General features: G+C 45.6%; 2 protein-coding genes across 3 annotated transcripts; both read right to left on the bottom strand.

Annotated features, from left to right (window-relative positions):
* Positions 1 to 19,735: 19,735 nt before the first annotated feature.
* TMEM242 (transmembrane protein 242) lies at positions 19,736 to 49,736 on the bottom strand. Of its 2 annotated transcripts, none has more exons than XM_040448782.1 (4): positions 49,427 to 49,671; positions 48,352 to 48,452; positions 43,386 to 43,523; positions 19,736 to 20,261 (listed from the first exon to the last, which is right to left on the bottom strand). In XM_040448782.1, exons 1-4 carry the CDS (start codon positions 49,512 to 49,514, stop codon positions 20,163 to 20,165), a joined length of 426 nt encoding a protein of 141 aa, XP_040304716.1. In that variant the 5' UTR covers positions 49,515 to 49,671; the 3' UTR covers positions 19,736 to 20,162. The 2 variants fall into 2 exon arrangements, with proteins under 2 accessions (XP_040304716.1, XP_040304717.1); XM_040448783.1 differs by lacking the exon at positions 19,736 to 20,261 and adding an exon at positions 38,608 to 38,890 and having other exon boundaries at positions 49,427 to 49,736.
* On the bottom strand, positions 25,976 to 30,165 carry LDHAL6B (lactate dehydrogenase A like 6B). The gene has a single exon (XM_040448781.1). The coding sequence runs from the start codon at positions 27,563 to 27,565 to the stop codon at positions 26,420 to 26,422; it is 1,146 nt and encodes a 381-aa protein (XP_040304715.1). The 5' UTR covers positions 27,566 to 30,165; the 3' UTR covers positions 25,976 to 26,419.
* Positions 49,737 to 58,691: the final 8,955 nt, after the last annotated feature.

Here is a 58,691-nt window from a genome sequence, read left to right as displayed (position 1 = left end):
GGGGGGCCCTGGCTCAAGGCAACGGGTCGGTCGGTGGCTTATCACTCAGTCCTCTTGTTCGTGAACAGAACACACCCGGGCTAGTTTAAGCTGAAAGGGAATTATTGGTTATTGGGGGATCCACAGAAAGTTCTAGGGAGCTGGAGAAAGAGAGCGAGGCTGGTCTTCCGGGATCCATGCCTAAAATCGTCCCGCACCTCAGGTGGCAGCAGCTCAGCCCCACGGCCATCTCAGCGGCCACCGCCCTGATGCCACCTCTGCCCTGAGAAAGTGGGTGTATTGCCTCACCAGGGCGAGCAGGACAGGAACCCCCCGCTGAGCCTGTTCCCGCACATTCTTCACCTCTGAATCAAGGGTTTGCGTGGTCGTGGCTCATTGATGGGGCTGCGTCCTAGCTGCAAGGGAAGCTGGGGATCAAATCCTGGCTTCTCCAGAGAGAATTCCTCTCAGCCTGAAGACTTCCTCAAATAAGGAAAGCTTAGAAGACAAAGCATCTACATATGAGACAGCTGTACACGATGCGGAGCACGGGCACCAAAATCAAAGGAAACTTCAAAAACTAGTCCACCTAGTTTTTGTCCAAGGTCTCTGTCCAAGGCCCATTCGGCATCAGTCTCTGGGGCGGTGGCAACACGGTGTCCCATGACAAGACTGTGACAGGACTGGGGACAGATCGCTGGGCAGGTGGACAGCCTCTCCTGACCAGTGAGGTCTGGGGCTGGGGTCATACAAGACCAATGTCCCGGTTACCAGGCTGCTGCAGCTTCCAGCGGCTCCCGCTTCGAACCCCAGAGTTCTAGTGGTGCAATTTCTCCAACAGGCTGTTAGGCCAGGGCGCACCACCCAAGGGAAATAATAATAAAAATGATCATCGTCCTAATTTGCATTGTGCCCGGCGCTGAACCAAGCACTTTAAATCTCTGAACGCTCACAGTAACCCCACAAGGTGCTTGATTACTATCCCCGCCTGACTGATGTGCAGAGAGGCCAAGAGAAGCATGCAGCCGGTGTGTGGAGGACTGGGATTCGAACCCAGGTCCTTACTCCTTAGCCACAAAATGTGCTGTTGGTGTACAAGCTGCACACATGAATTCTCCAAGTCTCGCTCCCAATCTAGCCACATATACCACCGCACAGAGGCCACAGCGGGTCGTGTGAGTGATTCCCAAGGTCCAGTGTGACAACACACGGCGTGTAGGGGACATGGCTGTCCTCCACCGGGTAGGGATATCCCCTAAGGATTCCACGGTTGTTCCTCCCACACAGGGGGACTTGGGAGTTGGGGAGGGGTCCTCACAGGCAAACTGTCCGAGGAAGAGGGTGAACCCTTCACATCTCTGAGGACACGACAGCTCCTGCAAGAGCCGAATAGGGCCAGAAAGCTGGTCTTTCCCAGCGGGAGGCCCAGAGGCTGGACGTGCAAAGTGCGAGACCCCTTTGGCCGGGGGTGGCAGGCGGGGCGTGGAGGCAGGTGTCCAGAGAGGGGGCATGGCCCAGACTGCAGCTTCTGAAGACAGCGTGCTGTGGAAGATGGTCCTAGCTCAGCCTGAACCACCACTTGCTGGTGAACTTGGTCAGCTCGGAGGGTAAAAGTACTCTAGACTTGTTTGTTGGTCTGTTTATTCGAGCGCTGACTTGTTTTTAGAAAAGAATCTGCAGTAGGATATAAGAAGGCAAAACATGAAATTTATATATATATATATATATATATATATATAAGGCCCAGGAGAGAGATTTAAAACCAAAATTAAGACAAGGATACAGTCAGAATGCAAACGTGCAAGCCATGGGGGTCGGCCTAAGGACCACGGTGCGTCTGCAGTGTGGTTTCGAGATTCTTCTTGGCCGGAGTGAAAAGACACATCGAGTCGGCTCCCTGACTCACACGTTTTCCAGTCTCCCTGCTTCTGCCGGCGTCTTTCCAGGTCAGAAGTCCTGTTTTTAGTCTGTCCTCACGGGGACCTTACCCTTGCTCTCTCCCTCTCTGCCCTGATTTCCCTTGCCCTGCCCTGGGTTTATTTTCAGCCGCCTCTTCTTTCTGAAGCTGCAGGGGCTGCACAAAGGAGGCCAGGCTCCAGCCCTCCGGCTCCTCCCCTCCTTGGGGGAACAGGCCCACGTCAGCCCCGGCCTGCCCTCCCAGCGTGGCCCGCGTGGGCAGCCAGGTTTGGAAGCCAGCGTGGAAGGAGACCCGCACCCGGCAGCAGCCAGCGCGGGATGGAGTAGAGCTCCGGCTTCTCCTTCAGAGCTAAGGGACCGCTCTGACCTCCTTCGTTACTCCTGGCTCGTTTATAATCAGCTTTTCCATTATCTTGCAGCGAAGCCCTCCCAGAATCACATTAATTGCCTATAACTACAGCTGGGTGGTTCATTTATTCTTTCTAATTTGGAAGATCCAAATGGTTTAACCCCTATTTTTATTTTAAAAGCTTTAGGGGTTTTGTAAACTTTGGAGGCCCTAAAGCCAACGTGGCAGACACATACACGCTCACGTAAGTCCAAGCGCACGTGCACCTTCACACGCCCCATGGCACGTACCACGCAGGACGGACCTTTCGGGTCAGGGGTCGGGGGAGGGTGATATGACCTGAGGCGTTGCTGTGTAGACAGCGCTAGTGCCATTATCACCCACACCGATGACACCACCACCACCGCCTTCCCTGCCACCATCTCCACCTCCGCCCCACCCCCACTATCACCACCACCCCCATCGCCACCCCACCGTCACCTTCACCACCGCTCGTCCAGGTGCCCGAAATCCCACCATTGCACCACTGCAGTCGGAGGGGAGCTCAAATGAGTGTGTGTGAGGCTGAGAGTGTGTGGGCACGCGCACAGGTACACGCACGCACGTGCGTGCCTTATCAGTTAAATAATGGACAAAGACATGTGAAAAAAGGAAACTTCTGCCGACCCCTCTGCAACATTGTCAGAGCTCTTGTTTACATATTCATATCGTAACGGAACAGAGCGTACGTTTCTCTTAAGCAGATCAGAAAACTGGAGTACGCGGAAGAGAAGTGGTTCTCAAACTTTCTCATGCAGGGGAACACCCAGGGGGCTGGCTAGACTGCTGAGCCCCACCCCAGCGTCTCCCAGTCAGTAGATCCGGGGCGGGGCTTGATAGTTTGCGTTTTCGAACAGGTTCTCAGGTGCTGCTGGTTCCGGGCCACACTTGAGAATCAGCACAGTAGGTTAAAACACACCCAGACTCACACACGGGCACACACACCACAGACTTGTGCATCGACCCTTGCAGACTGGAGCAGCCCTTTTCGATGTAAAAATTCTTGTCAAAAGAAAGCTTGAAGAATGTAAAGAAATTAAAATGATGAGATAAAATCATACTAGCCAGCTGAGAAGAGTAGTGTTCTAATACCAGCCCAGAGATGTGAATTTGGGGCTTCCACAGAATATGCGAAGTTTTGAGGTTCAGGGAAACATAAGCCACCCTAAGTGGGGGATGGAACCCTTCAGGAACGGCTGGAGGCCAAACTTAAACAGGGACTGAGGGAGAGTTGGGCAGGGGGCTTGGTGAGGCGGCAGGCAGGGAGGGGTTCCTGCTGGAGGGAGGAGCGTAGATGAGAAGGTGACGTAGCTGACACCTTGGTCCAGGCGGTGGGGGGGGCAGGACCACAGACCAGCACTGGCCGCCCTGAGGCCTCTAGAGGCCTGGAGATGCCTCCGGTCATTGCCAGGATTGAATGAGATTGCACCTGCTCCATTGCAATTCAAGGGAAAAACAGACCGGCTTGAAGTTGTATGTAAATATTTGTTCCTTTGTCCCAGACTTGAGCCTCATGTTTTCAAAAGGAATGGAAGAAAAGGTGTGTGTGTGTCGGGGGTGGGGCGCACGTGGGGTCTAAGCCCCAGCTCCAGTTATCCCTGTCTTGTCTCTGGAATGCCCCTTCTGGCATGTTCTTCGTCTGAGTGGCTTTCCATTTCCAGAGTTTCTGCTAAAGGTGCAGATGTCCCTGGGGGACAGGGGGCCTTGAGCGGGTAAACGCGGGGAGGTAGCTTCCAGGCTGGCACCCTCCTGTTGCCCACACAGATCCGGCATGTTCGGGCTAAAGCCTCTCACCTCGTGGCCCAGGAGTATATTTTACGCTGTTATTTCAACCCTCCCTGCATCTAGGGAGCAGCCAGAAAATAACAGGTCTCAAAACAGACCGGGTTTGGAGACCTCAATATTCAGATGGAAAGAAACCTCATTGGAAGCCAATCCCAATTCTAGACACAAAATATGGGCTTGTTACCAAGAAGTATCGAAGCCCTCAACATTTCTTGAAACAAACCCTTCCTTGCCCTCAAATCACATCTGTGACATTAACCCAGGTCCCACCGTATGGCTCAGAGGGCATCTGCCTCGGAGGGTTCCCTAACTCTGCTATGACTGGACTCCCCAGGGGAGCATTTGCAAATCTCAGTGCCCAGAACACACCCCAGTCCAGTTAATTCAGATCTCCTGAGGGGCGACCTGTGCATCTGCTTTTTTTTTTTCAAATGCTCCAGATGATTCTGACGGGCAGCCAAGTTTGAGAGCCAGTGGCTCTGTCTTGTTCAAGGCGAGAGAAACCTGGTGGGCTTCCTCCCCCACCTGCTGGCTCTCCGGCTTCAGGGAAACTAACCTGGAGCCCACAAGGCTCAGCGCCCTCACGCATGAGGTGGGCAAGTAACAGGGTTGCGGAGAATGTGTGTGAACACGTCCAAGGCACAGGTAGTGCCTGGCAAAAGGGAGAGGCTATTATTTGTAATTTAAGAAACTGAGGCACAGGGGCGTCGTGTACATCTGAGTCTGGGTCCGTGTCCCATCTGGAAGAGGAGACGGTTGCATTAGACGATGTCTTAGGCTCCTCTGAGCTCTAACACTCTGGGATTCTGCAAAGGGGCTGAAATGAGTCCTGTCTCCCCTCCAACACCTGAGAAAACCATGGGACTCCACACTCAGTAAAACAAAATAGGAAAAACCGGGCACACGGGCTACTGGATTATTCTCCTCCCCACCTCCCGGGTTGCTCTGGGACCTCATCTCAGCAGAGATCGCCTTTCAACCTCTTGCCCTTCTTTGCCACCAGGTCATGTCTGGGGGCAAATGGACAGGGCCCAGGAGTGACCAGTCAAGGCCATGGCCCCTCAGGCAGTGCTGCAGGCAGACCACGGCTGGGAGGCTCCTGGGCCCCAAGAGAGGGTGTTGACAAACATCTGGAGCAGGGGTCCTGGACCTTGGTACTGTTGACATTGGGGGTGGCTAATTATTTCTGGGGGCTGTCCGGTGCATGGAGGGGCGCCCAGCGGGAGCCCTGGCCTCTGTCCGCTAGATGCTAGGAGCAGTCCCCCCAACATCTCCAGGCATTGCCAAATGTCCCCGGGGAGGGGGGCAGAGTCGCCTCCCCACCCCCCCACACCACTGCTCTGGAGGCCCATCTTTCCTGCCCCACATGCAGCAAGGAAGAATGTTGTCCTTCATGTGTCAGTACAGATTCATTTTGATTTGCTCTTTTTATTTATTTATTTATAAAAGAGATGTGGTGTTTTTGTTTTTTTTTTAACGATTCATTTTTGAGAGAGACAGAGTGTGAGCAGGGTGGGGCAGAGAGAGAGAGAGAGAGAGAGAGAGAGAGAGAAGGCTCCAAGCTGTCAGCACAGAGCCCGATGTAGGGTCCACACCCTCCAACTGCGAGATCCTGACCTGAGCCGCAATCAGATGCTGAACGACTAAGCCACCCAGGTGCCCCTGTGTTGCTCACATTTAAAGTCACAAGAGAAGGGGCGCCTGGATGGCTCAGCTGGTTAAGCATCTGACTTTGGCTCAGGCCATGATCTCAGGTCATCATCTCATGGTTCCTGAGTTCGAGCCTGCGTGGGGCTCTGTGCTGACAGCTGGAAGCCTGGAGCCCGGAGCCTACTTCAGATTCCACGGCTCCCTCTCTCTGCCCCTCCCCCACACCCTCTGTCTCTCGCTCTCAAAAATGAATAAAACATAAAAAAAAAAAGTCACAAGAGAGAAGAACCACTCTACAAAGGGCAGACTTGTTTCAACTCAAAGGTGGGCAGGGAAGACGAGAGGAAAGGGACGGGAATGGGGTGCTCTCCCGAGTGCCGTTGAAAGGAACAAAATGGAGCCTTGGGAGCTGCGGCAGGGCGGAGCCCTCACAGCAGAGCTGACGGCGGGGGTGGGCGGTGCCGGCCTTGGGGACAGGGGCCCACGACGCTCCGCCGGCGGGGCCTGGGGACTCCTGGGTGCGTCTTCCGCCGCAGAGAGGGATGTTCCGTTTGCACTGATGAGTGGGTAAGCAGGTTACAGAGGTCAGAGACACGATGCCACCCCTATTTTGGAAAAATAATATGCATCTATGCCCACACCCACACCCACACCCAGCGCAAAATGTGGCTGTGGATACACCGAGACGCTGATACGGTTACTGACAGAAGTCGGGACGTCAGGTGGCTTTTCTCCCTCGTTTGCTTATCTGTCCTTTTCCTACCGTGCACATTGCACTAGCTGGTAGGAAGGAAAAAAATCACGCGAAGGAAAGGCAAACACTTGGGCAAAGGCACGTGAAAACCCCACTGCCAGAAACACGGCTGGGGAGTCACCAAGAGGCGGCAGGAGAGGCGGGCATGGCCCCCGCAGCCACGGCCCCTCTGCGGGCGCGGCCCGGGGGTCTAGAGACGGGAGAGCCCGGGAAGGGGCTCAGAGAGTGCCGGGCACAGGGCCAAGGGCGGCCCGGGGGAGCTGTCGGGGGTGGGAGGTGGACACAGACCCTGCACCCCTTCCGGGACCTCAGTCCAGGCCGAGGACACGCCCCCTTGCGGGGGCGACACGTGCGGCCCCGCGGCTGGGACCACGCCTCTGGGACGCGGGGTCTGGAGGGCGCCGCGTGGGGGCCCGGGAGCCGGGGGCGGCAGAAGGACGGCCAGCGAGGCTTCGTTCCGGCCCACTCCGCGGAGGCGCTGGCGACGACGCAGCCAGCCGCCCGCCACCAGGCCACCCAGTCCCCGGCCGCGGGGAGCCTGCGCCGCGGCCGCCGCCCCTCCCCGCGCCCCCGGAGCCCCCGACGGCGCCGCACGGAAGGCCGCGCGGAGGAGCCGCGGGGCCCGGGCTCGGTCGCCCTCTGCTGGGCGAAGCGCAAAGGGCAGCCTCAGGTCCACCCTGCCTCCCCTGCTGCCGGGAGGCTGCCTGAGTCACTGAGAACCGCAGACACTGGGAAGACTGGGGGGCGGGCGTAGGGGGGAGGGTGGGAGCACTTCAAGGAGGTGGAGGCCGTGATTCTGGAGGGAGGCAATTGGGGCCCTTCTCCTTCCCCAATATACTGTAGGCAATAATTTTTTATTCTCAAAAAAAAAAGTGTAATCACTTCTAGTTAGAAGACTCATCAATGCTCACAGGGGAAAAAAAGCAAGCAGTACAGAAGAGCGTAAAGAATGGTTTACAGATCACCCAAACTCAGCACCCACTCAGCACCCACTGGTAACTGCATGTAAATAGATGCGTATTTATTTACGTAAATAGCTTGATGACACTTTTCACGTCAAGAATAATGCCACATAGCCAACCTTTCTGGAGCTGTGGCTTTTGCCAGCACTTTATAAAGTTGGTTCTGTGGCTTCTTAAGAGGCCTATGCTTGCCTCACAATTTGGCCGGCAATTAGGATTTGACTCTGCAAGGGACAGGTGCTTTGCTCATGTGGCCCAGAAGATGAGGAAAGTGCCATCTCTGTCCATGAGCCTAGGTTAGCTCAATGGGAGGCTGACCCTTGGCCGGGAGGCCGCAGAGAGAAGCAGGAGAGGCAACCAGGGCAAATGCCAGGATTATCACCAGAGGAACCAGCCTGTGACTGAGAGAGAGGGTTACACTTCAAGTGTGAAGTGTCCATGGGGATGGGATTGGGGACAGAGACCCAAGGGTCTAGACGGTCAGAGCAGGACCAAACTGGGTGTGGACAGGAGTTGAGGGGAGAAGGTCAGAACAAAGCTTCTGAAAGACCCTCTGTAAGCGGCAAGCTCTCCTTCCAGGTCGTGGTTGGGACACTAGAGGGGGCGCTGTGGTGTCAGGGCAGGGGAGCTGAAAAGGTGCCAGAGGAGATGGGGGAGAGGTGTGTGTGTGTGTGTGTGTGTGTGTGTGCGCGCGCGCACACACACACACACTTACTGCTTCTTTTGAACAACTTTCTATTCCATGCTATTTTATCATATTCTATGCTGTGCTAGTCAATTCCATCCCATCCCATTCCATCCCATTCCATCCCATTCCATTCCATTCCATTCCATTATTCCTTTCTATTACAGCTGCCAAATACTGATAGCATTGCATGGCAAATTATCTAATCTCACAGGCTAAGATTTAAAAAAACTAAAGCGTGTAACAAAGTCTCATCCTTGCCTTCCTCACTTTCCCCAGCCTTAGGTCAGAAGGTGCCTTTGTTTTGACCCAGGTAGCTCAGGGATCTCCCCTCAGTTAGAAACAGAACTCCCTTTGGACCTAATCACAGCCTTCATTTACCTCTGTGCAAGCCCTGTTCCACCTGCCAGGACATCCCTTCTTCCTTTGGTCCCTCTCTGGATGGCAGAAAGAAAAGAAATGTCATTTCTTTCTAGCACGTCTGTGCTAAAGTATGATTTCCTCAAGACTGTTCTTCTCCAACCAGAAATGACCTGATGCAACATTTTCCCGCCTCCACGCCCCCCCCCCCCCCTTCAGTCATCCCAGGCTAGCTGAGAATAATCCCCAAATTTTAAGCAATACTTGCTGAGATTTAGGTGAGGTGTTGTGAACAGCCACTGCTCAAAGTAACAGTGTTTACAAACTGCTTTCCCTTGAAAAATTTTCAGCGGTGAGTCCAGGATTATAGCAACCCAGGATCCTTTGCAGAAACAGAAATTTTAAAAACCTGTCGGTGCATAAAATGTTCTGTGTTGAATTTATTACAAACGCTGCATCAAGACTTCAGATAATTCCAGAAATAAGAAAGCTACAATGGGAAGATTTCAGCGGGATTTATTTTTCTTTATAATTTGTACTCTGTCAGCTCCTCAAAAGGATTTGAGGCAGCATCCAATGAAAGACCTGCGGTTCAACAAGGCTGCTAAAACTGGGAATAGAAAATTGAAAACTTCAAGCGGGAGGAGGAGGAAGCCAAGGTGATGGAATTACTGAGCTGAAGTGTAGCGAGCTCTCTGGTAGCCACAGCAAGGAGGGAAACACGAGCTTGTGTATGTTTCATTATCTGAGTAAAGAAAATAAAGTCCCAAGCCGCGCGTTAGTTCTCCAAGGGACATCAGCGCATCTCCGGTACTGTTTACTTGGTGACGGTTACAAGGGCCTCGGAGGAAAGGGCCCGCAGGGTCCAGCGCTCACAGCTGGAGGCTGGCGGGGCGGGGACAAGCAGGACACGGTGCACAGGAGGGCCTGGGTTCTGGGTGGGGCACGGGGGTTGCGAGAGGCAACCAGACCCACCCGGAGCACCCTCCTGGGCCCATCTTCTCCCGAGAGGCCTGCCCTGCAGGTGTTCACAGCCCTGGGCCCTAGCGGGGTGCCGGGGGACACCTGGACTGCAGGCTGGGGGTCCGTGCATGCGTGCAGGCAAGGCCCTTGCACTGCAGGGTGCAGCCGGGCTGTGGGAACAGATGGGGCCAGCTCCCCGGCCCCGCACTGTGGGCACCTGGGCGCCTCCGGGGAGCCTGAGCATTCTGCCTTTGAGACCAGTGTCCAGGCTGCTGTGAGGCTGTGTATGCCAAGCAAGGAGACTAAATGTATTTCACTTACCGACTCTTTAGTTTGATTTCCGCTTTGGAGGCTACCTGTGCCGAGGCACTGAGGCCCGGGGCCCGGGGGCCTGGGGAACGCTGGCCTCTGTTGCCGCTCTGCCCCGGGGCCTGTGGCTGCACTCCTTGCAAGCTGAAATTGTCTTCCCCTCCCCGGTGGCCAGTGGAGAGGGGGCTTTGCAAGTCAGATGTGCAGTCGAGAGATGTGTGACCTTGGCAGGTTATTTCTCCTGGCTTGAGTCCCAGCCTGTGACCTTGGGGGAACAGTTCCGGTCCCTCCCAAGGCCCCAGTTTCTGGTCTCCTGGGGCGCTTGGGAGACTAAATGAGCTTATATGCATGCACGGCTTCAGGACAGTTCCGAACATACAGCAAATGCCATGCAAGTGCCACGTTCTTATTATTATTACTTGGATCAGTGGCTGTTCCTCCCAAGTGGGTCTCATCTGATTCCCCCTTCCTGTGGGACCCTGGAGTCCGGGGCTCAGCGGCCAGAAACAGGGGCGTCTGGTGACGGCAGGACCCGACCCCCCACCTTCCCTGAGCTGTGCTCTTTGCGGTTCAGACGCCTTACCTGAGAGAGGATATGGGCTGCCGCTCAGGTACAGCTCGGCCATGCGTTCTCTTCTCTCTTTTAAAAAGAGCAAAGTTAGTGCCAATGAGACCTATTAACACGCAGTTCTCCACCCACACCTTGCCCGGCCCCAACCCCAGGGCTCAGCCGTGCCTCTGGTCATTGGCGCCTCCTGCTGGCCGCTTGAGGCAGGTGCCTCACCAATGCTGGCCACAGTCTGCTGCCAGTCTGTTCTCCAGTCAAAATACCCTCTGCCTCCTGAAGGAAGGACTCTAATCATGGTTGTGTTCTCACCCAACCCCCACCACCCACTTAATAATTGTGCTTTAGAAAGTGGACAAACGAATGAATGAATGAATGAAATGCCCATTTCCTAAGTCACAAGCTCAGACAACTCATAGACTTCCCATAGCTGCTTAGAGGCAAAACCCAAACTTACCCACCAGCCTAGGCCGTCGATAAACTGACTCACCTCCCTGCCTCACCATCCCAGCACCGCTGACCCAGCCTGGGCTCGTGCCTCCTGCAAGCCTGCCTCTCCTGCCCTTTCCAGGGCGTTCCTTCCGACAAGGTCTGTGCGGAAGGACTGTCGTCCGCACTGTCCCTTCCCCTTGGGGTTATTATCCCCATCTGGGCTAGTTGCCATTTACTGTGACCTTGTCTCTTTTCTCCGTTATGCAGTAAACAATTGGGGACCGAGACGGGTCAGCCACTTCCGAGCGCTCACTGCTCATTTCAGAACGACTCCCTGCGTGTGTCTGGGGGTGTGTGTCGTCTCTAACACGTCTGGTGTTTGTGTGCCTGGGGGAGGATCCTGCCACGCTGCCAGGGGGTGCAAATCAAAGGTGGCGTGTGTGTGTGTGTGTGTGTGTGTGTGCAGAGCCTGGGTGTGGAGGGCGGCAGCGGGTGAAGGCAGAATCAGGAGGGGGGAGCCACAGCTTTCCCAGGAGCTCGAGAAGGTGGTCTGTGGTAGCCAGTGAAGGGTTGGCCCAGACGCTCTCCTGTGACACTTCTTGTCCTCAGCACTATCATCAGGGACAGAGAGAGGGACACAGGTAGAGACAGAGACAGAGTGGGGCCCTGGTTCTCACCGTGGTGCCTGGACCAGCAGGTTGGCCTCCCCTGGGACTTGACTGAAATGCAAATTCTCGGGCCTCGCCTGGACCACTGGGTTGGAGGCTGTGGGGTCACCTGTGTTTTCACAAGTGCTCCGAATGAGGTTTGAGAACCGTGAGTCCAGACAGGGTTAATGAAGGTGCGCAAAGCCCTCCTTTTCCCAATCCGAGTCTTTCCCTGATCCTCCTTTAAAATAGTTTTTAATGTTTATTTATTTTCGAGAGACAGAGAGAGACAGAGTGTGAGCAGGGCAGGGGCAGACAGAGAGGGAGACACAGAATCCGAAGCAGGCTCCAGGCTCTGAGCTGTCAGCACAGAGCCCGACGCGGGGCTCGAACCCACCATCTGTGAGATCATGACCAGAGCCGAAGTCAGATGCTTAAGCCACTGAGCCACCCAGGAGCCCCTCCCTGCTCCCCCTGTAGCCCAGCGGTCCCTGATCAGGGGCATGCCAGGGAGGAGCACGGACTGTCCCCTGATGGTGCCTGGCTCACCAGCAGGTGTGGCCTCTGGAGCCCAGGCCAGAGAGGGCTCCCACCTGCTAGGTGATCCATGAAAAGTGGGGAAGATCTGCAAGCCCAAGCTCTGGGAGGAGCCTGCGGGACGGGGCGAATGGGAGTGTGCTGCAGGAGGAGCCCGGGGGTGCTATTCAGTATCAGATCAAGTGCGCCCATAACACGGGCTGGGGCTCTCACAGGCTGGCTGCTTCGTTGGGCACATACATTTAATCCTCCCCATGATATGACGATGCGGGAGTTCTTCTTGCACCCATTTTAGAGATGGACACCCTGTTTCCGATTCTGTGTCTCCCTCTCTCTCTGCCCCTCCCCCATTCATGCTCTGTCTCTGTCTGTCCCATAAATAAATAAAAACGTTGAAAAAAAAAAATTTAGAGATGGACACCCTGGGCCTCCGTGGGTCATTTGCCCAAAGTCATCCCAGCTGTAAGCGGAGGAGCTGGGCTTGGGGTTAAGTTTGGGAGGGTGGAGGAGGGTTGGAGGAGGCTTCAAGAGTGGGCTCGGGCAGGGGAGGACCCAGGTGAAGGGACCCAGATCTCCCATCACGCCAACCAGCAGCTCCAGGAAACCCCTTTCGGGGAGGACAGCCTGGCTGTCTGGGTGCTGTGTGATTGTGAAGAATTTTTAAATGTTCATAATGGCATTTGCCATAAAAGTCTTTTAACTGCACAGAAAATGCTTAGTGGCCTATCACAGTACTGAATAGACTCTTAGTAACTCACTGTGAACAAGGACAAGGTTTGGGAAGTGACTCCCCAGGGCCAGGAAGGATGCTGCTAGCTGAGGAATGGGCACTGGACACAGCTCACGGGCCACACGGGGGATCCCAGAATGCAAACGTCCAAAGAGGCTTGCAAAACCACTCATATACTGGCTTTTGTTCAGAAAGAAAAGAAAGGCAAATTTGACCTGCCAATATGCTGCTCACCTGAGTCTCCTTTTGGAGAGCGAGGGCTGGGCTTGGGGTAGGATCCACCCAAGTGACCCCTGGAGACAACGTGAACAGGTTTGCACAGGGGGTGGTGTAGGACACTTGGAGAAACATGAGAAGTCATAAAAAACCCAAGGATTGTGACACCCCCCCCACCCCCCCGCGGGCGGGGGGCCCGCCGGCCTCGCCGGGGTGGGGGGTAGGGGGTTGGCAAGACTTCCGCCAGCTTGGGGTAAGCGTTCCTCTGCTTATGAATGGGACCACACGCATGTCTTGCTTTCACACGTGTTCGTGGAGGAGGTGGAAGACAGAAGGAGGTGGAGAAAGTCCGGGTGGGCCAGAAGACGGGTCGGGAGGGAGGTGTGGCCTCACCTTCGGGCGACTGTGGAATAAAACAGAAGGGGAAATGGAGGGGACAGGGGCAGTCCCGGGCCACCTGCGTGCCCCTCATCAGGGCCAGCAATGCTCGTACCAAACCTTGTGTTTAGCAGAGGTTCACCTGAAGTTACCAAGGGGTTCCAGGAATGTTTTCTGGGGCAGACCAAACAGGCGCAGGCACTCGGCTACCCGTGTCCCGCCGCTGCACTTACCTCGGGAACTGATCACTCATCTTACGACTGGGGACACCTCTTTTTGGGGAAGGCGTCGGCCTTCTGGCCTGCCCTGTCGCTGACCGCCACTGAGTACGAACGCTGACCGGAGTGGGGTGATGTAGCTCTTGGGTCAGCGAACAGCTACCACGAAAGGGTGATTTTGAAGTTTGGAGCCACAGAGAATAGTCACTGCACCCGGTCAGGACGGCTCAGGGCCTGTTGAGACCCTCAGCCTGCCGCGTATTTGAGAGAGCGGGTTTTTAATTTTAGTTCTTAAAGCCCAGGCACGGAGTGTGGCATCGCACGTTGATACAGGAAGGGATGATGTTAACCTGCCAGCCCGAACTTTTCTAATAACTCCCACGGCCTCCCGGCAGGCACAACCCAAGAAAACCAGCTGACCGGAGGGTTTGTCATGCTGGGTAATTAATGTGTGATGGCACTCAGCTCAGAATGATTTAGTGACTAGCGAAAAAGTAAGATGTAACGCGGAAGCTTACATCAAAGGGACAAATTGGGTAGATTAGGTAGAATTATTGGACTACTTTCTGGGGCATATTAGGTTCACAGGGGAGCGGATGGTGGGTTGGTTCCTGTCTCATTTCTTCGGTGAACAAGTCCATGCCCAGGTGACCCCGGCCACGGTGATTCTGTGTGGTCTCCCCACTCCCGGGTACTCTGAGTGAAACTTCAGCACCGGGTGTCTGGCTACAAAAGAAAACTCTCCACTCCGAGGTGAAAGAGGTCCCTTATTTCTAGATGCTGTTGCTAGAGAGTGAAGTTTCCAAAATGAAGTGAGAAGTGCCAGAGGTGATTTTCCGAGATCTTTTGTTTTCAGAGGATGCTCCCCCATCCAGAGGTCTCTGGGGGCCTGACCAGGTTCTACAAAGCAAGATTGCCACCTTCTCCTCGCCAGACACAGGGTCATCCCGAGTAATACTTGTTCGTATGGCTCTTAATCTTATCTGTTTCTTATCTGCTCAGTACGTCAGAGTTGGTGAGTACATTAGGATCTTGCTTTTAGTTTTTAGTTAAAAAATTGTTTAATTTTTATTTCAGAGAGACAGTGTGAGTGGGGGAGATGGGAGAGAGAGGGAGAGAGAGGATCTTAAGCGGGTTCCACGCTCAGCATGGAGCCCGATGTGGGTCCTGATCCCACGACCCTGGCACCATGACTTGAGCCGAAATCAAGAGCAGGATGTTCAACTGAGGCGCCCCAATTTTTAACTGTTGGACCATCTGGTCATAAGACGGAGTTAGAAACCCCTGCAAGGGCCCAGGACCTGCCTCAAAAACTAATTTTTCATCATTCTGATGGGATTTTCATTTTCTTGAGTTTTGGTGGCTGAGGTCAGTGTGGTCAGTATGGATGAGAAGGCAAATGTCAGCTTCGGCAGAAGCTGGAGGTGTGGTCTTGGACGCATGGACCCTCTTCCCAGTGAGGAAGTCCCTCCCTCCCCGCTCCTCTTTTCTTCCTTCCTCCTCTCTACCCCTTTCCCTTCCCTCCCCACCTCCTTCCGATGCGCATAGTCCTGAACCTGAAGAGTCCACGCAAGGAGGAGCGCCCGCTTCTGGGTCGGGGAGGCAGGTGTCAAGGTCTCATCTGACCTGTTTTCAACCTAGTCCTTTACTCTCTGCTCCTTTGGTAATATTAGGAATACCGAGAAGTTAAAGCAAATGGATTCCTGTGGAGAATATGGATCCCACCCCCAACTCATTGTTAGTAGACATGTCAGAGATGTTGAATTTGGACAGTTCCCACGGGAACATCTTTGGCCGTGAGAGATATTTGGAAAGACACAGGGAAAACTGCTGTGCAAGAGGATTTGTTGAGTCAGAGCCCCATCTTGCAGGCTGAAGTGCCATCGACCTCCAACTCTGGAGAAGCCTGAATAAGGTCCAGGGGCCCTACGTCCATGCATTCTTGACTGCCGGGGTGGAGCCTCCCTCCTCACTTACTGTGGTGCATAAAAAAGTCTTGCTCTTAAACAAGGAGTTGGTAGGCTTGCTGTTGTACTGTTTCCACAGATACTTTACTGCAATCTTCTGTAATAAGCATCTATGAGGAAGGTCAGGGCTGGCCCACGAGCCAGCTCAGGGCAGAGGGTTTCCTCAATCACTCTTACCTTTTGCCAACAGGTCTTATTTTAGCTTTGCATGAGATTTACTATGCTAGAATTTTCTTAGCTTTGTAACCTCCATCCCAACTAAAGGATCTCTAAGTAGCTGTGGCCACTGTGGACTGAAGGGAGCTGGAAGGATAGGTGAAGGTGGCAGTGGTCATGGTCCACCCTGGTAACCCTCCAAGTTTTCCAGGGGAGGATGTCTACCACTGGGGCTTTGCTCAGAGGGATTTGGCCCCTAGAACAGGGACGATTGGAGAGGACAACCGGTAGCAATAAAATAAAAATAAACACATTCTCATCACCCGGGTTGGCAGAGCAAAGGGACTCCACAGAGTTTGACACAACTCAGTAAGGACTTTCTGAGCAAATCCAAGCTTTCTTTTATACTCACTTCTGTCCACTTGTTCTCTTCAGACAGTGGGTCCACGCTTGCTGGAGACCCAAGTCCACGGTCAGTCACCTGGACGTGTCTGGTGGATATCATCTGTCAGGCTGCAGACCTGGGCCCCCACGCTGAGCCCGAGACATCAGGCAGGGGCAGCGCGAAGATGAATTTTGCAGCGTCTTCAGACGAGCAGGTAGTAGGTGTTTCGTAAATGTGCTAAGCTTCTGCAGTGTGCCTGATTGAGCTTCTTAAGAAAGTCGGTTAAGAATGGCCTTTATCCTTCTGTCACTGAGAGCACTCAGACGATCTCTAGCCTGCTTTCACTATTGTTTTGTTTTCTTTTTTGAGTTAAGGGATCATGCCTCACCAATGTAAGAAATACAAATTAGGTTCTGAATCACTTCGCTACGACTTGGGCAGAAGAGTTGAACTCTGTGCGCTTCTTGGTGACTGCTATTCTCATTTTCTCCCAAACCGAGTTATCTTCCATCAGGCAAAATTTGCTAACGGGTCTCACTCATTATCACAGATTAATGTCACTGCTTGCGAGAGATGCTTACTTTCCTCTTATATAAGCACAGCCTTTGATAATTAATTCTGATAACACCAATATAGAGACCTGAATACTTGACATATTATTCGATGACTCTTGGCAGAAAGAAGACTATCTCACTCGAATGTGATAAAATACTATAAAAATCTGCATTTTACTACCTTTCGTAAGGAATTTAACTATTTGAGAAATAATTTTACATTTCACCTGGCTGATTTTAATTTATACTTAACTATTTGCTTTTTTTTTTTTTTTTTAAAGAAGATACATGAAAATAGGTGGCAATATACAACATTCTCCATGAACCAAACTTAGGAGAGATTAAATTTTGCCCCAAGTGAAATAGCTAAATTCAGTGGATTTTAATTACTTTCGTCCCTATGGGCTTCTTTTTTTTTTTTTTTTTTTTAATTTCTTATATTTTCCCCTTAGGTTGCATGATTAATTTGCAAGCTGAGTCCCATACTGTCCATGAAACTAAGCAGAACATAGGACAGGCGAGGTGATTAGATGCCACCTTTTGACTGAGCACTGAGAAAGGTTTTAGCCAACATCAGCCTGTGTCACTGCTATGGAACGAGGGTCACCTGCGGTCACGCCTCAGCTCTGCGGGGGCCCGGAGGTGGCTGACTCAAGCTCTGGATCATTAGAATCCCTGTTTCGTGTAGACATAGGCTGGTAGGCGTCATGTAAGGCAGTTCCCATTTTTTTCATTCTGGGGTTGTTTGGAAATCGTATTTTCTTGACTCTGAAAATAACAGCTGCCCATGGATACATTTTTACAGGGCAGCAATAACTTAGCAGAATACATTTTTTTCTCTTGAATGAATCCCGAGGCCTTGGAAGTCGCCCCTCCCTGCCCACTACATTTTCTCTACATTGCTTTCTCTAATAGCTCTTTCGGTGCTGAGATTCTAAACGTAAAGCTTACACTCAACCAGCGTAAGCAACGTTCTTATGGAAAGCCGCCTGAATGTTGGCTTACACGTGAAGTGGAAATGGCTTGTGTTATCCATCCTTTAAAAAATTTCTAGTGCTCAGCCTCCATGAAATGGATTGCTTATGGGGAGATAATGTCTGTTCTATTCCTTTTTAAGTCTGTGAAAAATGTCATCCTGGTTAATAGGGTGATTAAAACTCTTTATGCTCCAGGAGATAAATGTGATTATGTTTGTCATACTCTACCCAAGATAAAGACAGCAAAGAAGGCAAACTTGAAATTCCATAACATTTCCTCTCTTCCATATCCAGGAACATTCAGAACTCAATACACAGATGGTACTTCACATAAAGAATAACATTATCTGTTAAACATTTTTCCTTTCCATTAACCAATTTAACAATATGCCTCTGGTATAAAAGGAATAGACAAATGACTAAATCTTCTGAAATCTGAGTTCTGACTGTAGAAAAATACCACGTCAGTCATATTGCTTGTTTTCCTTTTAACTTTCATCTTTGTTACTTCACTTCTGCTTTTAAAATGCAACTGGGAGTCTGTCCCCATCAACCTTCCCTCTGTGGGTGATTCACGATCGTTCTTATGGGAGCCCCCTTGCCATCCCTCAAGGACAACAGACGTATATGAAAAGGGTAAACAGAAGTCTGTATCCAAACATTCATGCCTTGAGGCCTCCCACAAGCCAGACCCTGTGGGAATGGGGCCCACCAAGCTCCTAGACACAGGCCATAATATCGACACAACCTGTTCCTTCATTTCGTTCAAAGACTAGAGATCTTTTCTTAGTTAAAAATGAAAGCCGAGTGAAAAGTTTTTGCTTCTCCATATACCCTGATAAATTCTGCAATCCCTTCCTTGTAGTCTTGAGATTTTTAACAGGTTAAATATGAATCCCAGATGCTGCTTACACCTGTTTAATTAGTTAACAATATGGCAATTTTAACAGGGTAAGCTGGCCCAGAGAAAAATGTTACATTATGCACTTGACATTTCACTTAAAAATTTTCCTTAGAACTAAAAGGTTTCATTACAACAGAAAAAAAAAATTAAATATACTTTATTAAACCTGATTGCTAATTAGAGCCTAAGTAATTATAAAGAAGTTGCACAACTGGTACCCAACCATATTTTTCTGGGTATACTGACATATGAAAGTACTTTTCTTTTTTCTTTTTTTTTTTTAAGATTTCTTTTTTTTTATTTAAAAAAATTTTTTTTCAATATATGAAATTTATTGTCAAATTGGTTTCCATACAACACCCAGTGCTCATCCCAAAATGTGCCCTCCTCAATACCCATCACCCACCCTCCCCTCCCTCCCACCCCCCATAAACCCTCAGTTTGTTCTCAGTTTTTTTTTTTTTTAATTTTTTTTTTCAACGTTTTTATTTATTTTTGGGACAGAGAGAGACAGAGCATGAACAGGGGAGGGGCAGAGAGAGAGGGAGACACAGAATCGGAAACAGGCTCCAGGCTCTGAGCCATCAGCCCAGAGCCCGACGCGGGGCTCGAACTCACGGAGCGCGAGATCGTGACCTGGCTGAAGTCGGACGCTTAACCGACTGCGCCACCCAGGCGCCCCTGTTCTCAGTTTTTAACAGTCTCTTATGCTTTGGCTCTCTCCCACTCTAACCTCTTTTTACTTTTCTTTAAAGAATGTTAATTTAAAAAAAAAATAATTGCGTGCAGACATTTTTCTCTGTTTTCTCGAAGAGATCATGGAGGACAGGAAAGGGCTGGGTGGGCATAGAAGAATTTACCAGTAGTTTCATCAGGGAGGCAGTACTGACTACTTAAAATTGAGACTCAATACTCAGGTAACTTTCTGGTTCAAAATAATTTGTTAAGGTAGGTGATAATTGGACTCTTTTCACATTGACAATTGAGGTAAAACAACAGTCAATGTTGAGGGACACAGAACCAACTTCTCAAAAAAGTACATTTTATATGCATGGTATCGTATTATTTTAGCATGACTACTTTTCCAAGTTCTCATGATCTGTTACTGGCTTCTTATCTATGCACAAGAATTTCCAGAGCCTTGAGACGAGCTCATCAGCGACTAATTAGCACGTGCAAAGCCAGGACAGCAAATTCAGGACAACAGAGCCACACCTGCTACCTGACAAACAGGGTTTACCTGTTAACCTGTTGCTCTGGAGTCGGCCTAATAGGAGTGAGCTTTCCAAGCCCTGACAATCACATACAGACAAGAAACGCTGTTGAAACTCATTTAATTAGACACATTGAGGTACTAAGTGTGGTTAGGAGTCTGTCTATAAAGATTTTCCATCATATGTTATTATACATTTTTTTCAGGTACAAAACTTGGCTTCAGCTGTTATAAACAGACGTACTTCTCCTGGGATCTTCTCCACAGAGAGGTTATCCATATGATTATTTTTAAATAGTCTTCCCAGTTTTGGGAAAACCTTAGGCACACGCATGCCCATGTGAATTTTAAAGTAAAGCGCACAGACTGGCGGCCTCCTCTGTGGACACTGAGCGCCTTCTATCCCATGAATTCAGTCAACAATGCACATGTTCCTGATGATAAATCAATCGAGGCCCCTTTGCTTCTGTGGCATCTCTGAAGCCACCCTTTCCAAAATAATCGTTTTAGACTTCCCTCACCATGCTTATCTCATTTGGATTTCAATGCTTCCTCCCACTCAAGAGTCGATTCGGAGTTCTTGGGGATTGCTGGAAATATTGATTGCATTTTGCTTCGAAAGTCTTTCATCTAAAAGGAGGAAAAAAAAATCAGTTATCAAAATTAAAAGAGCCAAAGCAATTAGAGACAGACTCTGTTGCTGCTGGGATGATACTTCATCGCTTGTGGGTACCATAAAAAGTAAAGACTGTGCTCCAGCTACCTTGAGAGGAAATGAGATACACCTCCGTTCTTCTTCCAAGTGGTAATCTATTGAGCCTTAAATAACATAAAACACCACTCTGAATCTGGAAGGCAACGTAATCTAGGCTGTCAACCCTCCATGATATCTATTTCCTACCAGAAGAATGCTATGTTTTGTTGGCTTTTTCATATATAAAGATGCAGCTGAGAATGGAAGTTGTGTTTGTCTTAAACACACCGAGGCCATTCGTAGAAGCGTTTTGGAGCTAGAGGAAAGAAGTAGAGAGAAGAAACTTAGTAAGGGTTAATAAAGAATGCATCAGAGGGGCGCCTGGGTGGCTCAGTCGGTTAAGCGTCCGACTTCAGCCAGGTCACGATCTCGCGGTCCCTGAGTTCGAGCCCCGCGTCGGGCTCTGGGCTGATGGCTCAGAGCCTGGAGCCTGTTTCGGATTCTGTGTCTCCCTCTCTCTCTGCCCCTTCCCCGTTCATGCTCTGTCTCTCTCTGTCCCAAAAATAAATAAATAAACGTTGAAAAAAAATTATAAAAAAAAAAAAGAATGCATCAGAGGACGGCAGATAAATTAGAATGTTCTCATATGCCAAACGGCATTGAAAGCTCTGTGTAGAGGTTTTACCAACAGAGGTTGACTTGGAACCCGAGAGTCACAGCAGGGGCTAGAAGATCTTTAATAGGAGCGTCAACCTGGGGCACCTGGCTCCCCCTGCGGAGCACACCGTCCTAAGGGAGGACGGATCATCTTTGCATTAGACAGTGCTGGCTACGCACTTTTGATTCACGGTTTTAACCTGTCTGGTCCTGTCATGAAGATACTTCAGCACTACTGTGCAGCATTACAGTATTCTCCTCGGCCGTATCCTGACTGTATTTCTCAAAGATACAGATCTCTTCAATCAGATGTGCGAAGCACCTCAGACTCATCGACAACACCAAGACATCTCTTGGAGTGGTTATGTTGGGAGTTGGCTAATATATTTTTCTTATATCGCGGCTTATTTATTTCACTTTATTTTGAAGCTGATTCCTTACTTTGTTTCTAAACTCAGCAAGTGCATCTTGCTCAGGACTTGTAAATTCCTAGGCATTCACTCCAGTCACCGCAGCACAGCCTCTGCCGCCAGATAGATCTGTCTCTACTGGGGAAAACTCCTGTCTCTAAGCCGTAGTTTCCACATGTGTAGAAGGGAGATAACTGCCTGCTTATAGGGTTGTGAGGATTAAGTGACATAATACACGTAAAGCACAGCACCTAACACATGGCAGCACTCAATATATATTGGCCATTGTCATTGTGGCATCACCAAAGTATGTGCTGGATTCCAAGAACAAAGTTCATACGGACATAAATAATATGGTAGGTTGGCTAAAAGCATTACTTTATAGTTCTGTATCATTTTGGTTCAACTATTTTGACATTGGGGGATACATATGGTTCTCCGTTATATGTAGTCCATAGGAGGTCCATGCCAACCATCTTTTAACGTTTGGGTCCCAGACACCAGTCCTCATTACACACACATCCATGGCATGGGTATCTCTCCCTAGCCCCGTCTTCCATGCAACTCTTTGGTTTGTACTGTGACTAATCCTTCATAACACGTTGTCACCTAGACACAGTACTGGGGAGGGATTGGAAATGTAGCTCCAAATAGCAGTTCTCAAATAGTGTCATCATTTTGGTTGCCATAATCACAGGGAACTTCTATCTGCACTGGAGGAGGGGGGCAGATTCTAAGTATCTAGAATGGCCACAAAAATAATTGTTGCTTTGTCCAAAATACCAATATATAGCCCCACTGAGGCATCTTTTGCATAGACTTTCTCAGTTCCAAGACGTCTCTGGCCAGGGTCTGCTTGTGCTGCCTCTTCTTTCCCTTCACCTTTATGGCTGAACATCTGTTACAACTAAATCCAATGACAAAGTTTTCAAATGGAGTGTCAGAGAGCAAGGACATGAAGAGGATCATATGCCATTCTGCCTTCTCAGTGATGTGGAACATGGTCAGTTGCTGAGAAGAAGGTAGGAAACGCAGATGTGGTCTGGGTAGGAGATGTGGCTGCTATTCAGCAAGGGGGGGGGGTCATGTTGCCATTTTGTCTTCTTGGACTGATTTTTTTTCTTTTCTTTCTTTATTTCCCAAGTATTGTATCATTCACCTGTCCCCAGAGTCATAAATGAGTTACTGACCCACTAGAAGAAATCGTATCTGAAAAAGAGCCAAAGAAGGATAGACAGACTTTGAAGAGGGGTAAAAGAAAGGAGGCAGATGGGATAAAGAACACCATTCGGGCCTCTTTAATTTTACAGCTGTAGAAGAGGAAACCCAGAGTCTACGCTGAAGTTATAAAGAGGGCCTCATGTTACTCTAAACAATGGGGTTCCACAAATTTTTAAGCTTGTACTATTTATGTATATGGATAGGACACGAAAACCTTCAGGATTTTTCCCCCCTGTATTAATTTCTGATATGCAGTTCAGAGGTGTTGGTATTATCGGTGATACGCTATCACAGGTCAACAGAACATTCTCCTGCTTAAAACTGTGCTTGAAAAAAGATTTAGGGGTTGAGTAAATTCAAGCAAATTTGATTATAAACCAATGAACTGAATTCCACAATAACAATGACAGCTATCGGCACAAACCATCCCCTACCCTGTACCCCACAAGTTCAGTGAGGACGGGACAATGTTGGGAACTAGAGATCCAGTAACTCAGTTTTACTCTGAAGCATTTTCCAAGCTCTGAGCTCTTACCTGCTGTCTTCCTTTTCCCTCTTTCCTCTGACTGGGGAGAATTTTTCCCTGGCTATGGGTCCCAGGGCTACGCTTCTAATCAGGGCCACTGTGTACTACACAACTCCAGGCGCTGCTCTCCACAAAGACTAATAAGACAGGGGTGGCACCCCCCAAGGCAATGAGCCCACTGCGCAAGAACCTCATCCCTAAGTCCCACTGATTGTGTCCAACAGGGATGGGTTGTAATACCGTCAGAAAGTATTACTTTCTAAGGCAGCGAGCCTTGAATACGGTGTCGTGACAATTGGGAAATGTATTACAAGTAATTTGTTACTAACATGGACATTCTGAAGACTGGGTATGGTTGACTTTTTAGATGTTAGAATGGCTTCAAGATTATGTCTCTAATAATGTTATTCTCACTCACAGTGCAATAGTTGTTTGAAGGGCCATGTAGCCAGTAAGCCAGGAGAGAAACATGGGATACGGCTGCACATTTACCATGCATGTTTTGGCAGGGAAAAAACAACATGAAGGTTTTTGGTCTAATGCGTGGTGTGCCGAAAAACTCCTTAAAAGCCCAAGAGATGTACCCAATTAGAGAAAACCCTTACCCTTAAGAATAGTATCTATTCTTAAAAAAATAAGCAGTTGTTGGAATTAAAAGCTCCAAGTTGTATAATGTCTTTGCCACTGACTAGCTCATTTGGCTTCAGCTGCCTCTTGCAGGACTCCGGTACTGGAGGTAGAACGATGAAAGCGTTATAGGACCGACAGTCATTTTGAAGAACCTGGAAATTCAGCTTCTTTGTAACACAGAATAAGACAATAACTGTTACTTGAACAGGAATAATAATGGCTGCCGTATGAGATTACCTATGTGTCAGGCACTCTACCAAGCATCAGGCTACTATTTAGTCTTTACAATTCTTTGTGGCAGAAATGAGCACCGCCACTTTGCAGATGAGAAACCAGAAGTCAGAGAGGATAACCCATCCATGGTGACATGCTTTCTAAGTACAACTGACTGAATGATGTCCAGGGCCCTTTCACCATAGCCACTCTGATTCTGTGACCTGGAAAGACTTGGTACCTCTATAGCCTCTCATCACACACCAGCTTTAACTAGAAATGACTCTAAAAGCACATGTACCTCTTACAATGGCTACCATTTTATTTAGAATGGTATGGCAGATTATCATTAATGTTCACTGACAGCCAGTAGTCATGTACTTCCAGATATAGGGGGGGGTTATACTTCTCCACCCTCTTTAAGTTAGGTACCCACATGACTAGTTCTGACAAAAGAAGTGTGCATCACTTCCAGGTTGAAGCATTTAATTGCAGGTTGTTTCCAGGCCATTCTTACCTTTCCATAGAAATCATGGAAACCTGGGTTACTATGGCGGTGCCTTAAGATCAAAGCAATCTGAGGTACAAAGCCACCTGTGGAGGACGGCTCCCCTAGAGATTCAAGTAAACCCACAGTGGATTTAATGAGAGAAATAAACCTTGAGCCACACATTTGGAGACTGTTTTTCACTGTAGCAAACCCAGCCTACTCTGACTTGACATAGTAAAGAGAATTACAAAATAGACCTAAGGCGTGCTCTGATCCCCTTCAAAATTACATTAATCTTGGCTGAAACATGGCTGAATAAAAACTCAAGGGCTGGACAAAGGGGAAGAAGAACTCTGTGCAGTTAAGCTTAAAAAGCTCTTAGAATCGTCTGGAACCAAACCAACATTCTTCCCACTTTCAGAGCTCAGCACATCAATTAGTCCCATTACATGACACCGCTTCCTGGGTAGTCAGAACATTTCTAGATGTTTCCAATAAAATAGTATGGGAGCTCTGATCAGTATGGTAAAGGGTCATTTTTGGGGGTGGATTGCTGTCCTGTCTACCTGGTAAAATTCAACTAAGCAGGACCGGTTTTATTTAGAGAGGAGATGCTGGTACCTTTCCATTTTAATTAGCTTGGCTTATGTCCATATGGATCCTGAAATATGTTTGAACATACCATATTACTTATTTAATACTCAATTGCATCAAGAAGGCTAACACGAATTTGAAAATCGTTCTCATTTTCTACGTTATTAGTACACCATTTAGGTAGAGGTCAGACAAGCGTCTTCACTTTCTCCTAAACCCTCACTGTATCACATGCAGAAAGTCTAGAATCTATAGTAAAGTCAATTGATTTAGGAATAAAAAGTGAATGTGTAACTTTCTGAGAAATACAATCCCTGAAGCACTCATTAAAACAGCCAATTTTTATGACAGTGATTAACAACAGGGCACAATTCAAAAGCAAAAGCTTTGTTAACGTGAAGTAAACCGAGCGAGAGGGATGCCCTCAGAGCATCTCAGGGCCACTCTGCTGATGAGACCTGGCCTAACAAGAACAACTTGTAACACGCTTCCCGGTTTAATGTGCAAACAGGTCAGGTTCTCAGAGGCAGTTCTAAAATAATTTCAGAGGCTTTATTTTTAGCGGCGACAAAATTTAGGAATGTCTCTCTGACAAATAAATGGCAGTAACACTTGCCACCTCCGTCAGGTCTCTTTCTAAAAGCTTTTTTCTATCTTTTTACACTTCATACTTTATATTGCATTAAACGCTTTATAACCGCTACCACCCAGATCACTGCCATTTTCCCATTTTAGCCTAATGTTTCTGCTTCACTGCCGTCCATACACGAGCCTGTGTGTACATGTGCACCCCCTTCTCCCAACACACAGGCCCTACTCGCAGCTCTCATTTTATAATGCCTTTTTTTAAGGCCCACCGGAAAGGTTGTCACAGGGGCACGAAGGCAGCTGATGGCTCCTTTACAGTACTTCTGTCTGTCTGTTTATTTTTACATTGTAGAGAAAGTCACAACTTCTTAAAAACAGTATATAAATGAACACAGTAGGTGTAAGCCAGCCAGAATGAAACAATTAACATGTACTTAATGAAAATTATCATTTCTGTAACACAATAAACACCTATATCCTTTATCCTTTTGGACCAAATAGCAACTCTCTGTCTATGGCAAGTACTGGCACATCAGTGGTACAAAAACACCTTTGATGCAGTCACTTAGGAATTGTGTGGGGAAAAAAAAATCATCCTGACATCTGTATGCTAAGTAAAAAAGCTGGGGAATAAACAGATGAGTCACTGTACTTCCTTTCCTATTTCCAACTTCTAGCAATTTCAAGTTTATTAAAAAATTTGACATATACAACCCCACACCTACTATCTCTTCAATAACTTCTGAAAGATTGTTTCAAACAACTTTAAAGCTCAAGCTCCTTCTGAATTTCCCACAGTGTTTCTGCACTCTTCTTCAGACGGGCCTGTTCTTCAGGGGTCAGCGTCACCTTTACAAGGTCTGCGATACCACTCTCTCCCAAGACACATGGAACACTGAGGAATACTTCTTTGTTTATCCCATACAGACCCTTAATTATGGTGGAAACTGGGTGCACTCTTCTAAGATTCCTCAAAATGCTTTCCGTTAAATCAGCTACAGATAAGCCAATGGCCCAATTAGTATAACCTTTCATTTTAATAATCTCATAGGCACTGGCAATTACATCTTTGTGGACATTTTTCCACTTCTCGGGATCGTTATCAGTTCCTATATCTGAACTCAAATCCTTCAGAGGGACACCAGCGATGTTCACTCCACTCCACACAGGGACACTGGAATCTCCATGCTCTCCAAGGACCCACCCATGACAGCTTTCAGAGTGAATACCAAGCTTTTGCCCAATCAAGAAACGGAAACGGGCAGTGTCCAGATTACAACCACTTCCAATAACACGGTTTTGGGGAAATCCACTCAATTTCCAGGCCACGTAAGTTAATATATCTACTGGATTGGAAACAACAATCAGTTTGCAGCGAGGGCTATACTGGATAATATTGGAAATCATTAACTTAAAGATGGCCACGTTGCGCTGGACTAAATTAAGCCGTGTTTCTCCTTTTTCCTGGCGTGCACCTGCTGTGATGACCACAAGGTTGGAGTTTGCAGTGACAAGGTAATCTTTGCTGGAGGCAATAGTTGGCATTTTCACGAACGGACTGCCATGTTGCAGATCCATGGTCTCACCCTTCAGTTTGTCTTCATCAACATCCACAAGGGCAAGTTCATCGGTCAAGCCCTTTAACAGGATGCTGATAGCACAGGCCATGCCAACCGATCCGGTTCCTGTAATGGAGACTTTGTTGTGATGAACGGCCTCCTCGGAGGTGAAATTCTTGATAAGCTCACACTTGATGGTCGCCATCCTGGACACGAGGGTGACGGGCCAGGCGACCGGAAGGGAGATGCCTGCCGGCTGGCGGGGACACAGCGCCCCCCTCGGGCACAGGAAATTCACTCTCGCAGCCTCCACTCTCCGGCCGGCCCGCAGGACTCCCACAGACCAGTTCATGGCTACTCACTCACGAGGTGGAGGGAGAGAAAGGAAGCAAACTGCAGACAAGCTCTGTGACCTGAGGGCACAGAGCAGCAGGTGACCGTTAGACACCTCCTGCACCTGCTACTGCGGTGGCTCGAGGCCTCGGCGGTTGGAAGGTCCCGCCCCCCTCCCCCCCCCCCCCCCCCGTCCACTACTGCGACTGCGCGCGGCCGTGGCAGTTGGATGGCACCGCATCCCGCCCCCCCCCAACTACTTCGGCTGTGCGTGGCCGCGGCGTCGGAGGGCCCCGCAGCCCACTACCGCAGCTGTGCCAGTCGGCAGGCTCGCGTGGCATCTCAAGGGCCTCCAGAGTGGTACTTTGCATGTCTGCTCAGGCTGGGGTGGTAAAAGGGGTTCTCTGGCAAATTAATTCTGTAGATTGTTTTACACACATGAATTCTCTTCCATTTCTAACTTGTATAATGGGCCAACCCAGATCCCCGGGATTACGGATTTTCTATTTTTGCTACAGATGCCAAGTAGAAATAATTCCAGTAGGTACAGATAAAAATAGGGTTAGATTTTCTGAACTGTATCCCTGCCGGAAAGAATAAGGTACGTGTGCTCTGTCTCCAAACGGCCGCCTTCACCATTTTTCTGCGTCTGTAGGAGAAGCGGGGCTCCTGTTTTAAGTTGTATCCAATTGGAGAATTTTCTATTTGGAGAGGTTCCACTGCCTTTGTACCAGTCACGACCATGATCCACAACTGGGGCGGGGGGTGGGGGGAGTCACAGCGCTGGCAAAAAGGGGAAGGGGCCGACTGTGAGCTAGTCCAACAGTAGAAACTCAAAGGGAGATGCCGTTACTACTTTCTCATGCCAAAGGAAACCGTGTGATTCACAGTCCTGATTCAAAATTTCCCAGGTAGAAAGGTGGGGATGTAGCCTTCTATTCAAATGAAGATCTATGTTAAAGGTCTTTAAACTGGCAAATTTTGACCAACGCACAGATCAGATTATTGATTAAAGCAGTAAAATAAATATCAGTATCTCTTGCTTTCCACTGCATTTCTCTGGTCAGTCTTCTGAACTTGATTTGAAGTTTCTAAGGAGATAGCAACTTTACATCTGATGAAATATAAATATATACCCTAATAAACCCAGTAAGCTACGAAAGTCAAATAAAAATAGTGGCACTTTCTCCCCACTTATAAAACAACTCTGACCATGTAATAATTCCTCAAAGTTCTCCTCTCCTTTTAAGAGCAATATGCTCTTGGGGCGCTCAGTCAGTTAAGCGTTCAACTTCGGCTCAGGTCAGAGCCTGGAGCCTGTTTCGGATTCTGTGTCTCCCTCTCTCTCGGCCCCTCCCCCACCCATGCTCTGTCTCTCTCTGTTTCTCAAAAATAAATGTTAAAAAAAAAAAAAAAAAAAAAAAAAGCAATATGCTCTTCCCTAATAGGGCTCTTGGCACACACAGCCCCCTCCCAGTCAGAAAAAAGATTTCAGTTTCAGAACACCAAATCTCCACAAAATGAATATTTTATATTCAGGACTTAGAAATCTATATTCTTGTGTCACCGCAGTGCAGTCCAGGAAGAGAGGAACAATGAGCAAAGCAGTTGGTGAGGGGTGGGAAAGTGTGGCAATTAGTGGGGTTCCTGCAACCCTGTTTCGGTGGGACTCAGCACTCTAGCAGGGACCAGACATACTGTTTAGATGGCACAGGGCCACAAGCTCCATGATACACAGAGTGGTGACAGCATCACAAACATGAGTTCTCTCCACACTGGTAGTCAGTTTTATGGTAACCATTTGCCAAATTAACAACTGCAATTTTAAAAACAATCATCCTTATTTAATGGTGGCTAACGTCACAGAGGGATCCTTTTAAAAGACCAACTTTTGATAGCTGTAGTTTCTTCTATCCCAGGCAGAATAGAAATATTTAAACCTGATGCCTGGTCCCACCTTCTTCCTATAATGATTCCTTTGACCAGTCAAGTCATTTTCCAAGATAAGTGTTCTTGAGGATGAAATTCAAGCACCTAACAACTCTTGGCTAGATGACTTCTTTCTATAGTAATTTTCTTTCTAGAGTTTGAACCTCTTCAGAAATAAAATCTCTGACAGCTGCCTCTTCAGCTTTTCCCCTTAGCCACAACTAAATCAATTTTGAGAAAATAACACTCTCCAAAGTAAAAATACCTCAAACAAAGCAGCTTTTTATTTACAGTAAGTCTTGAGCTAAGAAGGGAAGAACTGAGAAAGACAAAGACATGTACATGACCGCCACAGCAGATTTAGGTCTACTCAAAGATGTGCGAAGTCAGATACAGCCAGACAACTCCCTAATGACCTGTCTGAGGTGGTTCCTTATTCCTTTCGAATGGAAAACCTAACTCAAATGATCTATTCAAAAGGCAGTATAATATTATTGCTGATGGGAGGAGGATGCTTGATTACATCACCTAGGAAGGAGGAAGCAGGAAATAAAAGATGACCAACAAGTCTCTGGACCACAAATTGTTCCAACTAAGCCATTCTACTCCACCTGTCTGGACTCTCATCCCCAGCTCTCTGGCCCTTTTTCTATCTAGGAGTCTGGTCCAAATATTCCATCCTCTCAGTCTTGTACAATCCACACCCCCCCACCCCACCCCCCAGCAGAACTGACTTTTAAAAATCCTACGCCACCAGTGTCTTTTGCACCTTTCTCCATCATAGGATTTCTCACACACAATTAAGTGTAATTACATATGAATCTGTCACTCCAAAGGGATCACCTTTTATTTATAGCATATCACTATCCTCAAGAACACAGCTTGGCAAGCAAATTCAGTAAATAGTCATGGTAGAAAAGAAGGAGTAGAGGAGTGCCTGGCTGGCTCAGTCAATAGAGCATACGACTCTTGATCTAAGGTTGTGAGTTCAAACCTACGCTGGACATAGAGATTACTTTAAAAAAATAAAAATCTTGAAAAGAAAAAAAGGAATGAGTATAGAACTGAGTGAAGTAAGGCTAAAGGTGAGAGAAACAGAAAGGCATGGCTGGAGAATCCACCTAGTACCAGAGTTCTAAATGAAGGGGTAGGTAAAATGTGTAGATGCCTGTTGGGGGTTTCTTAGCAAGGCTGATGTATAAATTTTAGACAAAGCTATGGATAGGCTAAAAGATTTCTTAACTGTTTCCAAAGCCTAAGCCAATACCTCCCTTTACCAAGTTAGAACACACAAAAAAATAAAAAATAAAAAATAAACAGTAATAATAAAAGAAAGAAATTCTACAGTGCTAGAAACACAGTAAAATAAATATGCAATGGCGGAAAGAATATTTTCATTCTTTAAACAAATATTTTGTTCTTTGGAAAGCTTTTTAAAAAGTAACCACTGCATAAAACCCTTGATTTGAAAAAAAAAAAAAAAAAAAGAAGTTGCAATGAAAGAATTGTTAATTAATATTATAAGCTATAAACTCACCAGCAAGCAAGTAGAGCATTATATAAACACAATTATTTTAAAAGTCTTCTTTGTGATTTAAAAATCATAAAATGCAAATCGTAGTTTTAAAACAAATTAGTGGGCTATGATTCTCTTGCTCATGAACTAAAATCTATACAACTCGGTAATCCTTGTGTGGGGGTGTTTAGAAATACCGGCACCTTATGTAGTTTCCTTTGTCAGCAATACGGGGAATGTTGGGGAGGGACAAAAGCAGGGCCACACAGCTTTGTCTCCTGATAGAACAAAGGTAGACTGTCACTGCAAAACAACATTGGGGTCAACTTCCATTTACGGTATTCAAATATCATAACAGGAATTGGCAAATTCAGCTAATAAAGAACCCAAATCCCACTTCTGTTCTTTAAAGACATCATCTAGGGTATCTGGGTGCTTCAGTCGGTTGAGAGGCCAACTTTTGATTTCAGCTCAGGTCATGATTCCAGGGTTGTGGGATCAAGCCTCATGTTGGGCTCTGCACTGAGGGTGGAGCCTGCTTGAGATATTCTCTCTCTCTCTCTCTTTCTGTCCCCTCCCCTGCTCATGCACCCTCATACATACATACATACATACATACATAAAAATAGGGGTGCCTGGGTGGCTCAGTTGGTTAAGCATCTGACTTTGGCTCAGGTCATGATCTCATGGTTCATGGGTTTGACCCTTGTCTCAGGCTCTGTGTTGACAGCACGGAGGCTGCTTGGGATTCTCTTCCCACCCAACCCCCCACCCCCTGCCCTTCCCCTGCTCCTGTTCTCTCTTTCTCAAAAATAAAACATTAAAAAAATAAAAAGATAAAGATATCATCTACACACAATCTTTGATGCACTTAAAAGAGCTACATGTATTAATAATTCAAAAGGAAAAAAAGGAAATATTTTAATGTAGGACAAAACATGAAAACAAGGCCATTAAAATTCACTGGTAAGTGTTTAAACATCCCAAATTGTAGCTAAAAACTGACAAAATTTAATTTTATGGCTATAGGCTCTAACTGAATAGGTGTGGTTTTATTAATTCACTCCAAGTATTCTCTGTGATTGGATTCATATAAATAATACCACAGTCCTGGATAACAGTTCTATTCATCAAAAAAAAAAAAAAGATATGAAGAATGTTTGTATATGGGAGTTATCTTCAATTTAGGTACAAACTTAAATTTGCCTAATGGTAGAAGTTACCTTTATAATTTCAAAACTGCCCAAATGGATGAACTCCCTGTTGTGAAGTTTAAAGATTAGTTTGCCTCAAGACTCCAATCAGGCAAAGACCAGAGCCAGCACCAGGAACGGTAGGAAGGGCGAGGGGTGCTCAGCGGGGAGATCAGCAGGGACAGGGCTCAGAGGCCAGGAAGAACAAGGCCTCTCAGCCTGGCTCGAGCTCTGGGCGTAACAGAGAGAAAGGGCCACTCTCAACCGCAGCACTAGTGCCACGGGCACCAGATTGCCGTGTGGGGCCTGCCAGTGCAGCGCTGGGTGGGGAACCGCATCCCTGGCCTCCATCCACTAGCTGCCATCTCCCCCAGTTAGGACAACCAAAAATGTCTCCAGATACTGTCAAATATCTTTCTTCGGCAGGGAGGGGAAGACAAAACTGCCCCCATTAGGAACCAACGGGCGAAAGAAGAAGTGGGGGCCAGATCACGGAGGGGCCACACCATCTCAGGGAACGTGGATTTTATTCTCAAGGGAACAGCGAGCCACTGACATGGCAGAAACTGTGTGCCCGAGGGGGCACCCTCTGTGCTAGGCACTGTTACAGGTGCTGAGAATACAACAGTGAACAAATCAAATGAGGTCTCTATTCTCAAAACTGACATTCTTTTTGTGAGGACAGATGAGACCAGAAAATGGTCAAGAGAACTTCCTTTTGCAATCGTGCTGTGAAGAGAAGAAAACAGGATGCTGTCAGAGAGGAACTGAGTGGTGGGAGTAAAGAGGCTACTGTATTTCGGACCAGATGGTCTGGGGAAGCTTCTCTGAGGAGGTGAAATAAATTTGGGCTGAAACTCTAAATGTCACGCCAGAGCGGCGGAGCGCAGACCTGGGGAGGGAGGGTCCAGGCCCGGCTGGAGGAAGGGGCCCAAGGGGAGAGGCTGGTGTGGCGCAGCGCGTGGGGGCGGTGGCCGTGGCGGTTCCGGAGGAGCCGGGAGCAGGGGGCAGGGCGCGACCGCCGACCTCTTCAGTGGGAGCCGCCGCAGGGTTTTTCAGAGGAGTGACGCGATCCGACTTAGACCTTCCGAGTATCCCCAGCTGCCAGCCGCTGCGCGGAGGAGACATTCAGGGGAAGGGAAGGAGAGGCCGGGAAACTTCCAGGGCGCTGGGCAAAAGGCCAGTGGAGGTGGGGCCACGAGAGGAGCCAGCTGTGTCTCGCAGCACCGCTTACAAGCAGAACTGGCCCACGGATGAGACGAAGGGGATAAAGGGAAGTGAAGGAACCCACGATGAGTCTCTGCCGGGGTTTGGCTGGAACAGCCGTGGGGGGGGGGGGGGTGGAGAGGGACTGGCCGAAGTGGGAAAGACAGACGGAGGGGGCGTCGGAGGCGCGGGAACCCCGAGTAGTTGAGCCACGGTCGCGGACGTGCCTCTCGAACCCACGACCGACGACGCACAACATGCAGCTGTGAGGCAAATCTGGCAACAGATTGTATGGTTGTTTGAAAATGCCGAGGACGAGGTGAGCGGAGCGAGGGACCGAGGACGGAAAGAGGACAGATGGGTCCAAGTGGGAAGCCACTGGATGTTCCCACGTTTCCGGGTCTGCCACGGAGGAGCCAGAACAGGAGACGTGCAAAGATATCTGGCCAGGGAGGTCGGAGGGGTCTCGGAAGCAAAGAGTGTTTTGCGGAGGACAGAATGCTCAGTTGGGTCAGATGTCGCTGAGAGTCAACTAGCAGAATGATAAAGACCTGCGTGTGGCAACAAGGAGGGCACTGGTGACCCTACCCAGCAGTTTCCCTCAGGACTGAGGAGAGAAAGGGGAGGAAGCACAGACGGCGACCACGGACTCTTTCAGAAATCTTTTCCTTCCTTTCCTTCCCTTCTCTTCCTTCTTTCTTTCCTCTTTCCTTCCCTTCCGTCTTTCTTTCCTCCTTCCTTTCATTTTAGAGACAAAGCATGCACCTGAGCAGGGGAGAGGGGCAGAGGGAGACACAGAATCTTAAGTAGGCTCCACACTCAGTGCAGAGCCAAATGCCGGGCTCGATCCCACGACCCTGAGATCAGGACCTGAGCTGAAATCAAGAGCAGGTCGCTCAACTGACTGAGCCACCCAGGCGCCCTGCAAAAGATCTTTTCTATGAAGGGAAGCAGACGAATGGGCTGGTAGCTGGAGAAAGATGAGGAATGTCAGAGAGAGTTTATAGAGGCAGGAGAAACGGGAACATGTCTGTACACGCTGCAGCAGAGGGGAAACCGACAGCTAAGGCTGAGGATAATTCTGGAAGCAAGATCCTCTGGCAGATGGTAGGGGTCAGCCCTTGGTAGCAGCATGGCCACCTTGTCCATGGTGACATGAACAAGGCAGAGTGAGTGGTACAGATGCAGGGAGAAGTTTGGGGAAGATGAAGGCCATGGCCTTCTTGCAAAGTGTGGAGAAAGGACTAGTGAGAGGCCAGGCGGGAGGCAGGGTGAATGGAGATTAGTCGTGACCATCTTGAGGCAGGGAGACACCCCGACTACAGTGGCTGTGGGGGTGTGGGAGAAGCAAGGCTTGGTGACTGTTTAGAGACAGGGGTGACAAAGAGTGTGGTCGTGAACAGAATCTAGCTTTTCTCTCTGGGCAGCTCTGTGGATGATGGTGCCATTCCCCTGAGTGATGCAGGAGGAGGGTTATGGGGTGAGGATGGGGTGAGGGGTGGTGAGTGACCATGCAGGTGGGGACACGTGTGATGCCTGCAGGGCATCCAGTCGAGTGGGTCCACGAGCAAGGAGCTCAGGGGTCGACTCAAGATGCAGACCTGGCAACCTTCTGCACGTGGATGAAGCCACCAGAGTGGATGGAGCCTGCAAAGGAGAAAATTCAAGGGCAAAGCAAGGAACTAGCATCTAATGTGTAAAATAAGGCAGCAGCATTTCAGAAGTAGATGGGATAGTGGGAAACAAAAAGTAAGAGCCAAACTAGGATTGAGAAAAATTACAAAACGAATAAAGAACTATAGAAGCCCAGCATTCGTTCGCACAAGAGGCAAACTGATGTATTGGAGTCATCAAAAAATAGTGAAATTATGTTCAGCACAATTTACGTTGTGGAAAGATACACAGCACATTTAAAAAAAGATTTCTTCTTAAAATTGTTAGAAATATTTCAGTCAGAAAAATTCAACTGGAGAGACCACTTCATTGTCTGATATACCGGTAAATGACTAATAATATATATAAATATACCAACATACACATATAAATTTTTTCACGGAGTCTTAGAGATTTCTAAGTGACCAAGAATAGGTACCTTTCGTAACAAAGGTAGACACATGCTATCAGGTCTTCACTCCACAATGCCTTATTTAGAGAGATCTGCTCACGTGAGTCCAATTTTCTGTGCTCAGTAGAAGAAATAAGGACAAAGAAAAGGAAAACCCAAGTGAAATCAAGGATACTTTTCCTCTGGTGGAGTAAGGCTGGGAACATTCCTGAGGTGATTAAGCCTGATTTGTGTCAGGCTTTGGAACAAGAAGGCTTTCATGGCAGACCTGATCTTTTCTACTAATGGTTGCACATTCCTATATTATAAAATGCTTGGGGCCCTGTTTTACTTATAAAAGGAAAACGTGGGTTTTTAGAAGAGGTATATTGGCAATATGCCAAAAAAAGCTGATTTTTTTTTTCCCCACCCCCTTGGCTTAGGCAAAAAAAAAAAAAAAAAAAAAAACCCAAAACCAAAAAAAGACACTAGCTGTTATCTCCCATTTTAAACTGAGCAAGTCCCTGTGATTCGGTCTCTCTGTCACCAAATTGCTCCTCCACATTACACTGAGTGCCTCTTACCACCGGATGCCAAGCCCATTAGAGCTGCAATGAATGGGAAATAAGGGTTACAGAGATGTTCTTGTCACCTCAGACCTAGATTTAAGTGATGCACAGTGCCACTTCCAATTAATTTGAAAATGATTCCAGGAATATATTCCTCAATGCTTATGCCATTTGAAGGCCCTGAGCTTGACAGACGGAACTATCTGTGCAAGATCATGATGACTCTGTGTTCTGGGTGTTCTAGTAAGTACTATCAGGAAGTTGACGTGAGGCTGGGTCAGCTGACATTATGGTAATCAGAATAAGGAAGTGAAGTCCGCTTCCTGGGGACAGAAGCTGGTAGCTCTGAAATTAGATTAGGCAAGGACGCAGAAGGGACATATTTCAGTCACTTTTCAGATTTTCCCTGCAGATTCCTCAGAAGTGGCTACCATTAAACAATTTGCCAAGAGACGGATTTGTTTTTAATCTTTGACCAAACCAATGAGAAGTACAAAGCACAGTCTATTTTCTTCTTAGATATCTTAGAAGTTAAAAACTTCTAAGCTTTTCCATAGTTTTATTTACATATGCAGTTCTAGCATTCACAATGTTGCTTCATTTGAAATGAGTAACTTAAAAACGGTGTAGGCATAAAAATATTTAATATGATATACCAGATGTTGAAATTAGCAAAAAGTCAAAAGAAAGAGATTTGACTGTAATTAGCAAAAGCCCTTAAAGCCGGTGACAAGGACATTAGGAAATGAGCCTAGGGGCGCCTGGGTGGCGCAGTCGGTTAAGCGTCCGACTTCAGCCAGGTCACGATCTCGCGGTCCGTGAGTTCGAGCCCCGTGTCAGGTTCTGGGCTGATGGCTCAGAGCCTGGAGCCTGCTTCCGATTCTGTGTCTCCCTCTCTCTCTGCCCCTCCCCCATTCATGTTCTGTCTCTGTCCCAAAAATAAATAAACGTTGAAAAAAAAAATTAAAAAAAAAAAAAAAAGAAATGAGCCTAAATATTAACATAAAAAGTATACTTAGCAGCAGCTACAAAAAAGAGCTGGAGAAAATACATTTTATTAGAATGAATCCAATATTGTCCTAGAGGAAAGAGATAATATTACTTCCCTTAAAGAATCTTTCTTAGAATAGCAAAGTTGAATGCCAATTTTTAGAGAAATATTTAAAATGTGTTTTATTTACATATTTTACTTTTTGTTTTCAAGGAAAAGGAAGCCTGGCTCTTGAGAAAGAACCAACCTATTATCAGCAGATGAGGAAGCAACACTGGGGCTGGAGAGATATGTTAAAACTCCAATCACAGGTTATTTGCATAAAAGCCTTTATAGCGACAGGGACTTCAAAGAGATGCAGTAAAGAAAGAAAGAGATTATTTCCCGTCTATCAGCTTGGCAAACATTTCAAAGTAATAGAAGCCACTAATGGCAAGGGTGCTGCTAGGAAACCTGTATGCATTGTCATATCTTCTAAATGTATAAACTGAGCACTTAGCAATAGATATCAAAAACATTTTAAAAATGCGCTTGGATTTAACAATAACATCATCTGTGTTTAGGACAAATTTCGTGACCAAGAAAAGTACAAAAAGATGCATGCCTGCAGAGGTTCACTATGGTGTTTAAATAGTGAAAAATTACAATCTAAATGCTATTGGCAGGAGACTGATTAAGTAATTATAATATAATGGAGCACCATGTAGCCATTAAAAATGATGGAGATTTATAGACTCTACTGTGCAAAGATGTTCTTGTGGCTATTCAGTGAAAAAGGTTCCAGAATAGTACAGTAAAACAACATTTATATATAATTATATGAATATGTTTATAGAAAGTCTGAAGGGATGTTTTTATTTTAGTAAGTGATTACAACTCAGTGAGATTTCTGGTGAGTTTTGTTTCCTCTTTTGTACTTTTCTACACTTTTTTTTTTTTTACAATGAGTACATAATCTTACAAAAAAACAAAGCCGTCTTTATTTTAAGATAGGTCCTAAACATGTTTTTCTTTAAGCAATATAGGGACGCCTGGGTGGCTCAGTCGATTAAGTGACTTCGGGTCAGGTCATGATGTCATGGTTCATGAGTCCAAGCCCTGCATCAGGCTCTGTGCTGACAGTTCAGAGCCTGAAGCCTGCTTCTGATTCTGTGTCTCCCTCTCTCTCTGCCCCTCCCCCGCTTGCATTCTGTTTCTGTCTCTGAAAAATAAATAAATATTAAAAAAATTTTTAAATAAGTAATATATGTAAGGGGTGCTCAGGTGGCCCAGTCGGTTAAGCGTCTGACTTCAGCTCAGGTCATGATCTCGCAGTTCGTGAGTTCGAGCCCTGCGCCAGGCTCTGCGCTGATGAAGATGCAGAGGCTGCTTGGAATTCTCTCTCTTTCCCTTGTTCTCTGCCCCTCCCCCACTCAAGCTCACATACTCTCTCTCTCTCTCTCTCTCTCTCTCTCTCAAAATAAATAAATAAACTTAAAAAAATAAGCAATATATGTAAATAAAAACAGTATCCCATGGTCAAAAAAAACAAAACTAAAAGTCCCCTTTATTTACAAGTAAATTTTTAAATTTAAATTTCTGGACAATTTAAAGTATTTCACAATAACTAAAAATGTTTTCATTCATGGCTTTATTACTGTTGAGGTTTTAGCTCCTCTGAGGGCAACAAGTATAAATTATCTGTAAATTCTAACTACACCAGGTATCATCAATATAGTAAATACAAGGCACAGTAAATGTTAGCAACGGTGATTCTGATCGGCACTCTAAGACAACTTCACCTCTAACAAATGTTGAACACGAGTCCATAGGCATAAAAAAAAGGCCTAACGCTCCCGGTCATATCAATTAGGAATTATTTATGCATCCAACATTTTTCCTTCCTTCCTTTTCCTTCTAAGGGGAGAAAAAAAAGGCAAAATGTCTAACCATAAGTATGCTCAACCTTGTCAGAAATCCTTTCAAGTATCGATACTTACTATAATAAGAAAAGGTAGAAAAGTTAAGTCTTTGTGCTTAAGTTAACATGTAAATAACTGTAAATGGCATGGTTTTTTCTTTTGATAACTGGGGAATTACTATTTGGTATCCCTAGAGATCCTTATTTACTCACTGACAAACTTTTATTTCAACTATTCTCTAAACCTAAAATATCTGCCCCTAATAAAAACAATCTAATCAGACCTCCACGGTGTGAACTTGGCCTGAACACGGCAGTCTCCCAGGATCGTTTGCGTAGCTGCATCAGGGGACCACAAACCCATGGTAAATGCTCATTCTTTTCACAATTAAGTTACTGTCATAAAATTAATGCTGCCTCAGTCATAATCAGATGATAAAATACTGTAATTTAAAGTAATTGACGAATTCATACTGAGCAAACGGGCCTTGCTTGCTGGCCCACAACACTGCTCAGCAGGCTGGAACTGGTGAGCTGATCCCAGGCGGAAGGTGAACTGGTTCCTCCACGAAGGCAGGGAGGGTCCCCTCTTACATCCTGGGCACACTTACCCTGCTTCAGTACGCTGACAACAAGCTAGGCTCCACTAGCTCTCCTTTATTTGAATCTCTAATTAAATGATACACCATCGTGCAAAATACAAATTCATATCCGATGTTTTGTACATGTTCTATGTGAAATGAAATTCCATAATAATTATGAATACATAAAGAGTAAATCCAAAATACTTCTAAGAAACTGAAGACCTTAGCTTCGAGCATTTCAACGTGTTCTCTTTTAGGCCAGCAGATGTAGCTGTGAATTAAAACAGGGAATGTAAACTGCTCTCCTTCAGCCATTAGATGGCACCCTTTTTTTTTTTTTTTTTAAACTGGGTTTATATTGGCAATTTAATACAGTCCAGGGTAGCTACCAACAATTATTTGACACTGGAATTGATTTTGATTTACCTGAATTTATCTAAAATGGTCATATCAACTATTTATTGAGTACACACACTTGGGCCATTTCTGTTCAGCATTTTCTGAGATTGTTTTTAGTCAGAGAAAGATGACATTTCCAAATGTGAGGCAGTAAATAGTGATAAAAGTTCCACACTGGACTCAGGGCAACCTCACAATTATCATCAAAACTCTCTAGATGCAGAACTGAAATATACCATATTGCTTTCCACAAGCTTCAGAGTGGGTCATATAATAAGAATTTGCTTAGAGAGTTTTAAAAACTAAGTCTTCCATAATAACGGTCTACTGGGGAGTCCTGTCTTGGCACAGTGCCTGGATCAGGGTAGGCCCACAAATGTCTTTTGAATGAACAAATTAACAAACACTACTGCTATTAAAAGGTGTGCTCTTGAAAAGCTGTCAGTGAATCATTTTTCTGGGAGACTTCTCAGATGTGGAGATCAAACTGATATTCCTAATGAACTACAGGTAGGGAAAGAGTAGATTTATATTCCCACTTTTTAGTTAAAGACATGAATATATAAAAAGATTCCAAGTATCATTGTATTCAGTAGTGCCAATCAGAAAATAATTTTTCTTGCTCAACTATTTTATCTAGGCAATAATCCTCCTATTGGTGCTATAAAACAAAGAAGCTCACATTCTAGAAGCTAGAATAGCACCATAAAGCCCATAAAGCCCAAGTTCTTGAGCATTTAACTTAACTTAAATAACTTAGTTTTGTTGGTCTATGGAAATTTGGATTGATTTATTATGACTCTTCTAATTTAAAGACTATTCATATTTTCAAATATCTTAAAACTTTATTACTCAGTTTATGACCTACATTACTAAGTTCTGGAAACATCACCAATCATTTCCATGAAGTCAATATAAAGTGCTAACAGACCATCATTTTTATAGAAACTAAAAGCTTAATTAAGTATTTCATGCCCCCAAGTAGATTTCATACATAGTTGAAGGGGTTTTGTGAACTCCTAGGCAGCTGTGCTTCATTTTTAGCATAAATTAATAAAAAATCTAGTACTATTGTTTCAAAAGGGTTCTATTGTGAAAATACACATTTAAGAAACACAGAAAAGTAAAATAAAAATTCACCCCCACACCTATATTTCACCCACATTATTTCTTTTTAAAAAAATGTTTTTAATGTATATTTATTTTTGAGGGAGTGCAAGTTGAGAGGCAGAGAGAGATGGGGACAGGGGATGTGAAGCAGGCTCTGCACTGTCTTGGCAGACCCTGATGCGAAGCTCGAACTCACGAATAGCGAGGTCATGACCTGAGCCAAAGTCAGAGGCTTAACGGACCAAGCCACCCAGGCACCCCAAAAACTTCAAATTTCTGCCAGACGTATTTTCTCTGTTTTTTCCACTTGTTTTCAATAATTGCTCTCATATTATATATACATATGAATACTGCTTTACCATTATATCCTAAAGACTTTTCTACTGAAGATGAAGGCTAAAAGGAGGTCTTCCTTTTTATGAGAAAATGGCCAGTCCTATACCAGACTGATGTTAATTACAATGTTGGGAGATGAGACCCGCAGTGAAGATACCCAGTAAAACCTGTCAAGTTACTAAGAATGTGTGGGTGTGGATCACATCATAATCAAAACCAAATTAACCACCTCCTTCCCCTCATCCCGGCCCCTTCCACCTACTCCTTGATTTCCTATCTTAGCTAAGGGAGGTAACATTGGGGGGAAAAAAAAATCTAGGTTTTAAAGACTATCAGACTTGGATCCAAATCTTGACTCTGTCAATTATAAGCTGTGTGATCTTGGAAAAATGACTTAACCTCTCTGAGTCCCAATTTCCTCATTTATAAAATGGGGGATATTAATACCTGCTTCATAATTATTGTGAAGATTAAGCAATCTGCTAGGTCTAAAATGTCTGGCACAACATCTGCAATGGAAGAAGAGATTTTACATTGGTCAAAAGCAAAATTGAGGACACAACAAAAAACATCAAAAATCTTCAATCATGGGGAGGTTGGTGGGGGCTAAATGGGTGATGGGCACTAAGGAGGGCACTCATTCTGATGAGCACTGGGTGTTACATATAAGTGATGAGTCGCTAAATTCCACTCCTGAAACCAATAGTACACTATATGTTAACTAACTTGAATTTAAATTAAATCTTAGAAAAAAAAAATCTTCAGTCACGGCTCTTCTAACTTTTCCAAGTAAACCTGACTTTATTGTCATAAACAGTTACTAGCCAGCAAAGTGACTTTAAAAATAAGTGTCAGACTAGGAGAAAAGCAACATCTATTTGTCAGAATACTCTGAGTGAAAAGTACAATAATGCTGATGTTTAGTTATGATTAAACCAAATGTGAAAAATATAGTAATGTTTTTAATAATAATAATACCTATCATTCCCCCTCCCTTGCAATTTCCCCCTCTACTGAATCACTCCCATCAGCATGCACACATGCTGTTAATTCTCCCAACTTAAAAAACAAACAAACAAACAAACAAAAACCCTCTCTTGATCTCAGGCCTCTTCTAGCTATGACCTCATTTCTTTCTTTCTCTTTATGGCAGAACTCAAGATGTGCTTATATGTACTGCCTCCGATCTCTCGCCTCCATTCTTTTTTGTACCACCCCACTGAAGTTTTACCCACCAAGGACTGCCACACTGCTCACGTGGCAAACTAACAGTCTCATCTCACATGACTTATCCCCAGTGTACACCTTCTTCACCCGTGTCCAAGTCACCATTCTCCCGGTTCTCCCTGGTTTTGCTCCTGGGTAGAGAGGTCTCCTTTGCTAATTTCCTCCATATTCCCTAGCGTCTACACCTTGGGAGTGCCCAAGAGCTCCCTCCTCCGACCTCTTTTCTCCCTGCGTTCACTGCCTTGGTGAACTCACCTGGTCTCCTGCCTTTAAATACTACCTTTAAATATCGAAGAGTCTCAAGTTTACATCTTCACCTCGTACCTCTCCTCTGTGTTCGAAACTTCTACATCTAACTGCTTGCTTGACTCTCCACTTAGCCATCTAATAGGCACGTCAAACTCACAGGCCGCGGACTGAGCTCCTGACATTATCCCCGAGCACCTGCGCCTCTCACACTGGTCCCCGTCCATCTTCCAGCTGCTCAGGCCAAAAGCCTTGGAGCTCCTTGAAGTCATTTTTTTCCCTCACCACTCACATCCGATGTATAACAAATCCTTGCTGACTCTACTTTCAAAATATACCTAGAACCTCTTTTCGTCAACTCCACCGCTGCCACCCATTCGAAACCACCATCGATTCTCACCTGTCACAAAGAGCCTGGTCCACAGAACTTCCTACCAGTAGTTTAAAAAAAAAGCCAATCATTCCTAATATATAGCTTTTTAGCTTGGGGTATAGGTTACACACACAGTTCTTGAAAATTAGGCAGATTTAGACCACAGAAAGTAGAATAAACATTCCAGGTATCAATTATAAGATTGTAGTTACTTACACTGTGTACTCCTAAAGCTTTCCAGACTGTGAAGCTGATCACACCAACACCACACCACGCATAAAGTGAGCCCCAACCCAAGGCTCGCAAGGCAAGGATAGACCCACTCTCCGGTAAGGCAGCCGTGGCCATACTTCCCTGCGATGAAGACAGAAAGGAAAAAATCACCAGTTCAGAAAGAGTAATTACTTGGGGAGTGTTTGAAATTCTTGACTCTCTGAATTCTATCATAATATTGGGAAGCCGGACCAACCCAAGTTCAAATACCAGCTTTGCTACTTAATAACTGCAGGATTTAGGTCACAACTTCTCTGACAGATATTTGAATATGCAAGGAATTACCAGGAGCTTTGCTAGATACTGAAGAGAAAAAAGTAAATAGAGTAACTTCTTTCTGATTAAAGATTTCAATCAATGGGGCGGAGGACACAGACTCATAAAATTATGATCTAAATGTAATGTGCAACAGTAGAACTATACATGGTCCCTGAGGAGGGCACCTAGTCTATTGCTGCAGTTAGAGGAAGTTTTAAGGAGGGGTTCCTGAAAGAGGTGAGCTAAATCTAAATCATTGCAAAGACTTTTAAATATATATGCAACATACGGGCACACGGTAGAAATTCAGATTATGGCAGCTATTAACGAGAAATGAGAAAATAAACAATGACTCTCTTCTTGGGTTTCAAGGTATAATATTAAGGTAAAAATCTAGAATCATAATAATAGAACAACTTTCAGACTATCAGCATACAAATGTGACTAGAGATGAGTAAGAATGCAACACACCTTCAAAAGGGAATAACCACCCCATCACTGAAGGCACTGATTGCTGGGTTTTTTCCCCCCAAAACTTCTTTGCTATTTTTACTATAATTCTTCCAGAAAAACCCTATAACATTCTGTCAAGATTCCTCCAAGTCCATTAGAATGTCATCAAACTGATTGGCTAATGTGATGAGATAGAAAATTTACGTTGTCTTCTTCTAGAAATGTATTTCCATTTACTCCAGACTTTCTTTTTTTTAATAATTTTCTTTATATTGCTCAACCTGTTGAATAAAGGATTTTAGCACAGGTGTTGTGACTGTGAATGTTACTGGTAGCACATAGAAATGCTTGGTGTATCTGGATCTCCATGCCTTGACCCAGTAGATACTCAATATTTGCTGACTTACCACTTTTTTGTAGATATGAGACCCAACCAGATTTTTCAAGAGATTTTTCTTTAGCCATTTTCTGTGATAAAACAACTCTCTTATCCCTTTTCTCATGATGCTAGTTTCAGAGCATTTTTCTGGATACTACACAGCTCATATAAATTCACTAACTTCTAATTGGTCTGAATTTTCATCCAGAAGCAGCACCATTAACCAAATATTATTAAACCAAGGTCAATTTAGGTGCCTAAATTTTATTTTAGAAAACTTAAAAGTTCCTTATTTCCCTGGGAAGGACGGAAATTATATATGTATTACATATGTACGTGTATTTTTTTTTTAAGCCACCTTAGCTTATACCTTTCTCTGTTGATTCAACAAAGGACAAAGAAAAATGCTCACTCATCACTTACTATTGCCTTTCAACTCCAAGTTTTCTAGCATGGGATTCAGCTAAGACAATGAAATTAAGACTTTAAAGAAATGATGATCATCCTCCTGAAATAAAAGCAGTGTAGGCAGTCCCCAACTAAAAGCTGATCATTTTCAAGTTCTGAGTTGCAATCTGAATCTGTATTATAAATAATAGCTAGATTCCGGGCACAAGATTATTTAAATAAAAAGTGGCTACAAATAATTTCTTCTCCAAAAATAGTCAAAGATGGAGACATCGCCATGGTGAGCAAGCTGTTTAATCCATGTGTGCCACAGTTTAATGGGGACAATACAGTAACAGTACCTCACAGGGTTGAGATGGGGGTTAAGTGAACCCAACCCTTACAGTAGCAGCTAGCACATGGCAAGCATCAAATGTTAGGTATCATTATCACTATCAATGCCAGAGAAAACTGCCATGCAGGGACTCTGAAGTACACTGCCTGAGTGGTATCCTTAAATGTGTGCTTGCTCAGTGTAAATGTATTAACTGCTTCAGAACCTCTGAGCTCCTTTACAAACCTTTACCTCTCAGAGTCTGGATCAATGGTAATACTATAATTCAAATGCTTCCCCAGAGGGGAGGTGGAGCTGTACACAACATATTTAACATCAAGGCCAGTGGTTCTCAAACTTTCTGGTTTCAGGATCCATTTATGCTTGGATCCCAAAGATTTCTGATTATGTGGACTATATCTATTAATATTTAATATATTAGAAATTAAAACTAAGAAATTCTTAAGTTTTATATATTACTTCATTTAAAAATAAAGCCAATATGGATTAATGTAAACCTATTTAATATAAACAACTATCTTACAAAAGAATTTAGTGCAAGGAGGCAATGTTTTACATTTTTCTTAAGCTTTTAGAAATCTGACTTAATAAAAGACAGATGAATTTTCATAAATGCTTCTGTATTCAATCTGTTGCAATATGTTTTTCAAGTATCTGAATAAAATCCAGCCTTACAGAGGTATGTGGTTAGAAAAGGGACAAGTATTTTTGTTTGTTTGTTTGTTTGTTTTGAGCAGGGGAGGGGCAGAGAGAGAGGGAGAAAGAGAGAGAGAGAGAGAGAGAGAGAATCCCAAGCAGGCTGCAGGCTGTCAGCTCAGAGCCTGACGCAGGGCTTGATCTCAGGAACTATGAGATCATGACCTAAGCTGAGATCAAGACTCTGAGCCTTAACTGACTGAGCCACCCAGGTGCCCCAGGGATGAGTATTTTAATAGCCTTTCTTTTCTGATGCTACACCCAAACTTCACAGATAGTTGCACTTTGGAATCTGAAGTCATGCTGATGAATTTTTCTACTTTGCTACATTAAAATCCATTAGTCTATTCTGTACTTCAAATGGGCCTTTCATCCATGCATTATGATCGTTCAGAAAATATTGATTAACCAAGTTATGCAGATCTCCCCAATGTTGACACCTCTTATTAAATATTTAAAATTTCACATCATTGATATTACCACCAATCTCACCAGAAAAGCCTTTAAGTATTGAGCACCTATCAAGATCAGAATGGCAGATACAAGTTTCCTAAAATCTACTTTTCACTTGCAAGCTCGAAGTTTACCACCGGCAACAAACACCAACAGTGCTTGCCTGAAGAGACACAGGCTCGTTTTGTTCATTTTGAAGGAAATGTCTGCCAAATACCCACTTCTGAGTAACTATAGTGTGTCAGTTGCTCTTTCAAACGAAAATGATATTACATGGGAAAAAAAAAGCAGCTAGTTCAGCATGCAACTTAATCACACAATTGCTTTTCCTGGAGAAACACATCTTTCTTTGGTGCTTTATGCCTACCGCCCATTCCTTCACATGGAATATTACAGAGGTACATTCAAGGGTTAAGATTTAATAAAATTAATAATTTTACTACTTTAACAAGGGCAGTCTTATGCAATTATGGCTTTTTTTTTTTAAACTACAGGTGCATGGTAATGAAAGACACAGTGACTGCTAGTAGTTTGGAGCCACTGCCTTGATTACACCAAGGCACCAGCAGCTTTACCCCCGACTGCTTCCATACCATTAGTACAAATGTCTGAGTGTTTTTATGAAAACAGTTTTGCTGTTACAGATCTCCCAAAGAGTTTCTATGAACCGCAGCTTGAAGTGGAAAGAGAACTCGACTGGTTTATGATTTTCACGTAACACTGCTCTTCAAGTTGTAATTATACAGTTAACTGTGTAAATACTTGTTTAATATCCGTCTCCTGCACCAGATGCTAGCTTCCTGAAGGGAAGATATTTTGCTCATCTCTGTATCTCCGGCTCCTAGCAAGCACAATGCCTGACACATAAAAGATCCCCAAGTTAACACTTGTTGAAGCAATAAAGTAATGGATAAATACACCATATGGGATGGAGAGGGCGGAGACAGGACAACACACACCAACAAGTAACAACTCAACGTAAAGAAAAATCCTCACCAACTGGGGAAATGAGGTAGATATGTCCACATGAGTGATCACTCAATCTTGCTCATGGAGTAAGAATTTTCTGCCATAAGTAGGTTATGGTCATTGAACCAAAACTTATTGAGCACCTGTGTGTCAGGTGCTCCCCTTTTCTGGGGAGCAGGGCTGCCGCAGTGCACACGCATGTGTGGTCTCTGGGTTCAAGCAGCTGACCTATGTTTTTCATTGATGCCAAGACGCACTTTACTTCAACAATTTAACATTTTTGAAACAGAAATGCCTCTGGTGCCTGGCTGGCTCGGTCAGTAGAATATGTGAGTCTTGATCTTAGGGTCATGAGTTCAAGCCCCACGTTGGGTGTAAAGTTTACTTTAAAAAATAAAACGAAATGCCTCTGGCGATCAGTATTATGTCAAGAGTTAATAATGGCATTACTTTTTTTTTTTTCTTAGTGGCACATAAAATACTGGAGCCTCTAACAACTCATAGGGAATTACCCAGATTTAGTCTCGTTCTGCTAAAATTTAAGAAAGCACATAATTAAATACATCTTTTTAAATGGAAATAGGGGTGCCTGGGTGGCTCAGTTGGTTAAGCCTTGGACTTCGGTTCAGGTCATGATCTCCTGATTTGTGAGTCTGAGCCCCACACCAGGCTCTGTGCTGACAGCTCGGAGCCTGGAGTTGGCTTCAGATTCTGTGTCTCCCTCTCTCTCTGCCCCTCCCCTGCTTGCTCTTGCTCTCTCAAAAATAAACATGAAAAAAACTTTAATGAAAATAAAGACCAATAATTTGTACACTTCTTGAATCTATAGGTGGACACAGGTTTACTTCTTAAAACAATATGAAAGGCCACCAACGTTTTTTTCACTTCCCCTGTGCACACTGGCTACCAGCTATCTGTAAGCAGTAACACTGCTATTAATGGATTTCCTTGTCACAAACCTTATTGAACCATTCAGGGCTTTTCTTTTTAGCCAATGATAATGTTGTAACAAATCCGGCTACCATTCCTGCTGCAGCAACAGTACCAAGGAACACTCCACCTGCCAAGAGTTTTGGGGGTAGGGCATGGAGGGTGAGAGGGATTAAAGGGAGGAAAAGAAAAAAAACACCTTAAGTTAAGAGGACATACACAAATAAGTTTCAGACTTTTTTTTTTTTTTTTTTTTAAGAGAGAGATTATGAACAGGCTCTGTGCTCAGTGTACTGAAGGAGGGGCTGGATCTCACTACCCTGGGATCATGACCTAAGCTGAAACCAAAAGTTGGTGGCTTAACCCACTGAGCCACCCAGGCACTCCTTTAAATTACATTTTAGGCGCTCCTTTAAATTACATTTTAGAGGTGCCTGGGTGACTCAGTGGGTTTAGCCTGGGACCTGATTTTGGCTCAAGTCATGATCCCAAGGTCCTGGGATTGGGACCCACAATAGGCTCTGAATTAAGCCTGGAGCCTGCTTAAGATTCTCTCTCTCCTTCTGCCACTGTCCCCCGCTGGTGCACTCTCTCTTTAAAATTATTATAATAATTTTAAAAACTATAAAATAAATTACATTTTAAGTCCCTTCTGAAATTTGAGAAACGCTAACTAGGCAGCTCTTGCCAAACATAAACAATAGCAATGTGAAACCTCTGGTGCTTGCGGTCATCCTGAGGTATCTGTTTCCAAGTGGTGAGAATCGTCGCAGGGTCCCTTACCCTCTTCACCCGGATGGTGCCATGAAGTTTTTCTCCGGGGGGGCGGGAGGGACGAGATAGTGGGAGTTCGAAAGGGGACGGCACGAGAGAAACTGCAGAGTGATGGGGGAAATGCAGCACACACGACATCTCGAGGGACCAGCCCCAAGCCCAGGGGAGATTCCAATGGGCACGACCCCTGATCCCCGTCCCCACCGGCTAAACTCAGCGGCAGCCCAAGGGAAGGTCTCCCAGGGCCGGGTGTGTGTGGAAATGGAGGCTTCGGCGCAGGCCCAGGGTGAGCTCGCCCGGGCACCAGCACCTCACCACACCACACCACACCTTTAATCAGGAAAAGCCGATCGTCTGTAGATTCCGGAGCCTCCAGACGAGAGGACGGCTGCCCAGCCCCAGCACCCGCCGCCTCCATGTTTCTAGGCCTCCGCAATTGCGTCCGACGCCAACTGAGTCCGGGTGGAAGCGAGAGTGAGGCGGAGGACAAAGGTTCCGCTACCTCCTCTCCCTGTGCGTCTGAATACTGGTCCGGGGAATGGCGGCTCACCCCAAACCCTCTCTCTTCCCCCGCCGATGGGCGAGGACAACAAGGTGGCTGCCAGTGGTGACCCCACCCCGGCCCCGAGGGTGGTGTCCTCCCAGGCCGACTCCAGGTTGGATCATTTGCCTGCTCCAAAGTGATGATCGCTGCACTTGAATACGGTCTTTTTCAAACAGTGCTCGGCCCTGACTCTAGGAGGCAGTGAGCGGTCGCGCAATGAGCCAGGAGCCCAGTCCCAGCCAGGTTTGAGATCCTGGAGCTCAGTTTCCTCAGCAGCCTTACATTATGTCCAGGGATTTACCCAGCCCTAATGTTTCACGATTCTAGAAAGCAGGTCTCCCGTCTTTTCTCTGTACTTCTCTGGGAAATTTCGTAACAGTCTTCACTTTAAGTGACAGGTTTTATCCCTGGAAGAGAGGCCGTCTCACAGGTCCGCTGCGATAGATCTCCTTCCCGGGTAGTTTGATTGATGGACCTACCAAGAGGAGTGGATGGCTATCGGGCTGAACTGCAGCGAGTGATACAACTGAGCGAGAACAGCGGAGGACAACCCTGAGGGGTTGCTAACACGGACTGCAAGGCTTCACTAGAGTCCTTCTTGCAGGGGAAACGCTGGTGCAGGCGACCCCCAGACGCGCCTAGTCTAAACAGTCTGGGAGGCTGGTGTGCCCACGGGCGTGGATTCTGTAAATGGTCCCTGAGAGGAAGAGGCTGGAAGTCATAAACAATCTTCTAAGCCTCTCAAACACAGACACATGACATCATCTTTCAAAATGAGACAATCTGTCCTTTGTTCAATGTGAACACACACACAAAAGCCATGAACTTCTTGAGGATGAGGATGGAGATTTTTCTTCATTTTTATATTCTCTGGCTCTCAACCTATTATCTGGTCACACATAATAAATTTTGGGTGAATGAATAAATGAATGCATTAGTTAATTGCAACTAGTAGCTCAACCTTGGGCTCAGGTCCTCAATCCCTTCTCTGCCGTGCAAACTTGGCTGAGTTATTGAGGCTCTCTGCCTCAGTTTCCTCATATGTAAAACCAAGAAACTGATAGTAGCTGCCTCACGGGTTGCTGTGAGAAGTAAAGGAAGCAACGTAAAGAAGTTAGCATAGTGTCGGGCACAGATACTCAGTACGTGTTAGCTTTAGTTATGATACCTTTTAATTTCCAGTAGCTGTTTTTGCAGCATCGCCTATGGAAAATTTTAAGTTATAGATTCCCAGGGCCCACCACTGAAGATGATTGCTCTGAATGTCCAGGCAGGGCAGTGTAAAAGCTCCACAGGGAGTTCAGATGATCAGTCAGGTTGAGGACTATTCTGTTCCTGGCTGAAACCACACAAAATTTATCTAAACTGTGTGTGCCTTGGAAGCAAAATGCCAGAGTCTGAAAGGGCCCTTTAAACTGGTAAATGCTGTACTAACTCATTGAAGTTCTTTAGGACCCATTCTTTCTCCTTTCTCTTGTACAAAATGGTGATCATAGCAGCTAACATGTTTTTTTGTTTTTTGGTTTTTGGTTTTAGTGCTTTCTGTATGTCTGGCATGGTGCTAAGTGCTTCAAATATGTTATCTCATTTAATTTTCTTTATAAACTCAGAGAAACCAACTAACTTGCTCGACTCCCACAGCTGCTAAGAAGCAGAGCCAGGATATAAAAGAAGATCTGCTTCTAAAAGCAACAAAAGCAAAAGGAAATAGGGCTACAACAGGCCGGAAGCCTCTGCACAGCAAAGGAAACAAAATGAAAAGGCAATCTACTGAATGGGAATAAACATTTGCAAATCATATACCCAATAAGGGGCTAACATCCAATATATATAAGGAAATCATACAAACACAGTCACACAAAACCACCCCAAAAGCCATAAAAATTACACACGGGCAGAGGATCTGAATAGACATTTTCCCAAAGAAGACATATAGATAGCTAACAGACATGTGAAAAGATGCTCTACGTCATTAATCATCAGGAAAATACAAATCAAAACCACAGTGAGATACCACCTTGCACTTGCTAGAATGGCTATTATCAAAAAAACAAGAGATAACAAATGTCGGTGAGGATGTGGAGAAAAGAGAACCCTTGCACACTGTTGGTGGGAATGTAAATTGGTGCAGCCACTATGGAAAACAGTACAGATGCTCCTCAAAAAATTAAAAATAGAGCTACCATATGCTCCAGCAATTCCACTCTGGCTATTTATCTGAAGAAAATGAAAATACTGTCTTGAAAAGCTACACCCTGATGTCTGTTGGAGCATTATTTACAAGAGCCAAGATGTGGAAACAATCTAAGTGCAGACCAGTCGATGAATGGATAAAGAAATTGTGGTATGCATGTATAATAATATTATTCAGCCATAAAATGAATGAAACCTTACCATTTGTGACGTGGATGGACCTCAAGGGCATTATGTGAAGTGAAAGAAGTCAGACAAAGAAAGACAGATACCGTATGATCTCTCCTATATGTGGAATCTAAAAGCAGAAACAAAAATTAGCTCATAGATACAAAGCACAGATTGGTGGTTGTCAGAGGCAGGGGGTAGAAGGTAGGAGAAATGGGTGAAGGGGGTCAAAAAGAAAACGAAAAAGGAATAAATAGAAGAAGTTCTACTCAAATCCTTATCCTGTGCCCAGTGGTCCTCAAGCTCGAACTTGATAAGTGCAATCCCCTGGAAGGGCTTCTCTCCCAGAGTTTTGACTCAGTGGTCTGGGTGGGCCTGAGAACTTTTATGTCTAAGAAGTTTCCAGGCGAGGCTGATGCGGCTGGTTCCACTTACAGAAGCTCTTCTCCCTGCTTTACTCTCCCAGTTTATACCTCTTAAAGCTACACCATCTACTTTAACACCTGGAGTTCTCTGCTCCCAAAACTGTTCAGAGAGAAACCGTGCAGGCTCCCTCACTCCCCCTGTCTTTGCTGTCTTTCTCCTTCCCCCAGCAAAACCACAGAATTTTTTTGTATTTTAAGGGTTAAATTGCTATTTACTGTAAGGAGCAGAAAAGAGACTTTTATTTTATTTTATTTTTCAACGTTTATTTATTTTTGGGACAGAGAGAGACAGAGCATGAACGGGGGAGGGGCAGAGAGAGAGGGAGACACAGAACCGGAAACAGGCTCCAGGCTCTGAGCCATCAGCCCAGAGCCCGACGCGGGGCTCGAACTCACGGACTGCGAGATCGTGACCTGGCTGAAGTTGGACGCTTAACCGACTGCGCCACCCAGGCGCCCCAGAAAAGAGACTTTTAAATGTAGGGATGACACAGCATCCTGTGCTCTAGAGCTGGTCTCCATTTTGAGGCAATAAATACAAACTCTACTGGACCCCTGTCTGCTTTCATTCCAGGAGGTGAACACCCACCTTCATTCTAACTCCCAAAGGTAAAGGACAGCTTCCTCCTTCCTACATGTAAGCTCAGTTTCCCAGGACACAGAGGGCGACAAGGCAATCAAAGCAAACCAACAGGTAGTCCTTGCCTTAGGTGAACAATTGGCACTTTGAGGATCCTCGTCAGATACACACCTTGGAGAGACCAAGAACTCCTTGGACAAGGTGGGCTTGTTGTGTGAGGAGCTTACAATCCCACTCCCCACTGTTCCTAGGCTCCTGCCATTTGCTCCATTCCAGATTCTGGAAGATAGTGAGTCCAAGGCCTGGGAAACCTGCATGAAGCAAGGATAGGGAGTCCTTGGCCTTGAGATTAGAATCACATTCCAGGTATCCCAAATTAGGATGCTTAAGTAAAATGCATTTTAATTTTTTTAAATGTTTTTATTTATTTTTGAGAGACGGAGAGTGAGCAGGGGAGGGGCAGAAAGAGAGAGAAGGAGACATAGAATCCAAGGCAGGTTCCAGGCTCTGAGCTGTCAGCACAGAGCCCAACGGGGCTTGAACTCATGAGCTGTGAGATCATGACCTGAGCCGAAGTCAGACGCTTAACCAACTGAGCCACCCAGGCACCCCAATTAAACACATCTCAAAGACAATGTTAACCTACAGTGTATACAGTGTGCTTTTAGTTTTGGGGGGAGATTCCCATGATTCATCACTTACATACAACACCCAGTGCTCATCCCAACAAGTGCCCTCCTCAATGCCCATTAGCCATATTAAAAAAATAATAATAGGGGAAACTGGATGCGGGGGGAAGGGCGGTATGTGTGAACTCTACACTCTACACTCTACACAATATTTCTGCAAATCTAAAGTTGCTCTAAAAGAATAAAATCTATTAACTAAAACAAAAATAAAAGAATAAGGACAGTGTTAACCAAGATCTCATATGTCTACAGTTCACACAGTCAGGTCACATACAGTCTAATTCCTGGCCTGCTCTCAGGACCCTCAAATCCCACCTATATTGATTTCTACAAGAAAGCACGATGCAAGCTCCAAACAGGTGACTTGTAAATATTTGGAACACAGTGTCTCCGCAAGATTGGGATGTTAGTTCTGAAGAGCAAGACGGGACATATTCCAAGCATGGACACGAGAGATGAGAAATTTGCAGAAGTTTGGTGCTCCATGCAATGTGGGCAGAACTGTTGTTTCAATGGAAGCATGACTCCCTTTTAGGAAAATGTAATAGAAATGTCTTACAAGCAAAGAGGCTGCTGGGAAAGTGAGCTCATCTGAGACAGATTCTGTTGCTATTTTGGTTTTTGTTTTAGTCAGCTGAAAGTCCATACCATCTATGCATCTGACCACATACTTATTTCAAACATTTGGGCCCCTGTAGATTCTATTTCAAGTTTCGACAGCGAGAAAACCTGTTAGCATTACAGTTCCCAGAATGTGGGTACCCTAGCTCTCTCTAGTTCCAAACACTGATGGGCTTTTTTCCCATCTATTTTTATTTTCAACTTTTTTTTTTTTTTTATGGGACAGACAGAGACAGAGCATGAACGGGGGAGGGGCAGAGAGAGAGGGAGACACAGAATCGGAAACAGGCTCCAGGCTCCGAGCCATCAGCCCAGAGCCCGACGCGGGGCTCGAACTCACGGACCGTGAGATCGTGACCTGGCTGAAGTCGGACGCTTAACGACTGCGCCACCCAGGCGCCCCTCCCATCTATTTTTAAAACATGTCTTTGCAGCTTCAATGTCTCCCTGTTTAAAGTAGGAGGCTGCATTCTTTTTTAAATCTGATAAAGGTCACATATTGGTCATTCTTATCACTGCTACTTGATATAAGATAGTTGTCAAAAATAGAGTGCAGAGATCTTTACAAGTTACTGCCTAATTAAGTGTGTACATAGAAGAAAAGACACTACACGGAATTATTAACAGAGGTTACCTTGAGGGAAGGGGGGAGGTGAAACTTTCCAATTGCATTTCATCTACTTTCTGCCCTAATAAGCAAAATGCCTACCAAAGCAACAGTTTTACGTATTTCTATAATGTTTGAAAAAAATATAGCAAGAGCTTTGTATTACTTTTATGAAAAGGAAAAAAAAAGGAAGAAAAACAATAAACATAATTTTAAAATGTATCACATCATTTAAAGAAATGGATTTTTTTTCCTGTGTAAATAGAAATATTATGTAGGTTTCCAGAGTAACTCACCTCCAGCAGGATATCCAATGACAACACTCTCGGAAAGCGAGGAAGTAAGAGTGAGAAACATATGTCCCACGGAGAGACGCTAGGCTGGCTGAGAGCCCTTGCCAGATTTGCATCCCCAGTTTTGCCGTGATCAGAGCCTCTTGAATTCTTCCCAATATCTGCTCTGGACTCCCAGAGTTATAACCACCTTGAAGTGCACTACAATCAATGTAGTGCAATATAAGTGCTAAGTATGGTAATAATTCCTCTTCAGTGAGCTGCAACTTGACTTTCAAAGCTCACATCTCATTATTCACTTCAGGCATCTCATTACTTATCTCTTAGAATAGTGTTCTATAACGGCCCCCGGTTGAATAATAGAAGTCTGTCTTCGTCACAGTAAATGCAAGTTGCCATTAAAGGTACCTTCCTTTCAATTTTTCCTTCTTGGGGAGAGTATCTTTCCTATCTCCCTTCATGCTATCGGTTGGATTGTTCCTGTTAATGACAGGCCAGAAATCTTCTTGAAAGCTGTTCTATTTCACGAGCCACCGATATTTTCTTATAAAAGAGTGATGCATACAATTTCCTCTAACGACATTCCTCTGTCTTGTGAGGATCAGATAGGATCCCATGTGTTCAAGCATTTTGTAAATTGTCAAGGATTCTGGAAATAAAAGGCGTTCTTATTTTTAGTCCCATGTATGTCCCAGTCAGAGAAAAACCCTTTACCACTGCCAAAAGTGAAATATATTTCCATCTATGCATCTCATTTTGCCAGTATTTCATACACAGGCACATATGTTTCATTCACATTTACTAGGAAGATATGTAATATCAACCCTTATGTCATTAATGCTTATTTGTGTTTATTGTATTTATTTTTATGACTTATTCTGTCCTATTCTGATTATAAACCACAAAGGGGCTAAAAACAGGTTCTACCACGTGTATAATGAAGGAGTTACTGCATAAGCTGGCGAAACCTTTTTTGACCAAATACGGTGTTTACATTGATTTTAGTTTCTCAGCAAGTTATAACTAAGTGCCTATTATGGTCTCGGGTGCTGGATTTACTGTGTTGAAGAAAAGGGACTTAGCCCTTGGCTCATTGGAGCTTAGAGTTCCATGACCCTCGATTTTCTAAGTCAGTGAGAATTTTACCAAAGCATCTTTCCATTGCCATGTTTGGGGTTGATATTCTCTCTGACTGTATTTCTTCTACTTTCTGCCTTAACAAGTAAAATATGGAGCCACTTTTCTATTTCCTGCCTATGAAGTCTGCCTATGAGTCTCGTTCAGGTCACTCACCCCTCTGAATAGCAGCTGCTGCTGTACATGTGGATATAGAGAGCCTAAGAGATCGGCCTGCATCTGTGCTGAGCCTGGACTGTCCAGGTCTTGGGATTTAGAGGGAAGGGACTATTTCCCAGAAGTAGGCTCAGCAACTGAAGCCCCACAAATGATTCAGAGGCAAGTAGGCTTGTCTTGGGGGACAAAGCGCATGCCTAAGGGGTCATGGTAAGACAGGTCTGCAGTTGTGGTGGTCTACTTGTGAGTTGATGTAGGATTTCTAAGTAATTAACATGGTGTTCCAGAATCCAGGGCGGAGAAGGGAGTTCAGAACTTAGCAGGAAGGGTAGCAGCACCAAGAAATGTGTCCATGAATAACAGCGTCCATGGGGCGCCTGGGTGGCGCAGTCGGTTAAGCGTCCGACTTCAGCCAGGTCACGATCTCGCGGTCCGTGAGTTCGAGCCCCGCATCAGGCTCTGGGCTGATGGCTCAGAGCCTGGAGCCTGTTTCCGATTCTGTGTCTCCCTCTCTCTCTGCTCCTCCCCCGTTCATGCTCTGTCTCTCTCTGTCCCAAAAATAAATAAACGTTGAAAAAAAAAATTAAAAAAAAAAAAAAAAGAATAACAGCGTCCTGACCCTTGGCAGAACTGAAGACACAAAGATAGTATGGGGTAAATGCAAGGCACAACCCAATCAAGATAGCAAGGGCGTGATAAAGAGACCACAGTTAGGAGCGCAGTCAGGAGGACAGAGTCAGTGGGATTCTGGTGCTGAGTCTGCAAGGAGGGTTTCGAGGTACAAAGTCCGTAAATAGAGCCTGATTCAGGTCAGGATGAAGGCTGGGTCTGCAGGTGGAAATCAGCTCACAGGGGCGGAGGGCTGGAGGGGAGGGAAGGAAGAAGACAAGGCCCTGTCCTTTAGTGGTGTGACTTGTTCATCCGCACGAGAGCCTCCATCCCAGGGGACCGGGTCTGAAACCCCACCTGCGCTCTGCTCAGCAAGCCATGTGCCCTGCACAGATCCCAACTGCCTCTGGAAAGGGCCACCTTTTCTGGTGCACAAGATGGTACCACCTGGGCCAGTACTGGATTTGGAAACGTGGTATCCAGAGGTTAGGAACCAATTTAAAATATTCCAACTGATGGGAACGTACCTTGTATTAAGACAGAAACAAAAATGTGAGAAACATTCCAGAGTATCTAGGGCTAGTGTCTCAGGAACAACTTTGTGGCGCTCAAATGCTCATAGATGCAAAGTGCCTTTGGAATTCAGAGAATGAGTCAGAAAAGTGTTGCTTCTGAAGAGTTCTTGGGCACTTAAACTACTTGAATTTCCATTAAAAAATACATCTGTGGCCTTTGGACAATTTTTTTTTTTTTTTTTTGTAATTTTGGCTCACCAACTATTGTTCTCTCTGTACTACAAAAGAAGCATCTATGGTGACTTCTCACTGGGAAAATACTTCCATTTTGGTAACGTATTTTATTGAGATTTGCCCTCTTTGATTTATTCTTGTGTGTAGAAGTAATAACCTCTTAGAATGTGGTTATATAGAATGATAAAATATTTCACCATGTAGTAAATTACATGCCATTTAAAAGATAATCTCTTATTTAGATCAACGGTACAGGGCCAAATGCCCTTTTTAAAACATTCAAAGCATTTGATGGATTCATTGCTGAACGCTCTATAAATAAATACAACCTCAAATTCCAGACAATGAAAATGTGCTAGGGGATACATCAAAGCTACCACCATTACCAATGCCATTTTCAAGGTGATAGAGAGAGACTAGACTAGCTCTCTGGAAGCCAGGAGCTAATTCCCAACCCTGCCAGTAAAGGTCACCATTGTCTCCACATGTCTTAATATGGGCTTCGTTTGCCTCCCCCATGATATGAAGGGAGGGTTGCATAGATCAGCACTCTTCAAAGTATCTTTCACAGCATGCCACTTCCAGAAGCTGTCAGGTGTTACCTAGAAGGGAAAAAGGTTTTGTGATTGAATAAGTCTGGCAAACAAAATATAACAGGTTTCTTTTTTTCGAGGCTTCCCAGTCTTCAAGAGGACACAGTAAGCAGTGATTCTCTAAGGTATTTGGCCAAAGAACCCTCCGTTTAGGACTATCTCGTGTACCTTAGACTATAGTTTGAGAAACACTGACCTAGTCAGTCACTAGGATTGTTTCTACTCTACCCC

Source organism: Herpailurus yagouaroundi, unplaced genomic scaffold (genome assembly GCF_014898765.1).
Source record: "Herpailurus yagouaroundi ecotype Mexico unplaced genomic scaffold, PumYag 198, whole genome shotgun sequence".
Taxonomy (NCBI): domain Eukaryota; kingdom Metazoa; phylum Chordata; class Mammalia; order Carnivora; family Felidae; genus Herpailurus; species Herpailurus yagouaroundi.
This window is presented reverse-complemented; position numbering and strand designations above follow the sequence as displayed.

Coding starts and splice junctions, on each gene's coding strand:
- LDHAL6B (XM_040448781.1), bottom strand. CDS start 27,565: ATGAACTGGTCTGTGGGAGTCCTGCGGGCCGGCCGGAGAGTGGAGGCT.
- TMEM242 (XM_040448782.1), bottom strand. CDS start 49,514: ATGGAGGCGGCGGGTGCTGGGGCTGGGCAGCCGTCCTCTCGTCTGGAG. Junction 43,524..48,351: donor GCCCTGAATGGTTCAATAAG/GTTTGTGACAAG, acceptor TCTTCATCGCAG/GGAAGTATGGCCACGGCTGC. Junction 20,262..43,385: donor AAGCTTTAGGAGTACACAGT/GTAAGTAACTAC, acceptor TCCTCCTTTTAG/ATGAAAGACTTTCGAAGCAA.